A 72,089-nucleotide genomic window follows, 5' to 3' on the forward strand; every position below is an offset into this window, starting at 1 on the left:
AATAAAAGGTGTCAAGCATGGGCTGGTGTTATTGCTATATCCATTGCCCCCCAGCAGTAGCATCACAGATGCGGCAGAGCAAAATCCAGCTGATAGGCTTCAGCGCTACTCAACAGGCAAGAGATGGCAATAAATCCATGTGTAACAAGACTGGAGATGAATGCTACAAGTAGCTGATGGTTCAGTCAAATGTCAGTCATCAGGACATAAATAAGATTATAATAGTTGGAACTAAAATAAATTGATGGTTTTGTTTATTTAATTTTCTGAGAATAGGACAAGACAACTTGTGGTTATGGCTATCTAAAGTTGCATGTCCAGCCAAGGTTCGAAAGGATAATTAAGGCACACTCACACTTTTCAGCTCCCATGTACTGATGTACCCAAATACAAACCTACACAGTAAAGTACAAAGGAAAAATAGAAGGCAGAGGTAAAAAGTGTCTAGGAAGGCAACAAAATATCTTGTTAACGTTACAAAAATACATGGCTACAATTCGCACATCCAGACAAAAGAAGTTACTACTCACACCATCCCAAACCAGGACATACCATCCACATGAAGCAAACCACATGGTTAAAGTGCTGCACCTTTTCCAGAGAATAATATGTGCAACTACCCCAAAACCCGCACATTGATTATGCAAAAAGGAAAGAAACGACAAGTGGTACTGCAGAAATGTAGATATTAAAGAAAATATTTCGGAATATATGGGACTAAATAACTATAACACTAATGATTGTTAAGCCCGAAGCACTATGTCAAAAGTAAGAATAGGAGCAATGGAGAACATGACAAGGGGCAGTAATTACTGACAATCTTGGTAGCAAACCGAAAGACTAATGGACCTCTCCATCTTCTCCAAGTTCACCATCTTCCAGCTCATGTCCACCATTTCTTCTGCTACTATCTCGGTCCTTTTTATGTCTTTTGTGCCGGTTTTCACTATCCGAGTCTGAACCATGTGCATGCTGCATGATCAACAATAATGATCTTATTACACACTTAACCATAATCGAATACCATGACAATGATTCAGGTGATTGAAGAATATTTCAGAAATTAAGCAACAGAACAGAAGAGTTACCATATTAATTGCAGCCATTGTCAACGTTTTGGTTAAGTTTGATGGGTTACAAAAAGATTAGGTTGTATTCAGATTGATTATGATGCTGTCATTCTAGTAGGGAAACAAATCCGAGAGCAAGGACAATTTTTCTTTTGAAGCTAGCCATACTACAGTTATATTACTTTCCTTTGTTTCTTTTTTAAATTCATACTTTGCAACAAGGAGGTGTTAGTCCTCAATGGAAAAACTGATTCAAAGGATTGTCAGCACTGCACATTTGTGCCAAGGCTGTAAATATCCAAAAATCACAAGACTGGTATGATTATGTGAGCTCTCTTTGTAAGTCGTAAGCTCTACAAAGTCATACTACTTTCGATCACAAATTTGAAATATTGATGGCCAAAGTTAAAAAAGGTTTTAACTTATACCCTGCGACAACTATTCAAAGCCGTGGGAAAATTTCGGATTGTTCTACAACCAGTTTCCCGCTCAAACAATTTAAGGCCATGGAAAAAGACAACCCAGCTAATAAAGACAAGATGACCTAGCCGGCTGATTTTGTGGCTTATCCAACCAATTACACATGAACATGTTATTCCCTCCATTCCAAATTATAAGAAGTTTTGGGTCTTCTAGATACATAACTTTTGCTATGCACTTAGATATACAGTCTAGATAAAAGCAATGTGTCTAGAAAAGCCAAAATGTCTTATAATTTGGAATGGAGGGAGTAGTCTATTAAAAGTAGGGGACCTAGTACGACGTATAGTAAACATTTATAGAATACAGAATAGTATGACTAAAGCAATAAACATTTTGTGGGGGAGATGGAATAATGCCTACTGTTTCTTAGGAAAAAAAATTCTAACAGACATCTAACAGCAAATTTACCTTCTTGTAGGTATTTTAGTTTATTCTAATAAACAAAATTAGGAATAACTACTGCATCACAAAAAAAGTCCTGGTGGTTTTACAGCTGAACATCACAAGAACAAGGTAAACATGTTTGAAGCCGAATAACACAAACAGGAAACAGAAAATAACTACAGTTAAGTGAACTTGAAAGGAAATTGTCTTCAAACAGTAGCATCAAGCTCGCTCTGCTGACATACTGATGCCAAACACATTTGGTTACAGTTGCTAAATCTGTTGATTTTGTATGGACTTTAGCACCACATGAAGTATGAACGAATAACACCAAATCAGAGTCACAACATCCCCAATGTTTAGCTTGATTTGCACAGAATAGCAAATTTTATACCTTCCTAGATTTCTTGCGATCACTGCTATGCCTCCGAGACTTCTTAGCATCATCTTTATCATCCCTTTCAGAGCTTACATCATCTGTGTCATGGTGGCGTCTCTTATGTTTCTTTTCTTTATCTTTATCTCTTTTCTTATCTTTTGTACCATGGGTGTCCAAATCAGCACCATCAAGCTCCATTTCATCTCTCCTTGATCGATCCTTCCCTTTTTCCTTTTCTCTCTCCTTCTCCCGGTGGTCTCTTTCTTTTTCTTTGCGTTCTTTGTCCTTCCTTTCTTTCTCTTTCTCTTTCTTCTTCTCTTTCTCCTCACGTTCTTTCTCTCTTTTTGCCTAATATAAGAGTAAAAAATTACAGGGGGGAAATGAGAAATGAAAAGAAACATCTCACAGAAACTATCTGGTTAGTTCAGTTGGTTCCCATAAAAACATTAACCATATTTGAAATCTTGGCATTGTGCTGTCTCAAACCAGATCAAAGCACAAATGCTTAGTTTGGCTTAATCTTAACACATACAAAATCATATTCCCTCTATTCCGAATTATAAGTCGTTCTGGTTTGTCTAGATACATAGTTTTTATTATGTATCTAGATATAGTATATATCTAGGTGCATAGATAAAGCTTATCTATGCACCTAGAAAATCCAAAAAGACATAATTTGGAATGGAGGGAGTAATATATAGATCTGAATCATAACTTATTAATTAAAATATAAAAGTAGCTTAAAATACTAGTGCTTTTGAATTTAATATTATCAAGGACTGGATGTACATGATAGCTACAAACATGTTGAGTATAGGTTAAAAGGCTTGGAAGCCATAATAATCCTGCATTTCAGCTCATTGGTTATACAAGTCTCCAAAGCTGAAACAGAACTGAACCAAAAGAGCCAATCAGCAAAGAAATCGGCTACGCTCGGGTAGGTTGGATCACACTTCTTTTTCCACCTCTGGTAAGCAACACAGGTAATAAACACATGGTATCTACCATTCCCACTAAGTACCAATTGTGCATGCGAAGCTATGAAATAACACAAAATACAAAAGCGAAGCTATGAAATAACACAAAATACAAAACAGCATATAAACTATTAACCAGTTATGAAGACTGCAGATATATGATATGAGACAACAATACAACCATTTACCTTTTCTTCCTCCCTCAAACGTTCTTTCTCTTTTAACCTTTCTTTCAGGTGGACAACACACTCTTCAAAAAGCTCTCTAGCATAAGTCTCACTGTCCAAGGCCCTAATGCAACAAAGCCAACATAAGAATCACTCACTCGATAAAAACAATAAGTAGGAAAATCTGATACGAGTCCCTATCATACAGCAGTTCAAACATCCATGACACAGTTCATCACCTCCGAGGCTTAAATCCACATTTTGCATGACATATTTCTATACAAAATTATTTGTAGTCCAACACAATCATTGTTCAGTTTCAATTAAATGAATCATGTACTATACTGGACACAATAATCTTTATTTAAATGAGGACCCAAAATAGTCAAAAAAAATGGAACCCTTTTTGTTCAGAGAATCCAATACCACGATATTAAAGAATTGGAGCATACTCATTTTTATTTGGGCCTGGAGAATAATTTCTTTTCCAGAAGTAACAACTCATATACTCAACTAATTTGACTGTTACCACTACTGCTATATTCTGTGTACTATAGCGAACAGGCAGGACTAGTAAACCGTTTTTGTTTTCCAACCCACAATGGCAGTACATCAACTAGTCGGGCACATGCATGTAGTGTGGTAAACTGTTCTTAAAATGATTAAAAGGATGATTGACATTTGCCATTACCTGAACTCTTGGCTATCCTCGAAAAGCTGTTTAGAATCATCCCAGGTTGAAGAAGCTGATATTTCCTACAATGTTTCAAAGAAACACAAATAAATCACATCAAAAGCATGGCATATCCTGATATCCAGATTAATAGTCTGGCAAATTATGTCACCATATCCATCGAACACAGAACACTGGACTAAATATGCATGCAGTTGCAAGGGATCTCAGAATGGATTCAGATTTGCACTGGAAATCAAAGATTTTGCAATCCAAATATGGTATGCTTGGACAGGGTCACAGAGATGGTATGGTTTCTGTACTATCAATGAAGAGTCTATTGATGAATATTCAATATGCCCAGAGCAAATAAACTTCAACAAAATGCAGGTCGTAAATGCGAATCTAAAACAGCCGAAAACCATTTTCCCTGGTTTAGGCAAACTCCAGTACCAAAACATCTCAGAGTAGGACTGATACTGAGAAAAATACCAAGAGTCAAGTAGCTGATGCAAAATCAGTTACCAAATAATAAAGCCATTCAAGTGATGCTACAGGAAAGAAGTACCTATAAGATTTGCATTTTCAAAGTACCAACACATTTGGCGCAGGTTTAATAATTCTGTGTTATTTTTGCATTCAACAAATTCAGATAGCATTTACTAGTTCAAATAAATCCACTTACTATATATCAACAAGTTATGGATTATATCATACTCCGTATAAAGCAGCACATCAAGTTAAGCTGATAAGTAGCAAGTCATAGCCATTCTTCCTGATATTTTACCACCGTGGTTTCCCATAAGAGCAACCACAATGTATTTCGACTACTTAGTCCACATGGGTGGGACCTGTGTCAGCCACAATGTTCAAGTCTATATGGACTGTAACACAAAAAAAAAAAATTCATATGTATCCCAACCGTGAACCGTCCACCCTCAGCCCATCCTCTCTCTCTTCGCTGCTACTCGGCGGTCAGCACACATCGGAAAACCGCCGCCCACTCCCTCCCTTCGCACTGCCATACTCGAGCCAATATCTGATCAGATTGGAGGCAAAGGCCAGTGGCGGATACACACTCACGGGAGGTGCAGACGGTACGCATGGGGCGCCATGCAGCCACTGAATCGGTTTTCTTCTTCCCGGATCTGATTTGGGCGGCTTCTTTCTCATGTCCGGCGTGTAGATGGCGACCTCTCGGGCCGCGCGTATGGTCGGGGCAGGGTGACCTCACGGGCCGTGCGGATAGCTATGGCGGCGAAACTCGTGGGCAGCACGGATGGCCATGGCGGGGGCGGCAGCGGATGGCTGCGGCAGCCTCGCTGGTGGTGCGGATGGCCGGCCACTGCGGCATCGAGGGCTGCGCGCATGGCTTGGGTGACGTCCTCGCCGGTGACACGGAGGGCCGGGACGGCGTCGTCGCGGGCGGCGCAGGCAGCAGGCGGGAGCAGCAACAACAAGAACCCAGACAGAGAGATGGAGAAATATTTTTTATTGCTTATGGGCGGTCCGTAGGCTTATTGACGATTCAGGCAGTCTGTACGGAATAATTTAGTCCCTATGGACTGCTTTTGGAGCACATTGTAGTTTCTCTAAAGGGCATATGGCATGTTTGAATTTGAATCCATTGCCTAAACCTTCCCAGCAAGGTAAGGGTGGAGGTGCCGAGGTGGATTCAAGTTTGGTTCTCTTGCCTTGCCTTCCTTTTGGGGAAGGTGAGCAAGGATTCTCTTCCTTTTGCATTTGGCACTCATCCACATTAAAAATTTTCATTGCACAACCTTTACACTAGCAGTACTAGGCACCATGGGTGATGAACCACGATACCCATACTAATTATTGCCAATTACACAAATGCACATTAATGCTACATGCAACTTGCACTTAGAAATTATAAGCTGGTGATCCTTATGAGAAGTGTCATTGGATGCTAAGACCCCAGGAATGCTGTCCAACTATACTTTTTTGTCGTGAAAACCCTTGTTACCATGCATAGCATGTCCAAGCAAATGTAAGCAATGGCAAAGAAATAATGTAACATGCTTACTGCAATACCTTGATTGAATACAGAAGATCTGAAAAATTTTCACCCAACCGCTGGCGCTTCTTAGCCTCTTTTTGCTCTTTTTCCCTGAGCCTTTCAAGCTGATCATCATAGATAAGCTGCAACCAATCCAGCAAAGTAAAACAACAATCTGGAAAAAATGGAACACATTGATAACATCATTTAGATATCAATCGAAACTTGCAGTCAATGACACCTTGACGTTGATGGTTGATATTCCTTTAAGAGCATCATCCTCCAGAATAGCAGTTTGGAATTCCTCTAATGTCCACGAAGTTGTCATAGGAATCTGGAAGAAGAGGGATGCAAATCATAAATACAGCAACTTTATGGTGTGTACACATAATACATGGTAAATCAATGTGTACTATTTTCCGCAAGAAGCAAAATGCAGATCACGATTATACACAAAAACCATACCTTTCCAGATTTCACCACTTCTTTGATTTGGGTCTTGTCTTCTTGATACTGTACAACAAGAGTGTACCAGGAAACCATAAGCATCACAAATATAAAGATAGCTTTTCAAATGGACTCATTAAAACAGATCTGCCATGTTCATCATGTGCTCACAATATCCCTTTTTCTTTTAAACAAGTTAATGTGTACATGATTCTTATGGAACTTTGAACATTTGCATTTTGCAACATCATGGATTCATCATATGTTTTAATTGAAGGTGATTTCGGACCCCTGGTCACCAGTCAATTTCCCTACTTGAAAAAAGCATTGGTTACTGCTAGATTCCTAATATAACGGGGCGCTATCTATCAATCAAGGCATGTCTATTTCAAATACCCTTCCCCTTTTTCTCTTGTCCTCCATATCTGATGTGATGGATTAACGAGCCATGGGCCAGCATGTCAATGGACCAGCCTTGCATCACATATCGAAAAAGAGATAAGATTACTTGAGTTGTTATTAGACCTTACATGTAGGATTAAGCTAGTTAATTAGATTAGCATGTTTGATTCGGTTGTTAGGAGTCAGACGGCTTTGTGTGTTGGGGCGAATGGCATGTATCTGAAGCAAGAACCAATAATCTAATTCCCCTTCTATATCTATCCCTCTCATCTGTGATTTCAGCCTTAGCAGCCAACCTCACCCAGCCATCAATGGATCGACCCCATCACAGACTTGGAATATGATATCTCCACAACCTTTTTGCCACTCTTTCCATTCACATCCTCACAAATTCAACAAGGCGATTTATCGCTGGTTAAGCTCAGGTACAGCAACAGCTAGACAACACAACTACTCCTTGAACGCTAATTCAGATTGTGAAAATATCAGCTAAATTAACATCAACCTTGCAATCATTGAAAGTACTGACTGAGCACCCTAAAGGTAGATGCACAACAATTCAATATACAAGTCCATTTGACTACATCACTAAGATGATCTCACACATATGATGACAGCTCTGAAATATTTTTCCACTACTATACCAACTGTACTTATTAAGGGTTTCCTTGATAGGTAGAAAAGATCAGATAGTATGTGTTCATTCTAAGAGAACTTTTGTTTTACCATTACTAGTTACCAAAGCTTAGTGTATCCCAGGAATAACACAGGTAGAATGATGTTAATAAGTAATACACGTGCAACAACTCCTTATCCAAGTGAATATGAGTCCATAATAATAATTAGGGACAATGCAAAAAGTTTAGGTGCTTTCAACCAAAGTTCACAAGTCTAAGTTCGATTGTAGAAAAGATCATACAAATGAAAAAAATAAAAGAAAAAAGAAAAGCAATAGTATAACACTCCCTAAAACATTGGATGAACTGTTACAAGGATATATCCAGAATTTCTGAAAATAACCTGTTTGTCAAGTTCCTCGATTACGTCATCAAATAGCTCTTTCGGTGTGGAGCCAGATGTGTTTGAGGCTACAGCCAAGTAAGACTCTGAATCTTTTATCTGTGAATTGATAAAATGTAAAGAATCAGGAAAAGCATTTTTTAACACTCTCTCTGAAAATAAATATTTCAAGAACCTGTGCACAGTAATCACGCCACCGAGTTCTTGCGTTAAGTGTACCATCAGCGACATGTTCTTCCAACATTTTACGGAACCCATCACGGTTTTTCCTCTCTTGTCTTCTCACTTGATCCTGTATGTGAACGTTAGCTTAATTTTCATCTATAGGTTGGAAAAAATAATACGGCTAGATTCTTGACGAGGAATAATAATGTAGTACCTTTTGTATCCGCTTCTGCTCTTCCTCTTCTTTCTCCAGGTGCCGTATGTACTCCTGCAATATACAAAATGTATAATTGAACATGAACCACGAAACAGTAAAAGTTGACTGAAGGCCAGGAAATAATTACTTGAAAAATATCCAAGCGATCGATCTTCTCAAGTCGCGAATAGCGTTCATCATCTTCCAGACGTTCCTGAACTTTTCTCCACTGAGTAGTTGCCTGCAATAATGAAAAAAATTATTCATTTGTAGAGCTTCTGTATAAACAGATTGACTATATGAGAAATCAAAGAAATAACCTTGATGAAGTCACATGATTCTAGAAAAGCTCTGTATTCTGCTACATATCTTTTGTGTTCTTCAGCAGCCTTGGCTTTTTCCTACAGTATGGTATGTATTAGATCAAGCACAGCATAAAGTACAATGAGTTAAACCGTGTCATCAGTGGTTTATGGTGAACATGTGACATTTCTGAAGCTAAAACTCCATTGTCAAAAACTAACAAGGTGCTTGAACACAATCCTAACGCTAGTGCAACTTTGGTTGATATATCTACACCTTGCCACACTTACCAAATTATGCCTAAGGTGTGAATAACAATTTGCTCTGCCACACCTTAGGCATGTTTGGCACGTGTGAGTCTGATATGTGGGGTATGAAGCTAAAAAGGTGTGGCCAGCCACAAATGTGGCAGCTCGCCACACCTTAGGCAATGCTTGGCACGTGTGACGACAAAATATGTGCTATTAAGCTAAAAGCAAGCCACAATTATTGGGAACCAAACCCACCTAAGAAGCTGTGGCTTCCCTTACCTTGTGAAATTACAAGTTATGGACACCATCGAAATATACCCTAAATTTTATCTTACTGCAAAGTTCACAGGATGGAAGGGGTTTAACCTTCCTCATTCGATACCCTCTTGGCTGTACTGCCACAAAGGCCATGGAATTGGGTCATGCTGCAAGTAACGGCTATGCCCATATAACAAGGCCAACCCATCTAGAATGAAGCTGTTCTCTCAAGTGAACGGCACTGAATAAAGTGCTTATAATAAGTATGAAAGAAACAAATAGCTTCAAGACTAACTGTGATTCCAGAAAAAAATATTTTGGAAGGAAAAATGTAAATTCTCCATTGATAAATTGCAGCGAATTTGTTTTTTTTTTTTCAAAAGCGTAGTACTAGGATAGAAGAGAGTGAAGCCACAGAATCCAAAACCAGTATATCAACAAAGAAATATATGAACGTTCAAAGATCAACAGTAAGAACTACCACAGTGAAAGGCGTCACAAGGCAAAAAGTTAAATATCTAATGACCTTCTTATGCAGTTCCACAAGATAGTTCTCAAATAAATCTTCACGCTCCCTTGGACGCTCAACTGCTTTGAACCTTTCATCATCTTCAAACATAAGTATTGCTTTGCTGCACAATGAACAAAAAAAAAGTACGTGTGACTCCAACAAGAAAAAGAATCAAAACATCAACACTATCAAACGGAAACTCCAATTATCTGGTGAAATTTTAGAAAAAAAACAACAGCCAAGCTTGGATGCTATATACAAAGAAAATACTGGAATTGGGCGTATACCTCCATCTTGTCAATGATGTGAGCTCCTTGCATTCCTGAATAAAAAAAACAAGGCATTCACTGACACGGTACATATACAGTAATAGAAAGGAGAAAACTTACTATAGTAGAACTAGCTTACTTCCAGCATTGCAAGGAAATCATCACGTGCTTTCCTATGTTTGACACGTTTTTCTTCGGCTTCGAATTTTTTGCGCTGGTTCAAGTACTGTAGAAATAAAATCATAATACCTGGGCCTCAGTGAAACATTTACTACAAAGATCTGGAGTTGAGGATACTGCTAAGAAGGGTCAGGATCTTATAAGAAACAAACGCTGACCTCGTTGAAAGCTTGCTTTCTCTCTCCAAGAGTTTTCAAAGCACCATATCTTTTGTCATTTATGATGACTCTCATAGTCTGAAAATGTTATAACAGTGTTACACATTTCATCGGTTGATGTTAAGTAGAGACGAGTTCCATACCTGATCCCATGTCCAATCAGACTCAACATTTACTGACTCGAGCAGGGACTTGAACACATTTTTTGCTTCCTACAAATCAAAAATATAAATGAGGTTGCCAAGTCATGAGCAAACATTCCAATTTATAATTTGCTTCTTTCAAGCCATCTCACCATCTTAGTGGCATAGACTACAGGTTCTTCTTCACTTGTTTTCTCCTCCAGTGGAGTGACATTAATCTTCCCTGCAACTGGCATGGTCTTTTTGGCCTCCTACAGAGTAGCATGTTGAAGCGGCGTCAACATTCAGTTACAGAGAGGGAAAACTAAACAGTTAAGTCCACTAGCCACTATTAAAAGAGATAATATAAAAAAAGATAATATAAGTGCGAAAATATGGTTTCATCCACAGAAAAAGGACTGTCCAGTTCAAATCGTTCTAATTTCCATCAAAGTAGAAACTATATAGCTGAGACTATAGATGTCCCCTCCCTCTCTTTCAAATATCCATGATTTTTCTTTTTTGAAATAAAAAGATGGAGAGAATAATTAACTTCAGTATGATACCTAGTTACCAAGAAAATAGGCTCCACAAGGATGTTGACAAGGATATTCACATAGAAATTGAAATGGAGCAAAAACTGCAAACTTTATAACAAAAAGGCAACCATAGACAAATTGTTACAATGTGGGGTCACTGACTTGGACAAGATTTAGCAAAGGATTATAAATACATCAATTATGAAGCACTTGCAAATCTTATGAAACAAAACAACATGCGTAAAGCAAATATACCTCCAAATCTTCAGCGGATGTACCATCCTCTGTGTCAGCCCCAGTGGTCAGAGATGAATTTTCATTGTTGTTTCTGCAATGTAACAAATAAACATATTAGCAGGCATTTGAACATCAGGTAGCATATACTACAGGATGAAAAATGGTAAACATGTGTGAAAACCTGCTGGCCCCTGCATCTGTTGCAACTAATGGAACTTCTGTGCTTGTTGCAACAGGAACAACAGCAGTACTTGGACCACCATTTTGCATGCCAACAATTGAACTGGAAGTGTTCTCCGCGTTGCGTGACGGGGCAGCACCAGGAGGAACAGAGTTTGATGACCCAACATGTGAGCTGGGAGCAATTATACCAACAGCAGATGAAGACTGATTAGCAGGTATAGTAGAAGGTTCAGAGGCAGCAGATCCAACAAGAGCACTGGCAGCTATTCCTGATTCTCGATCAGGTTGTTGATTTGATGCCTTCTCTGCCAATTCACGTGCAACCTGAGAGAGAGAAAATAATTGCAGCAATAATGTAATTTTCAATTAAACAAATATAGATGAAGAAAAGAAGAGAAAGAAGAAAACCTTTAACTCATCAGGAATAGTCCATCTTGATTGCTTGGTCACTTTGTTGAAATAGTACCTTCAGTGATAGAACAGTCAAAATACGGAAAGAAAATGGAGGATCCATTGACATATTGACATATAAATAAAAAGATCTAATTGGCAATTAATTCCAGTATAACTTACTTTCGTCCTTCTGGTGTAGTAAATTCTTTCCATTCGGTTGAGGCATCAGCCCTCTGTTAAATTAACAAAACCAATTGAAATACAAATTAATACAGCAAGGACGCATTAAGTACGTTACTTATATTAGAGAATGAACTGCTCTCAAGCAAAAAGAAACAAGAATGATTTGTTGGTCCTTTGCAAGTGCTCAACCAAATTTAAAGAATCAATCTAAATAGATAGAAAGCACAAAATAACGCAAAAGGGCAAAGAGTGTGCATGAATTTATGCACAGAAGCACACTGGGAATAGCACACTAACCTGCATAGGGCTAGCATAGGGCTAGCTAAACAGATGATATCAGGCACAAGCATAGGGCTAGCTAAACAGAACAAAATCATATGGCTAAGCTGCATGACTATAAGAAAATAGCACACTAACCTCCAAAGGTGTCATCAACTCAACTGGTTTCTCCCAACTTGATTGCCTTGTCTTCTTATTATAGTAGTACCTAGAAAATGAAAGGGAAAAATTAAAGCAAACCAGCTAAAGAGAAAACCAAAACATGAAATACTTAAATTACAAAAGCTTGTAACGAAGTTAATAACGGAAAGGAATTTAAAAAAAAAATACTAACTTTTTCCCCTCGGCTGCAGTGTGCTCCTGCCAGCCTGAAGAGCTAGGTTCAGACAAGTTGACCTGGTCATTTGCAAACTCAGTTATTCCAAAGTCAACGATATAAAATATTGTATAGTGGACAAAAACAATTGATACAGTAGAGGTTACAAAATTTGACAAAAAACAGGTGATGAAGCATAGGTCTGGCAATACTTACTGAAGGCAAAGTTGTTGGAGCTGACACTGGCTGGTGCCCAGACTGCATTAGAGGAGGCACATGAGGTACATTCTGTCCTGGGCCTGTACCCCAGGGTTGCACTACAGGAGGAATCGATGTTGGTTGATACTGAAATGTCGAAGTTAACAAGTTAGTAGATTAACCTAAGACTAGTAACAGACATCATACGGAAATAATTAACTCGCAAAGAGTGACTAATAGGACTAACTGTATAGGTCGGGGGTTGCATAGGGGCACCCATGCTGGGCAAATGGCCCCCAGGATACGCAGTTTGTTGCTGCCGCTGCATAGGCGCTGATGACATTGGTCTAGCTGGCTGATATACCATGGGAACCCCTTGTGACGCAGGTGGAACTTGATTTGAGTGAGGCAAGTGCTGCCCAGGATTGTGGAAAATGTGGCATTTGCCCAGGCATGCCAATGTTAGCCCCCGGCATAGGCTGACCAACAGGACGAAACTGCTGTGCTGCTGGCGGCATGAACTGAGGAGGCTGCTGCGAAGGAACCACTGGCCTAAACTGAAAGTGGAGCATGAGGAGCAACATTAGAAACATAGCCTAGAATTCTGGAAGCAACGAATGTGGAAAGAAACAAAAAAAATCTAAAATTCAGTTTACCTGCATGGGCATTGGTGGTCCAAGATTTTGTGGCTGGGCACTAGAACCCATCATGGGAGGCCTGGGAGGCTGCTTGTAAGACAATAAAGATGATTAGCACTATGTACACTACAGATGACATGACAAAATAATATTTACAGCATGTGACAGCACTTACCTGAGGCGGCCCAGGAGCCTGCATATTACTAGCCATCAAGCCACCATCAAAACACCAACAAAGAAGAGTAGGAAGAGCACCTCCAGAGATCACAGCTGTAAACCGTCCAAAGTATGGAAAAACAAAGATTGATTATAGAACATAACTCGTGGAGAACAAATAAGCTATTGGATAAGAATAAGAGCTGCAACAGCTAACTTGAAAACTCCCACTGGCACGTGCTTGCTATCTAACAATACGTCCAAAGTACAGAAAACAAAGATTGATTATAGAACATGACACGTGGAGAACAGAGAAGCTATTGGATAAGAGCTGCAACAGCTAACTTAAAAACTCTCATCGCCACGTGCTCACTAACAATACGAGGAGTAACGGAAACTCTAGGTGTGTGGCGCTTTGCCTTGCCTAGCCGCCTTTGACTTCCCCCCCCCCCCCCCCCCCCCCCCCCCCCCGCCGCGAAAAAGGGTAACCAAGCTTCCTTCTTGGTTAAAGGAATCCGACCCCTTCCATTTTGTCGGCACGCATATTATGAGCATTGGATCAGATAGAGTCCAACCCAGTTTATTGCTACTACAGACCAGATATAGCTAAAACCAAAAGATCTCCCCACCGTGGGTCTCATATGCACTACGAGAATTCTAGGCATTCCTTAGGAATCAACTCCTCTGCACTAAAACATCCAACTTGTGCCGCCTAATAAATAAATCAAATCAAACTAAAAGTTGCTGGAACATCTTGCGATCCCAATCTTACGCCAGAAGGCACCCTAGCAGCTAGAGCGAGAAACCCTAGCAGGCAGTTAGGGTTTGAATGCTCAGTTTAGCACAGCAGCAAGGGAGAGAAGGCGTGGGCATACCTGCTGGGTCGTGCTTGTGCCCGGTGAAGGATCCGACGAAGACCTGGGCACCTAGCGTAGGGCGGAGGCGGAGGCGGAGGCGGAGGCGGTGGTCGCGCAGTCGTCCCCGCGAGAGAGACGCAAGCGGGGTGAACCGAAGAAAAAGGCAGCGTGATTTGTGAACGCAGTCCAGGGCTGACCCAAAATCCAAAAAGCTGCTACAGTACCTGTCACATCGAATGTTTGCGGCTCATGCATGGAGCATTAAATATAGACGAAAAGAAAAACTAATTACACATTTTGGTGGGAAATTACGAGACGAACGTTTTAAGCCTAATTAATCAATGTTTGGACACTATTTGCCAAATAAAAACGAAGGATGCTACTAGGAACCCAAAATCCAAATTTTGCAAACTAAACGAGGGCTAAGAGATCCGATACAAATTTTGATGGGCCTCGAGCAGGCCGGGCCGCTGCTTTGTAGTTGTACGTACAATCTTATCTGTGTAGGGCACTAGGGCTGTAGGCACCCAACCCAATTAAAAAGGCTAGGCTTCCGGGAAGGGAAGAGGCTATCCACAGTTTCATCCACAGTTTCTAGTGTTTTGATTTTGACTAGTTTGTGCTCGTGTGTTGCTACGGAATAGCTAAACTTTTATACTAAAAATACACGGATCACATGATAAGATAATAATACTGTGAAATTAAATACCGAAGTTATAGTGACATTTAATTCAAAAAGCAAAGATTATGAAATTAGCAGAGAGCGCGGCGTCGTAGGCTCACTAACTCGACTGTATAAACTTTTTTTATTCGGCTAAAATAATGTTTTACATCGACAGGAAGAAATCTCTTATATCATTTCCGTGATACGGCTAAGATAATGTTTTATGTCGGTAAGAAGAAATCTTCGACATCTATTTCTTTCGTGCGCCAATAAAGAAATTTTGCTAAACCGTGCAATAGGGATGATGATGTTTGAGAAGGGTGTCTAAGCGAGCCCGACCCTGACACAGACACCCGCACCCGAGTCCATGTATTGTGTTTAGAATTTTGTGGTAAACCATACACTTTTGTAAGAGATATAATATACCTAATAAAAATACTAAAACACACTCGGTTTCACACATTTATCCAGTTTATCATAAATAATGTTCATTTAGCATCAATAATCGATTGGTATTGCAGAGGGTCAGATAATCTACATGTTGGAAACATGGAGCTAGTATGAGCAAACATTGAAAACCATATAAAGCAACATAAGTAAAGAATGAAGCACACATTCTGTTCTGCAGCAGGTAGGCCTTGAGTGAATCGGTACATATACCTGATCTCTGCATTTTCCTTCTCAGATTTCAATTATAGTTCAATGTTAACAAAAGAATCTTCAGATTCAGGAACTTCTTTGGTTGCTACTCAAATCCAGCATATGAAAATGTCTTCTTGAACACAACATCATTCACCAGAAAAGAATCTCTCTAGGTACCTTCAGGGAACCTAAGATGCATACAACAGGTATTAATGTCTTATCATGAAAAATCAAATGAATACTATATTATGTGGCATGCCTAGTATGTAAAGTCTGTAATCAAGGGCAAAATAAAGCAACGAACGCATCAGAGGCGTATTGGGCACCTTGACATATTTTGTAATTAACTTGATTAGCTAGGTATTTAAGTGAAGCAATACATCGATTTTTTGATAGCCAGAGACCGTGACTGATAAGGCACACAATCACCCGTTGAGTCTTAGAGTACTGCATAAAAAATGGTATAGGAATTTTCATGTTTTTTGCCTTCCTGATTTGTTGTGGTTGTTATGGGAATTGATTTTTGTCTTTCTGATTTGCTGCGGCTATTATGGGGATTGAGCTGATTGCATGGAGTGAGTGCGCATTGCCTTCCTGATCTGATCGCATGAAGCGGCTTTGGTGTCGCACCTGTGGACAAAATAGTTATGAATGTTTTAGTTGTAGAGATTGAACAAAAAAAGAAAATATTCGCCCCAAATTTAGGTCACCTCCGTCCCTCGAAATCGACGTCTTCATCCATCCCGCGCGCGTCCTTGGCATCTCCGTGCGTTAAGCTCGAGGCAACAAGTCTTTGACAACTGAGCTCGCAATCGCGCCTTTCCTTCAACAATTGAGCTCACAGCCTCGCCCTCCTCCATGGCATGGGTGGTACAAGCAGCTACTACTTGAGATCTAGCAAAGTGGTGCACAAATGGTTGTTTCTTGAGCTCATGAGGAGCCGACGGCGGTTGTGGCAGGCATCATCGGTGCACGCGGCAGGTGCACGAGTCGATTGTGCATGGGGAGGACAAGAGGCGTTGATGTACGAGGATAAGGCAGGGTCAAGCTGCGCTTGGGTGAGTAGATGTGGACAATCGGGCACCGTCGAGGCAAGGTCAGGCGGTCGAGTGGCGTTGGGGCGAGGACGAGCGACCATGCAGGGTTGGCGGGCACGAGCGGCCGTGCGAAGGGGAAGAGGAAGAAGAGGTAGATAAGATTGTCTCACATGTGAGGCCCACAAAAACAATGGCTGGTGGTGTTAGTCTCCTACACTCCATCCATCCTATTTGACTGCCCAACCAAACCATAAATATTAATGGATCCATCCCTCTAGTGGCGGAGCGTGGGGACTAAATAAGCGGGACCAAATTGTACAACAAGATCATAGTTGAAATGCATCATATTGTGCCATATCTCAATGATCAAGTCTATCAAATTATTAAGCGTAGCAAAATACGTTTCTCTTTACTTTCCATTTGTTGAACCTGTTTTTCACATTGAATGCAGCAGATTTACTATAGAATATACTAGCTATTTACAGCCATGACCCAGTTTGGCCTCCACGAGGCTCCACCAATGCATCCCTCTCAACCACAATGCATCCCTCTCAACCAAACACTAGTTAAGACAGTCCAATCCTCAAAAATAGACATGGAATCATCCCAGTCCCGCCTCATCTAGGAACCAAACACACGCTTAGCTAGTTTCTAGTTCTTAGTTGTAAACTCATACCATGCTATTTAGTGGAGGACTATAGCCCTAATCTTATCCCTTAATTACAGTGGACAAATTATCATTTTTTCAATAGCCATGCACAATTAGCCCCTATGCCTAATGTAATAGCTCTAATCTTTGGCTAATCCTATGTCCGCCCCTCATGCTATCTAAAGTTAATATTAACAAAAGCATATAGTATAATAGACTGGTTGCTATGTTAGTTGTTACTAAACTTATTATATATGGGCCCTGCTCGTTTGTCATATAATCCGTACTTTTCAGCTTATTTTTTCAGCCAGAACAGTGTTTTTCTTTCATAACAAATCAGCGGGGACAGTGTTTTGTCTTTTTTTCAGCGAAGCGAACAGGGGCCATAGAATATATTAGAATTTAATATGGACCGAACGGCGGCAAAAGTCAAGGTTGATGGACATGTAGGCGGTAGGTCGATGCTTCGTGCATTGCAATGGACCGGCGCAGTGTTACCACATCAGGATTCAATGATGAGGAAGGTGGAGGTGCAGAGCATAGGCCTTTAACGTTGGTATAGAACCACGACGCTGAGTGGGTAGGTCATGGACTGAATTGAAGTCGTGAACGCCCTAAACAGAACTGCAACTTTAGTTTGATTTTGTCGTCACAACTCAAGGGAACATGCCTTTAAAAGAATGCTACACTAAACAATAAAAAATGGACTGAATTTACTAAAAGATATAGTTAGACATTTGTGGTATCCCAAACAGAAAAAAGGAGAGGGTTAGATATTCTTAATTCGTGCTACAATTGACTCATAATTTTGTTGCACATCATCTTAACAAGCAACAAAACAAATAAAAAATATATGTGATGTATAAGTGGGCTGCAATACTACCTCTGAAAGGATGTCCCACAAATCTAGAAAATTCAGCAATCACACCCACTGGTATGGCTCCCTAGATATCATATATCCAACTATGATTGTTGAGAGCATCCTTCACAGTCCTCTTGTTAACCCTTCTCTTAGGCACAAGTGCAAAATCTTGAGGGGACAAGATCAGCAACACGCAGACCATGGCCCCGTTCGCTGGTCTGGAACTTGGCTGAAACTGGATGAAAACACTTGTTCCTGCTGAATTATTATGAGAGAAAAACACTGTTCCGACTGAAAAAAGAAGCCGAACAAGCCGAATATGAGGTAAGCCGAACAGGGCCCATATATCCATCTATCAGTCTAAAAAAGTGTGAAAGCTCTATCTCCGACCTCTAAGAATATTGCCATGGGGAAGAACACTCATAGTGAGTTATGGGAACTTGTCCACTGGCTGATTAGTTTTTGTTTTTTTTTGCAACCATAACCATCTCATACAAAGTGTGTGTATGTGGGGGATATGACCCCCGATATCCATAAGACAAGACATGGGCCGCACTATTAGAGGTGGCCTAGCCCACAAGATCAAGACGTGCACGGCACTGGTCGACGTGCACCGCAAAATATTGTATAGTACCAAATAGGATACTTTTCTTGTAAACCTACCCCTCTAGAGTATATAAGCAGAGGCAGGGGTCCCCTAGTCGACATCTACTTGCATCTCATATTCTATACAATATACTAAAGACACATAACGTAGGGTATTACGTCGATCAGACGGCCCGAACCTATCTAAATCATTGTCTTTATGCCTTGTGTCACCATCTGGTTCCTGATCACGCGCACCCCCATCGATAAATATGTCCTTCGTAGGATACCTCTCAGAGGACCACCGAAACATCTTTTGTCGACAGTTGGCGCCCACCGTGGGGCTCGTGCGCGCTGATCCCTAGCGAACCAGATGGCGTAACTCAAGATCAACATCCTTCGCGACAACTCAGCGGATCGTGTCGACATCCTTCGACAACCACGGCGCATGTCTTCATACGCGGATTGACATCGCCAAGCTTCGACTACGTTCGTCCTACTCCAACACGGGATCAATTTCGTTTCAGCTGTTAAGCGAGCCACTAAGCGAACTACCCACGTCGCCCACCAGATAACGCCATACGTCGCCAACCAGACATTCTATCTAAAGCTAAGTCACACTTTAATATTTTTCTAAATATTCTCCAATCTTCGTATATCGCCATAATGTTTCTCCGAGCTGTTTTCTCCATGTTTACTTACCAAACGATTTTCTTTCATGTATACTATCTTAAAGATGACATACAACTAAGTCTAAGGTGAACCCCTGAACAGACATGTTGATGTTCGGATGTTCCCAGAGATGGCCATATCTCTAGCTCCTCCCTACACATGCATGAGCGTCTGCCCTCTGCATCATGGGTTGTCGGCAGCGGCTCCTTAGCGACGCTTTGTTCTTCCTACACACACACGGGCTCCGCGCTTCATGTTATGGTTAACAGGCTAGCTAGGGCTAGAGACTCAGCTACACACTAACTGGTCGGACGGTTTATATTAAATATAACTACATCTTCAGAATAACACTAAGTGTTCACACCAACTGATCGCCGAGCTACATATGTTATTTCATCACCATTGCTAATTCTTCTCTGGAGTTCATATATTTTTATGTCATGTACTACCCGTTCTACATATTTGTATTGCAAGATCATCGTCTAGGTGATCGGACCACCTGGTGCTCAGACTTCTTCCATCGATCAACTGGTTGGACCGCTAGGTTCATAGATTTCATCGCCGACCAGTTGATCGGACTGTTCACCGGTCGCTTCTACTCAATGCTCACTTCGCCGCCGAACCAGATGATCGGACTATTCATCGCTCGTGCTTCATCATCAGCTACGCTGAGGGCTTACCAGCTAAGCTGGGGACTCCTCGATGCTTGGACATCACTAGCTACGTCGGGGACTCCTCGGTGCTCGGACATCACCAGCTACGCCGGGGACTCCTCGATGCTTGGACGTCGCTAGCTACGCGGGGGACTCCTAGGTGCTCGAACATCGTTAGCTAAGTTGAGGACTCCCTTGGTGGTCGGATCTTGCTATGTCTCATCGGTGTGCTATCAAGCTGCTCTATGTTGTTCAGATAAGGGTGCTGATCTTGGGTAGCACGTCTAGGGTCTTGATACGCGCATGTCAGATGACATCGGCAAGCTTTCAGACTTCTTTTCTTTGACCCTGCTACAAGATTCATTCTTCATCTTCTAGCAGGCTTAGGGACTAAGTGGCTACACTTCACCTGGTGGTGAATATAGTGCTTATTTCTTGATTTACCCTCCTTATTGACAGGAGTCTAACTAGCTACACTTCTCCTAAGTGGAAGAATTTTTAGAATTTTTAGATTTTGAACTTGAGCTCCTTATATCCTTATGGCAAGCCTTACTTGGGATACACTGCTCGACGATGGTTCACAACTGCTCGACAACTCATCATTGTGGTCAGACCATGAGTTTGACTGCTCGACTTTGTTCGCACCTGCTCGGATAAGCTCAAGACGACGTTGCACAACGGATACAAGATGCTTGGGGACTAGCTGTGGGGGATATAACACCCAGCACCCATAAGACAAGACATGGGCCACACCATCAGAGGTGGTCCAACCCATAAGATCAAGGCGTGCATGGCACTGGTCGATGTGTACCGCAAAATATTATATAGTACCAAATAGGATACTTTCCTTATAACCCTACCCCTCCAGAGTATATAAGGAGAGACAGGGGTCCCCTAGTCGACATCTATATGCATCTCATATTCATATTCAATACAATACACCAAAGACACAAGACATAGGGTATTACGTTGATCAGACGACCCGAACCTGTCTAAATCAGCTGTCTCTATGCCTTGTGTCACCATCCGATTCCTGATCACGGCACACCCCCACCGATCAATCTACCTTCATGGGGATACCCCTCGAGGACTGCCGAGCATCTTTTGTCAATAGTGTAACATCCCTAAAAATCCCAAACCCAAAAATCACAACTTTTAAAAACTTTTCCCTAAAAGCCCTTGCTGGTGAGTGATCATGCTTGGAAGCCACCCTAGATGCACAAGTAGAACCTAACTTAGGTGTTTGAGCATTGCATTAATTTAAACCTTGAGTTGCTTTTTATTGGATCTTATTTGTTGCTAACAACTCACTAATCAACCCTAGATCAAATTGTTGTTGTGTGTGGGCCCAAGCTCTCACTTGACCAAGAGACCCCTAAGGTTGACCTAGGTGGACCCCACTAGGGCTGTATACATATAGAATACTTCGAATGGAGAAATAGAATTAGAAATAGAAATTAGAAAATAGAAAAGAGGGAGAAAGGAAGAGCCAAACCAGCCCAGCCAACTGAGCCGGCCCAGCTGGCCTGGCCCGACCAAGTCGCGCCCACACCCACGCTCGCCTAGCCGGCCTAGCAACAACCTAGCCCAGCTCACCCTCACGCCTACACCCGCACCCATGCTGCTGGCCCAACTCAGTGGCCATGGCCCATCTCACGCCCACACCCACGCCAGCGCCTGCACCCTCTCTCCACGTCATTGGCAACATGTATTCTATCATAAGTACAATTTGTTTGGATTTTCCCTACAAGCCACGATGAATTGAGGATGAACAGATGAGGAGGTCAGTGAAGATTTGATGAGCCCATAGCTCCTCAAGATGTTCACGTGGGCATGTTTAGCAATAATTCAAATATAATAACTGGTAATTCTTTAATGTCCTCTACTCTTAGATTTGAACTGTTTTTTAAGGCTCAGTGGGGAATTCTCCCACCTATTTTTTTGTATTGTATTAATCATAAAAAAAGATAGTACAAGTATGGAAAAAGGAAAGTATAGGTGCACAAGATGTGCAGCAAAAGGAGCTTGTAAGCTCAAAAAGAAAAATATATAGCGGATGTGGAGGAATTTACAAATGCTGGACTATCGTCAAATATCTCTATCTCTACCCCTATAACACACCACTTTAAATTATCCTATAGCCACCAAACAAATACCACCTCTATAGTCATAAACTAAACTACGTCCATCCCATAAAACGCACACAGAGATAGACCACACTAAAAACATGCGCACCAGATTAACTCTCACACATTCTCTCTCCTTACTCAATCACATCCGATGGTCCTGCACGGACTCCTCGATCCCTCCCCCATTAGGTAACCCTGGGCGTTTCGGGTTACCTAATTTTTTGGATCGGGTAATTCGGGTAATACAAATTTTAGGTAAAAGAATATACTACCTGATTTTAGCCCCAAAAAATCACTACCCGCAAATTTGGGTACCCTGCAAATTTGGGTTCGGTATACCCAATATACCCGAAGTCACATAGAGGACTGCACAGAAGTTCAGCCATCCTTCAATCTCGTCGGTGATCTCTTCCCCAAGCTCGACGTGCGGCGCTCGGATTGTTGGGGACACGAGGTGTTGGAGATTCAGAGTGAGAGAGGGGCAGAGGGCGGCACGCGATGGCCTGACCACTTGGCGCCGAGGTGGATGTTTGTATTTATTAATGCAAAAAGAATATAAAGGATTCCGCAAGCGCATAAAATACCATTGTAGCATTTTAGCGGGAATATTCTAGGTATCATTATTTATATTTTTACCATAGGGAAACAATGGAGTAAAGATTATTGAATAACAAAGGGGTAACTACTAATCAATATACCAACATAGCTAGAGTAGGGGTTAATGTAATGATATGAATTTATGTATAATGACACTCAGGGGATTGATCATTAAAAATAAATAACTAGTTAACTCAGGGAGAACGACGGGTGAGATAGATTCCTTCGATGTTCTTATTACATGGTCAAAGTATGCCCAATTATAATTAAGACTAACTCTATTCTTGTGCACTTCGGGACGCCATTAGACGGTAGAGCACCACAAAAGATAACTATACTGACATGACTACGGCCCTACAATTTAACATGCTCAATTCAGAGTGGACTACAGAGGACAGATGGGGCTGTCACCTCCCACTACTACCACACAACCAGAGAACAAGTTGTACTCATAGGTAGAGCATCGTATAAGCACCATGCTTACACAAGGCTCGGCTACTTAGCCCAATCGATAAACTAGCAGGCTAAGCGCTCTATGAACCCGCACACAAAAGTAATGATAACTATAACTAAGCAAGATATATATTCAAAGTAAGCATAGCCATGTGTCGACGAAATATGGTCGGCAGTCTACCTAGGGGTATGCCCAAGGTAGTAGATTATCGGCAGACAGATACGCAAGCCTCAAACAAGACGGTGACGCAAGACAGACACGAGGTTTTATCCAGGTTCGGCCGCCAAGAAGGCATAATACCTACGTCCTGCGTCTGATTTGTATTGCTGTATGTCAATGAGAGATGTCTTTTAGAGGGGTCCCCTTGCCCGCCTTATATAGTCCGGGGGGCAGGGTTACAGATCTAGAAACTAATCCTAGTCAGTTACAATTGCCATATGTAGCCGGATAAGGATTCCTATCCTAACCGATCAGGATCCTGCTTGGTCGCCAAATCCGTCTTGATTCCTTGTGCGGGACTCCGATCAGGTTAACTGGGCCGCACGTCAGTCTTTCGGGTGGACTGGACCCATCGATCCGGGCCAGCCCAAGCTTAGCCGTAAGGGTATAGGGGTTAATACCCCCACAGCTAGTCCCCGAGCATCATGTATTATGCTGCGACACGCCATTTTAACCTTCTCCGACAAGCGAGGCTTGAATCCTTGATGCCTCCGACCACCGTCATCACCGGAGAAGTAGGTTGTCCGAAGAATGTATGGTGCTCTTAAGAAAAAAGAAAAGGATTTCTGTCCTGAGAAGTGTGCCCACTTGTATTTCTGAAAAGAAATGTAAGTGGTCTTGAAGCATAGCGTCCTTGAACATCAGAAGCGTAGGGGTCGAAAAACAAACACATTCACCGCAAGGTGAAGTGTGCCCACTTAGTCCCCGAGCCTGGTAGTAGGTGACGTAGGCACGTGGTGCCAGGGTCTAAAAAGAATTCATAGTTTAGCTGAAAACCGAATTGCCGTACAGGCAAAACGTGATGCACCGGCAGGTGCATCGTACCGACGTAGTCCCCGAGCTTGCTGGAAGGCGAAGTATGAGCCTTGTAGCAAGGTCTAAAGAAATGTCTCTTAACTGTATGTGAGTACAAATCACATGTAGCCAAGGAGAACCATTATTCAAGCAGTGGTCGGGGCAGTCCCCGAGCATATTAATAATCCTTATAATCATTCAAAGCACAGGGGTCGATTTAAACAAACACATTCACCGCAAGGTGAAGTGTGCCCACTTAGTCCCCGAGCCTGGTAGTAGGTGACGTAGGCACGTGGTGCCAGGGTCTAAAAAGAAATTCCGCTAAAGTTAAGAATCCAATTGCCGTACAGGCAAAGCAAGATACACCGGCAGGTGCATCGTACCGACGTAGTCCCCGTAGCTTGCTGGAAGGCGAAGTATGAGCCTTGTAGCAAGGTCCAAATAAATGTCTCTCAACTGTATGTGAGTACAAAATCACATGTAGCCGAGGAGAGCAAAACTCCAAGAAGTGGTCGGGAGAGTCCCCGAGCACAGCGGTGGTCATAGCAACTCCTGAGTATGGTAATGGTCGGAGCAGTCCCCGGGCACGGCCGTGGTCGGAGCAGTCACCGTGGTCGGAGTTGTCCCCGAACGAGAGAATGGTCTGGGCAGTCCCCGAGCACAAAAGTGGTCTGGGCAGTGCCCGAGCACAGTAGTGGTCAGGGCAAATCCACGGTCACGTGCGCTGCTTGTACTATTATTTGGTGTATTTATTTTTCTCTATTCTCTGCCAAGTCCAGTCTGACACGTCTGGTCAAAAAAGCAAATAGGTATAGCACGTCATTCTGTCTTCTTATTTTTTTCTGGCAAACAGTCGGTTGACACCTGTATTGAGGTGTGTCAGTGTGGGCCCTCTTACACCATCAACGAAGAGGCGCGTACACTGTTAACGAAGGAGCGCGTTTATTGGCGCAGATCTCGAGGTGGTGTGAACAACCGTCCGCCGCGCGTGCGCACGTCTCCCAAAAAACTCGGGCAGACGAAACGACGGTACTCTTTGTTATTTATAATATAGATCTGGCAAGTTACTGTCACCGTTCCCCATCGTCATTCGCCGCCGCCACCTTCGTCTTCCTCTTGCCAAACCCTATTCCTCCGATAAACATCGCCAAATCCCCTTGCCACCGCATCCACCCCCCTAGAAAGGTCAGAGTAATGGCGAGGAGAGACGCCCAGAAGAAAGGCGGAATCATGGCGAAGGAGTGGTGGAAGTCTCAGAGCAACGAGCAAACCATCGAAGACCTCGTTGCCATGGGGGTGCTCCACAACAAGGCCCTCGCTGGATGGCGCGCACCGGAAGGAGAAAGCTTCCCCGATCCACAACCAGGTGAGATTGTGGTTTTCGAAGATTTCTTCAAACGGGGTTTTGGGATTCCAGTGCACCCTTTCCTTCAGGGTCTCTGCTTGTACTACGAGATTGGGATTTGCAATCTGCATCCCAACTCGATTCTTCTCGTCTCTACCTTCATCCATCTCTGCGAGGCGTATGGTGGCTTCCAGCCCCATTTCGACCTCTTTCGCCACCTGTTCTGTCTTCGGAAAAAAGGGAGCGGTGGCTCGAAGATCGCCGGAGGCGTCTACCTGAACCTGCAGTGACGGCATGAAGTCCCAATACCTGCACTGCCCCTGGAACACCTCATTGGACGAGTGGTACAAGAAGTGGTTCTACATCCGTGAAGAGCCGAACACCATCACTCTGTGCGACGTGGGGCTAATTCCAGAGAAGAAAAATAGCTGGTCGGAGAAGCCCGGGAACTTGGAACAGATCGCCGAACTGCTCGGGATGATCCCGTGGGGAAGGCTTGATGGCCCGAGCGTGGTCGGCAACTTCATCAGCCGACGAATCCAGCCATGCCAGAAAAGGATTCATCCTGGCTTCGAGTACCAAGGAGGCGCGGATCCAACAAGGACCAGGAAAGAGCCGCTCGACAAGACGGAGATCAAGGCCAGGATTGGAGAGCTGTTCAACCTGGCCGATCCCAATTATGTTGCGCTGAACGCCATCGAGCACGCCTTCAAGCTGGCTCGACCTCCCCCAAAGGTAAATGACGCCTCCTTTTAACTGTAGAGTCATGTTGTATCAAGAAAATAACTATTTTTTTCCTTCATTTTGTGTCTCAGTGTAATGGTCGTGACCGGGCAGAAGTGTTCGTGTCGCCTCCCCCCGGTGTAGAATGGCCGCAAGCTACCGGCCCAGCCGCCCAGACCAGCGCCAGGACCGACGACGTTCACTGGGCGGTACTCGAGACCAGTAGAGGACGCCTCGACCAGAGCCGCTGGCAAGCGTCCGGCTGCCAGCAAACGACGTCAAGCCATCTTCCCCCTGTCGGACGACGAAGCAGAGGATGCGGACATCTTCCGGCTCGTCCCCCGAAAGAGGAGAAGGCAGGTGGGACCGACGGAGCAGGGTGGCTCCTCTGGGCCAGCAGTGGTCACAGCACCGACCACTGCAACACAGAGGACAGACGAAGGAAACATGCCGCATCATACTCCGACGCCCGTACCGGAGGTTGAAAGAGTCCCGGTGGAAACTGCCGAGCAAGCGGAGCAGGGGCGGTCGAGGAGACGTTCCTTCGCCACATCCTTCCGCAAGTCGAAGCTGTAAGTATCTATATTTTTGATGTAAGCTTGCATTTTGCATTGGATACTATTATCTTCTGAATTTGTCTCTGAATGCATTAGATCGGCATCCACCGAAAGCCCCGACCAGCTAGCTGGGTGCGGAACGTCTTCACCAACAACGGCGGGACAACCTGCCCAGCAGCCAGCCGTGGAGGAGCCCATGGCAGGGACTCCGCCTGAGGCCTCAGCAGGCGGACGACCAGACGCCAGTCCCCGAGCAGCTGGTCAAGAAGACAACCGAGCAGAAAACAAGTGCTCCAAGCACGAACCCTGCTGAGGCGGATACCATGGCGCCAAGGGAGCTGGATCTAGCCGAGGGGCAGCAGCCAGAAGTTGCCCAGAACATGCTTGCCGACTGCGACGGCTCGTGGGAAAGCCCTGGTGGTCGTGGAGTCTGCAAACTCCAGACCAGTGCCGCCTCCCGAACAGGAGGCTGAAGAGGAAGAAGTGGAAGAAGTCCTGGGCCGTCCCCAAGATAGGCGACAACATGTATATGTGTCGCGCTATCGGAACGACGAATGGGTCATGCACGAGGAAATCCCAGAGGTCGAAGAGACCTTAAGAGTCGAACGGGCGGCCAAGCGTCTGGTGACGGAAGTCCAGGTATATTTGGCTTGAGTCCTTAACCCTGTTGTGTAGTCGAACTGTCTGACGTAGCTTGTCTGTATGCAGGATTTGATGAAAACTGCAAGATACCGAAAAAGATGCTTCGACCAGATAGAAGGAATCACGACGACCAATAAGGAGCTGACGGCTGAAGTGGAACGCCTACGGCGCCAACTTGAAGCCGCCGACCAGGAGAGAAACAGACCGAAGAAGCACAGAACCAGAACCTGGTCGGCCAGCTCAATAACAAAGAGCGGGAGAGAACAAGTAAGTTTTCACCGTATCGTAGCAAGTGCAGGACTTGTGTTATTGTGTTCTTGGCAGTAATAGCTGTAATGCAGGTTTAGAAGCTGAAGTGACCCGCCTCCAGGGGGAGAATAGCCGTGTGCTTGCAGAATGTGGTCGCCTGAAGGAGGACAACGAGAAACTGGCACGCAGCCAGTCTGAACTCCAAGACCACACTACCAGAATGAAGGACGACCTGAAAAGTAAGCACTCCAGACCACCTTTCTCATTCTATTGCCCACCTTGCCTTGTCGTGTCATCACGTTTGATGTCTTGTACTGTGTTCAGTTTTGAAAGTCAATGCCAAGAGGCACCTAGAGGCCGTGATCAAGGAGCGTGACGACTGGAAAACACAATGCCTCAAGGCCACCGAGGAGCGGGACACGTGGAACAAGCGGTGCCAAGAAATGGCAACTGGCATTGTGCCCGTCCTCGACCTTATCGACCCGGCGCTCACAGAGGAAGAGCTAAGGACGCCCCAGCTCGGACTGGTCGAGAGATGCAAACAAGCATGGGGATGGTTCCAAGAATTCGTGAAGGAGGCGGGTGAGTACACGGGTGCCCATGTGCTAAGCATGGTGCGTGCTCACTACCCCCTGATCGATCTCAAACGCTTGGAGGCTGGGTACCCGAAGGAGATAGACCCAGACAAGGCCGAAGAGCTTCGGACGGCCCAGCTGGACTTGTCGTCAAAGATAATTGGCGATATTAACCTGTGCGGAGGTGGGACAGCACCTGTGCAGGGTATGCCATCGACAAGCCAGCTGGAAATGCCATCAGCTGCAAGCCAACCAACTGAAGCCTGCGGTCTCGACCAGCCAGGCACCGGCGGGGCCATCCCCTTCAGCTTGACTAGCTCAAGAGTCCCCGAGACTCGAGTAGGGTATCAGAGGCGGCGAGCAGTAAATGCCATGCGCCCCGACCAGCCAATGTAATAGGCTTAGAGCTGTAGAAGGAGGACATAGTTGTGTTATTGTAAACTTGAGCCTCTTCAGGCAAGCTTGTAATAACGTAACTGTATATCATTATAAGCTTGTTTGTTTTATACAAAACGTACTTAAGCTTGAAATTTTTTGTTGGTGTAACTAAGTGGGAACGTGTTAACGTTCTGTTTAGTTGTACCGTTTTGCTCGACACGTCATCCTGAAAAGTTTGTGCGGCCCTAGTTTGGCATGTGGTCGGAGTGTGAGGTACTATGACCTGTGCACACGTGGACGCAGACAAGTCAAACCAGGGGGGCCTGCCGATCACCCACAACGTAGAGAGCGGATCCCGTGCACGTGTTGGGAGGAACCGGGGACAGGGCCTGCTCCGAAAACCAGTAGAAGGAGTGGTGGTCGGCTTGTACTGGCTTAAGTTAGAATAACCATAAAATTCGGAGTGACACATTAGAGTGGTCGGAGAAATCATAGTTGCTTTATTAAAGTAAATCGAAAATACAAGTAGAGTACATATCTCAGTAGTTAAGCATAGAAACGTCTAAGCTTGTCGATGTGCCATGAGTTTGGTACGTCCGTGCCGTCCAGATGAGCTAACCTGTAAGACGTTGGACGTGTGACTTCCTTGATCATGAAGGGTCCCTCCCATGGGGTTGCGAGTTTGTGGACACCAGCCTGGTTCGTCTTCCACTTCAGGACTAAGTCCCCGACCACGAAGAAACGCTCTTTAACGTTCCTGTTGTAGTACCTGCGCAAAACAGCAAGGTATTTGGCTGTGCGTACACAAGAATCGAGCCTTTTCTCCTCTGCGCTGTTGACTTCTAGCTCCCGTACTTCATTGACCTTGCCCTCGTCGAAGTTCTCTACCCGTGCTGATCTGAAAGCTATATCTGGTGGGAGGACTGCCTCAGCGCCATAGACCATAAAGTATGGTGAGACGCCGGTGTTACGACTGGGCTGAGTTCGGAGGCCCCAGACCACGGCTGGTAACTCCTTGAGCCATCTTCCGGGAGCTTTGTCGTTTTCTCTGTATATCCTCTTCTTTAGTGCGTCCAAGATCATGCCATTTGCCCGCTCGACTTGCCCATTAGCCCTAGGGTGCGCCACCGAGACGTATTTTACTACTATGCTTCTTTCATCGCAGAAATCCCAAAAGGCGTTCCCGGTGAACTGAGTACCCAGATCAGTAATGATGCTATTGGGTACGCCGAAACGGTGGATGACCTGGTCGAGGAACGTGACAGCCTTCTCTGAGGATGCCTGTACTAGAGGCATGTATTCTATCCACTTAGAGAATTTGTCAATTAGCACGAAGACGCATGTAAACTTCCCAGGAGCCGGTTTGAAAGGCCCGATCATGTCCAGTCCCCAGCACGCGAAGGGCCAAGAGGCTGGAATCGTCTGGATCTCATGTGCTGGTACATGAATTCTCTTGGCGAAGAACTGACAGCCCTCACAGCGGCGAACTAACTTCTCTGCGTCGGCTACTGCTGACGGCCAATAGAACCCTGCTCGGAAAGCCTTACCGACCAGCGTTCTTGAGGCCGCGTGGTTGCCACAGGAGCCAGAGTGGATTTGGTCCAGGAGATGCTCACCTTCCTCCTGGGTTATACACTTCATCAAGATTTCCTCCTTTGCGTTTTTGCGCCATAACTTGCCATCGACGAGCAGATACTGCTTACTACGACGCATCAGTCGTTCGTTTTCTGTTCGATCAGTGTAACCGCTACCATCTGTTAAGTACTTGATGAAAGGTGTCCTCCAGTCCGGCTCATGAGTGGTCGGAAACGGCTCGGTTGTGCTTGTTGCCGGAACCGTAGCCACTAATTGCTGGTCTGAAGCTTTGTCGATCGTTGAATCTTCGTCCTCAATGGAAGGCGTGAGCAGGTCTTGGACGAATACGCCATGTGGGATTTTGGCTCGGGATGATCCTAACTTTGACAACGCATCCGCTGCTTGGTTCTTGTCCCAGGACCACGTGTATGTACTCGATGCCATAGAACCTGCCTTCCAGCTTTCTTATCGATTTGCAATATGCGTCCATCTTTTCACTGGTCGTGTCCCAGTCCTTGTTGAGTTGGTTGATGACCAGAGCCGAGTCTCCGTAGACATAGAGACGTTTAACACCAAGCTCAACCGCAATGCGTAGACCATGCAGGCATGCTTCATACTCGGCTGCGTTATTAGATGCCGGGAAATAAATCCTGAGGACGTACCGTAGCTGCTCCTTGGATGGTGACACGAAAAGAACTCCTGCTCCCGCACCGTCAATGTTGAGAGAACCGTCGAAGTACATCGTCCAATATTCGTCGGATCCCGGAGAGGCAGTCGTGCTTAAGTCTGTCCACTCGACGATGAAATCGACGAGTGCCTGAGACTTGATTGTAGTACGGCTTGCAAATTCCAAGGAAAAGGGGCATAGCTCCATTGCCCATTTGACGATGCGTCCGTTCGCATCCTTATTGCGAATGATGTCCCCCAAAGGATACTCGGTCATGACCACCACCCGATATCCGTCGAAGTAATGTCTCAACTTTCGGGATGTTATCAGTATGGCGTAGATCAGTTTCTGAATCTGTGGGTACCTGGTCTTGGATTCGTTGAGTACCTCACTAATGAAATAAATTGGCCGCTGTACCTTGTAGGCGTGGCCCGGCTCATCACGCTCGACCACCATTGTAGTGGAAACCACCCGATCGGTTGCCGCAATGTAAAGTAGGAGAGTTTCGTCTTCTCTGGGAGCAGTAAGTACCGGGGGTGATGTGAGGTATTCTTTTAGCTGCGTGAAAGCAGCGTCTGCTTCCTCCGACCACTCAAACTTCTCGGATGCTTTTAGCAGTTTGAAGAACGGTAGCCCTTTTTCTCCTAATCTTGATATGAAACGGCTGAGAGCGGCCATGCATCCGGTAAGCTTCTGGACATCTTTCACCTTTTTTGGAGGCTTCATGTCTAAGACAGCTTTGACTTTCTCCGGGTTAGGGCGTATGCCGTCGTAACTGACGACTGTTGCCGAGCAGTATGCCAGAAGGAACGCCAAAGACACACTTCTTTGGGTTTAATTTCCATTGGAACGTATTGAGGGCTGCAAAGGTGCGTTCCAGGTTGTCAACAAGGGTACGTGCTTCCTTGGTTTTGACAACTACATCATCCACATAAGCCTCGACGAGGTCGTCTTTTATCTCGTCGTTGAGGCAAGCCTGTATAGCTCGTTGGTAGGTAGCCCCGGCGTTTTTGAGCCCGAACGACATAGTCGTGTAACAGTAGGCGCCAAAAGGCGTGATGAAAGATGTCTTGATCTGGTCATCCTTTTTGAGAGCGATCTGGTGATAACCAGAGTAGCAGTCGAGAAAGGAAAGCAGCTCGCAACCGGCAGTTGAATCTACTGACCTCGTCTATGCGAGGTAAGCCGAAGGGGTCCTTAGGGCAGTGTTTGTTGAGATCAGTGTAATCAACGCACATTCTCCATTCATTATTTTTTTTGCGTACAAGAACCGGGTTGGCTAACCATTCCGGATGATACACTTCTTTGATAAATCCGGCTGCCAAAAGCCGTGTAACTTCTACCCTAATCGCCTCCTTTTTGTCGCGAGCGAACCGTCGTAGCTTCTGCTTGATTGGTTTGGCCTTGCTGTTGACATTTAAGGAGTGCTCAATCAAGTTCCGAGGTACACCGGGCATGTCGGAAGGTTTCCATGCAAACACATCCACGTTGCCCCTCAAGAACCTGACGAGCGCGTCTTCCTATTTGGGATCCAGGTTGGCCCCGATGAGGGCCGTTTTGCTGGGATCGCCATCGACCAGCTGGATCGTCTTGTGCTCCTTGGACCTGATGTTCTTGCGCGGAGCCTCGAGCTCTGGGATCTCCAGGTGGTCGGCCGAGGTCTTCTTAGCAGTCGAGCATGGTCTCGGCCATGCGAATAGAGAGGTCGTGGGCCTCTGCTATTTTGAAGCTGTCGTCCTCGCAAGTATAAGCTGCGTATACGTTGCCCCTGAGGGTTAAAACTCCTTTCTCAGTAGGCATCTTGAGCACCAGATACCTGTAATGAGGTATGGCCATGAACTTGGTGAGCGACGGTCGACCAAGAATAGCATGGTAGGTGCCGTCGAAGTCAGCGACCACGAAGTTGACGTAGTCGGTGCGGAAGTGGTCCGGAGTCCCGAATTGCACGGGTAGCGTGATCTGCCCGAGAGGTGTGGAGCTCTGTCCGGGGAGAACGCCCCAAAACTGTGCCTCGTACGGCTTCAGGTCCGCCTGGGCTATTTTCAGAGCGGGCAGGCTGTTCTTGAATAGTATGTCAATGGAGCTGCCGCCGTCGATCAGTACCCTATTGAACTGAACCTTGTTGATACAAGGATCGAGGACCAGGGGAAAATGCCCTGGCTCGGGTATGGCGGCCCATTGGTCCTTCCTGCTGAAGTAGATTTCACGGTGAGACCACGGAGGGAGCCGTGGATCGGTGAGAAGGTTGTCGGTGTTTGCCACGTTCAAGCAAGCGCGGGCGAGCAGCTTGCGTTCTCGTTTGGTCTCAATGGACACCTTGCCGCCGATGATGGTGTGCACGCGATTAGTCGGCTTGACGTATTTATGACGAGGGTCTGCGTCGTCGTCGTCGTTGTCCTCGTTGCGCTGTTCCCCCGCGTCGTTAGGTTTGTCGGACGTATCCGGAGCCTGTTGACGTGTATAGATAGTCTTGAGGACGCGGCAATTCTCCATGGTGTGGTTCGACTTAGGATGGAGCTGGCAGGGCCCCTTCAATGCTTTGGCGTAGTCGTCCTCGTAGTTACGTCGTCCGCCGCCCTTTTTCACGGTATTGACCTCGCCGTCGTCTTCCCGAGCACGCTTGCTCCTGTAATCATCGCGGCGGTTGTGCCGCTGATTACGTCGGTCACGGTGGTCGCGGGAGTCGTTGCGCTGGTTGCGGCGGTCAAAATTGTCGTTCCGACCACGATTGCCGCGGTAATCGTCGCGGTTTGGAGGGTGGTCGGAGCGTGGAACCCTTGCTGCTTCTTCAACGATTATCTTTTTAGCGTCGTCAGCGTCCGCGTATTTCTTAGCGGTGGCCAAAAGCGCTGTGACTGAATCAGGTCTCTTCGGAGGAGCTTGTCTCTTAGGGCGTCGTGGAAGCGAAGACCGGTGACGAAAGCCTCGATCGCTTCATTGTCAGGAGATTGATGGGACCTTGATGCGCATCTCCGAGAAACACCGAACGTACTCGCGCAGTGGTTCGTCTTTCCGATCTCGGATCCGTTGCAGATCATACTTGTTGCCGGGTTGTTCACAAGTAGCGATGAAATTGTCGATGAAGGCCTGCTTGAGCTCCTGCCAAGAGTCAAAATAGTTCGGCGGCAAGCTAACCAACCATTGGTGACCTGCATGACCAACAGCGACTGGGAAGTAGTTAGACATGACGTGCTCGTCAGCCATGGCTGATCGGCACGCAGTTTCGTAGAGCATGACCCATAATTCTGGGTTTTCCTTGCCGTCGTACTTTTGAAGTTTCTCGAGCTTGAAATTCTTGGGCCATATGACTTGGCGAAGGTGTGGAGTGAACTGCTTCAGACCCGGCGGACCGTGAGCGGTGTCATACTCCATACGGCGATAGCTTTCATGGGATGCACGATCGTTGGCTCTCTGGTTGATGCGAGCACGCAGATCACGTCCACCGAGGTAATGGCGGAGATCGTTATTGCCATCGCGGCGATCTCGATTGCCATCTGGATTAGCCCTGCGATCGTGGTTATCACGGCGATCGTCGCGGTTATCTCGGCGGTTGTCACCTCGAACATCATGGCGGTTATCCTCTCGGCGGCGGTTGTCGCCCCGACCGCCATCATGACCACCGTTTCCGCCTTGACGGTTGTCCGATGGGTCGTTGTTGTGCGAGCCGCGTCGGTTGAGCGGCTGTGAGCGACTTGAGTATTGGCGGCTGTGGCTCGATTCAACTGAAACGGATGGAGCCCGGGCTTGATTCATCTCTGCGGTCTGAGCCATAGCAGCCGTCAGATAAGCTTGTATGTCGTCACGGACTGCTTGGGTCTCGGGAGTGTTGGGCAGCCGCTGCATTGTCGCCATGGCAACGGCTACGTTGGCGCTTGGGGTCTTGAAGACTTGTTTGTCCCCCACCCTGTCGAAAGCATTGTTGAGGTCACGTGGTTGGACCCTTATGCGTCGTGCCTCCTAGGTCTGCTTCAGCTTCGATTTGCCGGTGATTAAACCGGTCAATATTGCATGCTTCGCGTGCAGTCTTTTCTTGTTCTGTTTCGCCGACTGCTGGCGGCTCGTCATTGCTGACAACATGGATCAAGTCCCCTCGTCTTGGCGGGAAAGACGGAAACTGGGGGAAACCCGGGGCATGGTCTGGCAGATCCAGATCGTATTTGATGCCTTCATCTTCGTGATGCTGAAGCTCGGTGTGGACAGATGCGTTGGATGCGATGCCGGACGAGGAGCTGGAGTCACCCTCTCGGACTGTGTGGACGGATCCTTCTTGATAATCTTCAATCCGGACCATGTTGACGATGTTGCATGGCTTCGGCCGAGATCGGTGTATAGGACATAGATCCGAGCGGCGTCATAGGTTGTACGCGCAGCTGGAGGCAGCGTTTTGCAGGCCGTAGGGCTGGACCTGGTGGTTCTCCGTCGGGACTTCATACTCGCAGAGTCGGAGACCCATCGCTGAAGGCTGGCTGGCGACGAGTGGAGTGCCCCTCAGGAGTAGATACGACCACAAGATCTGTTCCAAGTCGCGCAGGACGACTGGTCGAGCTGGTCGGATAGATCTGTTGTGGGGAGCTGTTACCTGCTCAGTAGGTTGGCTTTGAATCGTACTTACCAGAGCTAGGGTTTCAGCGAGTTTGATGCCGACCCGATCGATGGAGTCGAGCAGGTTCGGTGTTGTCGATCTGCTTTCCTCTATAGCGGGGAAGCGGATGACGGGTTGTCGGCGTGGCTGTAGGCGTGGTCGGAGCTAGATGTACCATGGTCGGAGCTAGATCCATCATGGTCGGAGCCATGTTCACCGTGGTCGGAGCCGCGCTCACCGTGGTCGGAGCCGCGTTCAGCGTGGTCGGAGCCGTAGCCGATGTAGGTGAAGTAGTCGTCGGTGCGGGTTGAATCCACGCCTCCTCCTGCGGTCATGGCGATGGAGTCATCGGGGCCGGTGGTCTAGGTGATCTGGCCGACGGTGAATGTGAGGCCGTTGGGTGTAGCCATGGAGCCAGAGATGATGACCATCTTGTTTGCTTGGAGAGCAGTACACACACCCCCTACCAGGCGTGCCACTGTCGACGAAATATGGTCGGCAGTCTACCTAGGGGTATGCCCAAGGTAGTAGATTATCGGCAGACAGATGCGCAAGCCTCAAACAAGACAGTGACTGCAAGACAGACACGAGGTTTTATCCAGGTTCGGCCGCTAAGAAGGCATAATACCTACAGTCCTGCGTCTGATTTGTATTGCTGTATGTCAATGAGAGATGTCTTTTAGAGGGGTCCCCTGCCCGCCTTATATAGTCCGGGGGGCAAGGGTTATAGATCTGGAAACTAATCCTAGTCAGTTACAATTGCCATATGTAGCCGGATAAGGATTCCTATCCTAACCGATCAGGATCCTGCTTGGTCGCCAAATCCGTCTTGATTCCTTGTGCGGGACTCCGATCAGGTTAACTGGGCCGCACGTCGTCTTTCGGGTGGACTGAACCCATCGATCCGGGCCAGCCCAAGCTTAGCCGTAAGGGTATAGGGGTTAATACCCCCACACCATGTAGATAGAAATATGATAAATTGATAACAAGTCTTACAAGATGTAGAAGTGAAGATACAAGGTGTTGACACTTAAAAATATCCCAAGGTGGTTTTGGGCACCATGGATAAGTTATAAACATCTTGGACATGTTTGGGGTCAAGTAGCGTGACAAAATAGTGAAGAAAACACGTAGAGAAGATAGCGAGCTGCCGGCAAGCCAAGCCAGTTGTCGGTGTTTGATGACCGGCAACTCATCTTGGGGCTACCTAGGATGATGTTCGAAGGGCTTTGGCGTATATAGAACTCAATAGTAAACGCAAAGAGACAAACAATTTATACTGGTTCAGGCCCTCTTGTCGAGTAATAGCCTTTACATCCAGTCAGCGTGTAGCATTTTGCATTGGATTGATTGGTATGATTGTTAGGGTTACAAGGGGTGCACCATACCTCTCTTTATATTAGGGAGAGCATAAGAGTGCGTAACTAGTCCTAGTTGGTTACAATAGGAGAGTCCTAGTCCTATTATAGAATCTAGCTTTCTTAGTATGCTGACTAGGTTGATCTTGATAGCCTGAAGTTCATGCCACCTTATCTCACGTCCTTCAACAGATCATAGGCCAGCCCAGGGCCCATCCAAGTAGTAACCCCTATGGGGAACCCCTAGGACCCTGGTCCATCAAGCCCCTAAGCATGTCATGGTTGAACTTGGAAGCCTTCTTGTTCCTCTAGATCTTGCCAAGTAGAAACAAGCATCATCCGAGTGCTTTCATGAGTGAAGCCATGAGGTGCTCTTCAAAAATTCAAGTGGTGTGCGCTTTCCATGAAAGTACACTCACTGAGTGTAGCCCCCGAGCCTCTTACTGTTTGAAAAACAAAGAGTTAGAGGGTTCAAAAGAAAAACATCCATAGAGGATATGTACCCTGTAGCCCCCGAGCCTGCATCCGAGTACTAGTACTCAGAATAAGGATCTTATAAGAGAATATACTCGAGGATGCAAGTGTAAGCCATAATTGTCGTCTTGTCTGCTTGTGAAAAAGCAGGTAAGACCCATCAATGTCACATGCAAGGTTGCTACCACTGGTCCAAAATATGCTTAGAATATTCGGTTGAACATGCCAACTAAGATGTTGTCTAGTGTACTATTGCCTCACATGTGCTGAGAGAAGGCTGTGCTGCACACTAAAAAGGTGTAGTGGGGCGCACTATACCCTTGTAGTGTGGCATGTGTGGGGGTATTAACCCCTATACCCTTACGGCTAGGCTTGGGCCGGCCCAGATCAGGGGGTCTGGTCCACTAGAAGATGATGCGTGGCCCAGCCAACTTGTTCGGAATCCCACGCAAGGAGTCAAGGCAGATTTGGAGATCAAGCAAGATCCTGGTCGGTTAGAATAGGAATCCTTATCCGGCCACCTATGGCAATTGTAACCGGCTAGGATTAGTTTCCAGATCTATAACCCTGCCCCCAGACTATATAAGGCGGGCAGGGGACCCCTCTAAAAAAACATCTCTCATTGACATACAACAATACAATCAGACATAGGACGTAGGTATTATGCCTTCTCGGTGGCTGAACCTAGATAAAACCTCATGTCTGTCTTGCGTCACCATCTTGTTTGTGGCTTACGTATCTGTCTGCCGATAATCTACTACCTTGGGCATACCCCTAGGTAGACTGCCGACCATATTTCGTCGATAGTGGCGCGCCAGGTAGGGGGTGTGCGTACTGCTCTCCAAGCGAACAAGATGGTCATCATCCCCAACTCCATGGCTACACCGAACGGCCTCACGTTCACCGTCAGCCAGATCACCTAGACCACTGGCTCCGACGACTTCATCGCCATGACCACGGAGGAGGCGCGGATTCAATCTGCATCGACCACTGCTTCACCTACATCGGCTATGGCTCCAACCACGATGGGTACAGCTCTGACCATGGTGGATCTGGCTCCGACCACGGTGGATCTGGCTTCGACCACGCCCGCATCATCTTCAGCCACGCCGACAACCCATCGTCCGCTTCCTCGCTACAAGGGGAAGCAGATCGACAACACCGACCTGCTCGACTCCATCGATCGGGTTGGCACCAAACTTGCTGAAACCCTAGCTCCAGTAAGTTTAATTCAAAGTCAACCTAATGAGTAGGTAACCGCTACCCACAACAGATCTACCCGACCAGCTCGGGCCAGTTGTCCTGCATGACTCGGTACGGATCTCGTGGTCACATCTACTCCTAAAGGGCGCTCTGCTCGTCGCCAGCCAGCCTCCGCGATAGGTCTTCGGCTCTCTGTGATGAGGACATCGCCACGCTGGACACATCGACGCCATGGTCTTCCCCAAGTTGCAATTCGTTTCCAACTCAGCTGCAACGTCGTCCTCGGATTCAGCAGACACGTCGTCGCTGTTTTGGTCATAACTTCCTCATACGACATCGAAACGGGCCGTTCTTGGATGCGTTGGAAAGGGGACGACGACGCTGTCGTTTTGGATCTGGTCCTAGCTCCAGAAGGTCCGTGGATCATTCTGTGTGACCACGGCAAGGTGCTGCATCACCTATTTGGGCCAACTTGGCCATGTATCATGTCGGGCCTTAAGCCCAAGTTGTGGGCGCCCAACCCCTGGCTGTCCCCAACCCTAGGTCAAGTCTTAGACTATAAACACAACCGCCGCCGCTGCTACACAATTGGGTTTTGTTTATAGTTTAGTTTTCCATCGAGAAACTGAATCGTTCATTGTAACTATGGTGACAAATCCTTTTACAGTGATCCAGGGCCCCCGTTCTTGATCTCCTCCACTATGTCGATTGGTCCTTTGGAACCGAGTTCTTGAATCCTCTATTGATATTTGCGTCATTCATATTTGCAATTTTAGATTGCGTGTTTTACCTTCTTGCTTGTGCTCTTCGATTCACTTGTAGGAAAAGCCTTCTTAGCGAGGTCAATCAAGTTGTGCTTGGTTGATAACCAATGGAGCAGTGGTGTAACGGTTGCAGGGTTCGAATCGTGTCTGATTTGAAGCTGGATCGCCAATGTCAAGATCTCCACAAATCAAACTTACCGGCTACCTCTCGGAAGATCGGGCCTATACTCATCAATTGGTATCAGATATTTCAGGTTTACCGCGAGGTATAATCTCGTTTGCCTTAGATTCATATTTGTTCATTATCTAGAGTCCACAAAAAGCCCAAAAATATTTCAATTTCCGCTGTCCTATCGCCCTTTGTGCCTTTGCAATTTCGTTTCAGATTCGTGTTGTTGAGTTTGTGTCCGTGGTCGAGTCTTGTTGCTAGTTTAGGATTGTGTTCGTGGTCGTAGTTCAATCGCCCGTTGCTGTGATTTTGTTTTCCGCCGCTATCCCATCCACCGTTCCCAAATAACAAGTCGAAGCCACCACATTACTCGACTTGCCCCGCTAGCCGCCTTGTGTAACTTCTCGCCGCCGCGCAAACCCTAGATTGGTTGCCAGCCGCTCTTATTTTGCCTGCATCGCAGCCCTCCTTACATCATCAGGTGAATACCTACTGCTGTGATCGGTGTTAGAGTTTAGGGACGCTTTGCCCTAACTACCGCTGCCGTGTTGTGCCTCCCGAAAAACATACCTTGAGATACCTTCGGTAAAATAGGCATAACTTTTTGCTCGTTTATCAGAAAAATCTAAAATTTTTTGTGCAGCTTCTTGACACCATTTGGACCCGACCCAAACTCGGCTTCGCCCTGTTTGGTTTCATCAGAATTGCCAAAAAAATTCAGGAAAATATAGAAAAAAATTTGTCAAAGTTTTTGCACGCTTTTCAGAGAACGTGCTGAATTTCTGTAGACCACATCCCACCTCAGTTGTAGGTGCCAATTTTTGTGGTTGCATCTTTTGTGATCCTTGTTCAGAGAAAAGTATAAAAAAATAGTAAAAAAAAAGTTTGTTTCCTACTAGTGCCTTTTGGAAAAATCCGGGAAAAATTCTGGAAAAAGGAGATATCTGGGCTATTTGCTTGTTCTGTGAGTTCTTTCGATCGTTCTTTGTTTTCACCTTGTTGTGCTACGTCTCGACACGTCTTAGCCAGCACCTGTGATTTGTACTTTGGATCCAGATTGAACAATCGCTACTCTGCACTCATTAATTGCTAATCCTTGCTGTCATATTGTGTGCCTACCCATAGCTCCACATATTCTTCTGTCAGCACAGGTTCATCTTGCAACTGTTACCCACGCTCAACAACAGATTGCTTCACCACTTTGGTTTTGCTCCTGTTTGGCGTTGGTAAGAATACAGGCAAGACGGTGGTAAGCCACTTGTGATTTTGCATTCCACTTTCACCACCATCACCACCACTTGTTTCCTTTTAGTTGATAGGGATAATACTTTGGTGTTGTCTTTTTCTATCTTCTAACCATGGTAGGAACTCCGATGGACTTCAATGAGTGCGTGTCCAAGGGCGAGCTTGCAACGTTCATGACTGAACAACGCAATCTTATGACCGAGCTGACGCGCAATGTGAACAATCTGGTCACCCGCATTGAACAGCTTGAGCAACGCCCTCCACCTTATCGTGCTGATGATGAAGATGCGGATGCTTTTGGTGATGAAGATGCGTATGCTGACGGTGGTGCCCGTCGCCGCCTCAACTTCAATCGTCGTGGTATGGTAGGTAATAATCATGGTAATAATGATCCTTTTGCTAAAATTAAATTTAGTCTACCTCCTTTTGCTGGTAATGTTGATCCAGAGGCATATTTAGATTGGGAGCTTGCTGTTCAACAAAAATTTGATTCTCATAATGTTCCTGCTGAGCATAGAGTTAGACTTGCTACTAGTGAGTTTACTAATTTTGCTTTGTTCTGGTGGAGTGATCTTTGCAATGCCAATAATGCTGCTGCTGTGCCTCAAACTTGGAATGTTTTAAAGCAACGTATGAAATCTCATTTTGTTCCTCCTTATTACCAACATGATTTACGTTTGAAACTACAAACTTTAAAACAAGGTGATAAAGGAGTAGAAGCATACTATCAAGAATTGATTATTGGTTTAGCACGTTGTGGTATAAATGAAGATGATGATGATGCTAGTGCTAGATTTTTTGGTGGTTTAAACCATGATATACAGAACATACTTGATTACAAAGAATGGTGCAATTTTTCCCAATTGTATCATCTTGCTATTAAGGCCGAATGAGAAGTACAGGGACGCAAACAACACCAGCCTTTCAGGTCTAACAATGGGAGGAATTTTCAGCAGCGTTCCGAGCCGGAGACGCCCAAGCTTCCTGTTGCACCACAGCCATCTACACCTCCATTTTCTTCCGGGGTAAGTAAATTGTCTAATGTGCAGTTTCCACAGCTGAAGAAAGGTGGCACTCCGGGTGCTTCTACTAGCTCCTCGTCCAGCTCTAAAATCATTTGCCACCGATGCAAAGGCATGGGACATGTCATGAAGGAATGCCCCAGTCGTCGCACTTTCATTGCTACCGAGGATGGATATGTAAGTGCTAGTGATGTTGATGATGATTTAGCCCTTGCTGCTAACATTGATGATGATTCCACCGAGGGCGATCATGACAAGGAGGCCATCACCATTGACTCCGTGGCTGCTGCCGCGGACTACCCTAGCCTTCTTGTGTAGCGTGTGTTGAGTACACGTGTGGGTCATGAAGAAGAGATGAAGATCCAACACCACAATTTGTTCCACATGTATCTCATTATGCAGGGTTGTCGTGTTCTCACTATCATTGATAGCGGGAGTTGCAACAACTTGGTGAGTTCAGATTTGGTTGACAAGCTTGGCTTGACCACACAACAACATTCGTATCCATATAAACTTCAATGGTTCAATAATAGTGGTAAGACTAAGGTAACTAAATTAGCACGCATTAGCTTTTTCACAAGCTCTTATCATGATACTGCTGATTTTGATGTTGTCCCTATGCAAGCTTGTTCCATTTTGTTAGGTCGCCCATGGGAATTTGATAATGATGCTTTACACCATGGTAGAACTAATACATACACTATCATACATAAGGACAAGAAAATTACATTGCTGCCTTTGTCTCCTACGGATATTATTAAACATGCTAATGAGATAAAAAATAAACCTCCCACAGACATTGCTAAAAATAATGGGATTAAGTTAAAAGGAGGTACTTTTCTTGCTACAACTCCTGCTACTACTAAGTTATGTGATAATCCTGATGCACCATGTTATACTATGTTTTGTCAACCTTTTATGTCTGGTGCATTGCCTGCTGTCACTAACCTTTTGCAGGAGTTTGCTGATGATGGGATGGAGTCGAGGACGACTCCAATTCTACAAGGAGGGGATGATGAGGACATCGCCAAGATGGAGTCGAGGACGACTCCAATTCGAGAAGGGGAGGATGATGAGGACATCGCCATGCTGGACACATCGACGCCATGGTCTTCCCCAAGTTGCAATTCGTTTCCAACTCAGCTGCCACGTCGTCCTCGGATTCAGCAGACACATCGTCGCTGTTTCGGTCATAACTTCCTCATACGACATCGAAACGGGCCGTTCTTGGATGCGTTGGAAAGGGGACGACGACGCCGTTGTTTTGGATCTAGTCCCAGCTCTAGAAGGTCCGTGGATCATTCTGTGTGACCACGGCAAGGTGCTGCGTCACCTATTTGGGCCAACTTGGCCATGTATCGTGTCGGGCCTTAAGCCCAAGTTGTGGGCGCCCAACCCCTGGCCGTCCCCAACCCTAGGTCGAGTCTTAGACTATAAACACAGCCACCACCGCTGCTACACAATTGGGTTTTGTTTATAGTTTAGTTTTCCATCGAGAAATTGAATCGTTCATTGTAACTGTGGTGACAAATCCTTTTACAGTGATCTAGGGCCCCCGTTCTTGATCTCCTCCACTGTGTCGATTGGTCCTTTGGAACCGAGTTCTTGAATCCTCTATTGATATTCGCGTGATTCATATTTGCAATTTCAGATTGCGTGTTTTACCTTCTTGCTTGTGCTCTTCGATTCGCTTGTAGGAAAAGCCTTCTTGGCGAGGTCAATCAAGTTGTGCTTGGTTGATAACCAACAGAGCAGTGGTGTAACGGTTGCAGGGTTCGAATCATGTCTGATTTGAAGCCGGATCACCAACGTCGAGATCTCCACAAATCGAACTTACCGGCTACCTCTCGGAAGATCAGGCCTGTACTCATCACTCTGAGTATGAAGCCTCGATGGAGAACTACCAGGCCTAGCCCTACGGCCTGCGCAACTTCATCAACATGGTCTGGATTGAGGATTATCAAGAAGGATCCATCCACACAGTCCAAGAGGGTGGCTCCAGCTCCTCGTCTGGCATCGCATCTAATGCCTCCATCCACACCGAGCTCTAGCATCATGACGATGAAGGCGTTGAATACGATCTGGATATCCCAGACCACGCCCCGGGGTTCCCACAATTCCTGTCTTTCCCACCAAGGCAAGGGGACTTGATCAATGTTGTCAGTAATGATGAACCACCGGCAGTTGGCGAAATAGAACAAGAAAGGCTTGCACGCGAAGCACGCAATATTGACTGGTTTAATCATCGACAAATTGAAGCCGAGGTAGAAGAGGAGGCACGACGCATAAGGGTCCAGCCACGCGACCTCAATAATGCCTTTGACAGGGTGGGGGACAAACAGGTCTTCAGGACTCCAAGCGCCAACGTAGCTGTTGCTATGGTGACAATGCAATGACTACCCAATACCCTAGAAACCTAGGCAGTTCGCGATGATATACAAGTTTATCTGACGGCTGCTATGGCTCAGACCACAGAGATTGTAAATCAAGCCCAGGCTCCATCCATCTCAGTCGAGTCAAGCCACAACCACCAGTACTCAAGTCGCTCACAGCCACTCAACCAACGTGGCTCGCGTAATGATGACCCCTTAGACAACCATCAAGGCAGAAATAGTGGCCATAATGGTGGTCGAGACGACAACCGCCACAACTTCCGGGATGACAACCGCCGAGACAACCGTGACAATCGCCGTAATATCCGCGGTCATAGGGTTAACCAGGGTGGCAACTGGGATCACCGTGATGGCAATAACAATCTCCGCCATTACCTCGGAGAACGTGATCTACGCGATCACATCAACTAGAGAGCCCACGATCGCGTATCCCACGAAAGCCATCGCCGTATGGAATACGATACTACCCACGGCCCTCCAGGGTTGAAGCAGTTTACTTCTCACCTTCGCCAAGTCATATGGCCCAAGAAATTCAAACTCGAGAAGCTTTAGAAGTACGACGGCAAGGAGAACCCTAAATTATGGGTTATGCTCTACGAAACCGTGTGCAGATCAGCCATGGCTGACGAGCACGTCATGTCTAATTACTTCCCAGTCGCCATCGGCCATGTAGGCCACCAATGGCTGGTCAGCTTGCCAGCGAACTACTTCTATTCTTGGTAGGAGCTCAAGCAAGCTTTCATCAACAACTTCATTGCTACTTGCGAGCAACCGGGAAACAAATATGATCTACAGCGGATTCGAGATTGGAAAGATGAGCCACTACGTGAGTACGTCCGACGTTTCTCGGAGATGCGCATCAAGGTCCCGTCAATCTCTAACAACGAGGCAATCGAGGCTTTCATCACTGGCCTCCGCTTCCATGACACCCTAAGGGACAAGCTCCTCCGCAAGAGACCTAAATCAGTCATAGCGCTCCTGGCCACTGCTAAGAAATATGCGGACGCTGATGACACTAAAAAGATAATTATCGAAGAAGCAGCAAGGGTTCCACGCTCCGACCACCCCCACACCACGACGACTACCGCGGCAACCGTGGTCAGAACGACAATTTTGACCGCCGCAACCAGTGCAATGACTCCCGTGATCACCGCGATCAACATAATCAGCGACGTAACCGCCGTGATGATTATAGGGGCAAGCGTGCTCGGGAAGACGACGACGAGGTCAACACTGTTAAAAAAGGTGGTGGACGTCATAACTATGAAGAAGACTATGCCAACGCATTGAAAGGGCCCTGCCAGCTCCATCCCAAGTCAAACCATACCATGGAGAATTGCCGCATTCTCAAGTCTATCTACACACGTCAACAGGCTCCGGACACATCCAACAAGCCTAACGACGTAGGGGAACAGCGCAACGAGGACAACAACGATGAAGACGCAGATCCCCATCACAAGTATGTCAAGCCAACCGATCGTGTGCACACCATCATTGGAGGCAAAGTGTCCATCGAAACCAAACAAGAACGCAAGTTGCTCACCCGTGCTTGCTTGAACGTCGCCAACACCGACAACCTCATTACCGATCTGTGGCTCCCCCCTTGGTCTCACCGCGAGATCTCCTTCAGTAGAAAGGACCAATGGGCCGTAATACCTGAACCAGAACGTTTTCCCCTAGTCCTCGATCCTTGTATCAACAAGGTTTAGTTCGACAAAGTGCTGATTGACGGCGACAGCTCCATCGATATACTATTCAAGAACAGTCTGCCAGCCCTAAAGATAACCTAGGCGGATCTCAAGCCATACAAGGCACAATTCTGGGGTGTTCTCCTCGGACAGAGCTCTACACCTCTCGGGCAGATCATGCTACCTGTGCAATTTGGGACTCTGGACCACTTTCGCACCGACTATGTCAACTTCATGGTCGCTGACTTCGATGGCACCTACCATGCTATCCTTGGTCGACCATCGCTCACCAAGTTCATGGCCATACCTCATTACAGGTATTTGGTGCTCAAGATGTCTATTGAGAAAGGAGTTCTAACTCTTAGGGGCAACATATACGCAGCTTATACCTATGAGGACGATAGCTTCAAAATAGCAGAGGCTCACGACCTCTCTATTCGCATGGCTGAGACCATGCTCGACGCTAAGAAGACCTCAGCCGACCACCTAGAGATCCCAGAGCTCGAGGCTCCACGCAAGAACATCAAGTCCAAGGAGCACAAGGTGATCCAGCTGGTCGACGGTGATCCCAGCAAAATAGCCCTTATCGGGGCCAACCTAGATCCCAAATAGGAAGACGTGCTCGTCAGGTTCTTGAGGAGCAACGTGGATGTGTTCGCATGGAAACCTACTAACATGCCCGGTGTACCTCGGAACTTGATCGAGCACTCCTTGAATGTCAATGGCAAGGCCAAACCTATCAAGCAGAAGCTACGACGGTTCGCTCGTGATAAGAAGGATGCGATTAGGGTAGAAGTTATATGGCTTTTGGCAGCCAGATTTATCAAAGAAGTGTATCATCCGGAGTGGTTAGCCAACCCGGTTCTTGTACGCAAAAAAGAATAATAAATGGAGAATGTGCATTGATTACACTGATCTCAACAAACACTACCCTAAGGACCCCTTCGGCTTACCTTGCATAGGCGAGGTCGTAGATTCAACCGCCAGTTGTGAGCTGCTTTCCTTTCTCAATTGCTACTCTGGTTATCACCAGATCGCTCTCAAAAAGGACGATCAGATCAAGACATCTTTTATCATGCCTTTCGACGCCTACTGCTATACGACCATGTCATTCAGGCTCAAGAATGCCGGGGCTACCTACCAACGCGCCATACAGGCCTACCTCAAAGGTGAGATAAAAGATGACCTCATCGAGGCTTATGTTGATGATGTAGTTGTCAAAACTAAGGAAGCACATACCCTTGTTGACAACCTGGAACGCACCTTTGCAGCCCTTAATACATTCCAATGGAAATTAAACCCAAAGAAGTGCATCTTTGGTGTTCCTTCTGGTATACTGCTTGGCAATGTCGTCAGTTATGATGGCATATGCCCTAACCCAGAGAAAGTCAAAGCTATCTTAGACATGAAGCCACCCAAAAAGGTGAAAGATGTCTAGAAGCTTACCAGATGCATGGCTGCTCTCAGTCGTTTCATATCAAGATTAGGAGAAAAAGGACTACCATTTTTCAAGCTGCTCAAAGCATCCGAGAAGTTTGAGTGGTCGGAGGAAGCAGACACTACCTTCACACAGCTGAAACAATACCTTACATCACCTCTGGTCCTCACTGCTCCCAGAGAAGATGAAACTCTCCTACTTTACATTGCGGCAACCAATCGGGTGGTCTCCATTGCCATGGTGGTCAAGCATGATGAGCCTGGCCACACCTATAAGGTACAACGACCAATCTATTTCATCAATGAGGTACTCAATGAATCCAAGACCAGGTACCCATAGATTCAGAAACTGATCTACACCATACTGATAACATCCTGAAAGTTGAAACATTACTTCGACGGATATCGTGTGGTGGTCATGATCGAGTACCCTCTGGGAGACATTATTTGTAACAAGGATGCAAATGGGTACATCGTCAAATGGGCAATGGAGCTATGCCCTTTCTCTTTGGAATTTGCAAGCCGTACTACAATCAAGTCTCAGGCACTCATCGATTTCATCGTCGAGTGGATAGACTTAAGCACACCAGCCTCTTAGGGGCCCGATGAGTATTGGAAGATGTACTTTGATGGCTCTCTCAACATCGATGGTGTAGGAGCAGGAGTCCTTTTCATGTCACCATCCAAGGAGCAGCTCCGGTACGTCCTTAGGATTTATTTCCCAGCATCTAATAACACCACCGAGTACGAAGCATGCCTACATGGTTTGCGCATTACGGTCGAGCTCGGTGTCAAACATCTCAATGTCTATGGAGACTCGGCTCTGGTCATCAACCAGCTCAACAAGGACTGGGACATGACTAGCGAAAAGATGGATGCATACTGCAAATCGATTAGAAAGCTAGAAGGCAGGTTCTACGGCATCGAGTACACACATGTGGTCCGGAACAAAAATCAAGCAGCAGATGCGCTGTCAAAGTTAGGATCATCCTGAGCCAAAGTCCCACATGGCATATTCATTCAAGACTTGCTCACGCCTTCCATTGAAGAGGAAGATCCCATGGTCGACAAGCCTCCAGACTAGCTATTGGTGGCTACGGTTCCGGCATCAAACACCACCGAGCCACCTCCGACCACTAATGAGCCTAACTGGAGAGTACCTTTCATCAAGTACCTAAAAGATGGTAGCGATTACATCGATCGGATGGAAAACGAGCGCCTGATGCGTCGTAGTAAGCAGTATCTGCTCGTCGATGGCAAATTATGGCGCAAGAACGCAAAGGAGGAAATCTTGATGAAGTGTATAACCTAGGAGGATGGCGAACATCTCCTGGACCAAATCCACTCTGGCTCCTATGGCAACCATGTGGCCTCGAGAATGCTGGTTGGCAAGGCTTTCCGGGCAGGGTTCTATTGACCGTCAGCAGTAGCCGATGCAGAGAAGCTAGTCCGCCATTATGAGGGTTTTCAGTTCTTCGCTAAGAGAATCCATGTATCGGCACATGAGATCCAGACAATACCAGCCTCTTGGCCCTTCGCATGCTGGGGACTGGATATGATCGGGCCCTTCAAACTGGCCCCTGGGAAATTTACATGTGTCTTTGTGCTGATCGACAAATTTTCTAAGTGGATAGATTACATGCCTCTGGTATAGGCATCCTTAGAAAAGGCTGTCACGTTCATTGACCAAGTCATCCATCGCTTCGGCATACCCAATAGCATCATCACTGATCTAGGTACTCAGTTTACCGAGAACGCTTTTTGGGACTTCTACGATGAAAGGAGCATAGTAGTAAAATACATCTTGGTGGCGCACCCTAGAGCTAATGGATAGGTCGAGTGAGCAAACGGTATGATCTTGGACGCACTGAAGAAGATGATGTACAGAGAAAATGACAAAGCTCCCGGAAGATGGCTCAAAGAGTTACCAGCCGTGGTTTGGGGCCTTAGAACCTAGCCCAGTCGTAATACCGGCGTATCACCATACTTTATGGTTTATGGTGCTGGGGCAGTGCTCCTAGCGGATATAGCCTTCCGATCAGCAAGGGTAGAGAACTTCGATGAAGACAAGGTCAATGAAGCGCGGGAGCTAGAAGTGAATAGTGCAGAAGAGAAGCGGCTTGATTCTTGCGTATGTACAGCCAAATACCTTGCTATTTTGCGCAGGTACTACAACAAGAACGTTAAGGAGCGATTCTTCATGGTTGGGGACCTGGTCCTAAAGTGGAAGACGAATCAGTCTGGTGTCCACAAACTCGCAACTCCATGGGAAGGGCCCTTCTTGATCAACGAAGTCACACGACCAACATCTTACAGGTTAGCTCACCTGGACGGTATGGACGTACCCAATTCATGGCACATCGACAAGCTTAGGCGTTTCTATGCTTAACTACTAAGATATGTACTCCTCTTGTACTTTTGATTTAATTCAATAAAGCTATTATGATTTTTTCGACCACTCTAATGTGTCACTTCGAAGTCTATGGTTATTCTAACTCAACCAGTCAAAACCGACCACCATTCCTTCCTAGGTTTTTGGAGCAGGCCCTGTCTCTGGTTGCTCCCAACGTGTGCATGGGATTTGCTCTCTATGCTACAGGTGATCGGCAGGTCCCCTCTAGTTTGACTTGTCTGCGTCTATGTGTGCACAGCCTACGCACCTCACACTCCGACCACATGGCAAACCAGGGCCGTACAAACCTTTCAGGATGACGTGTCGACTAAACTGGTACAACTAAACCAAACGCTAACATGTTCTCACTTAGTTACACCAACACAAGTTCCAAGCTTAAATACGTTTTATACAAAATAAACAAGTTTATGATGATATACAGTTACGTTATTACAAGCTTGCCTAAAAAGGTACAAGTTTACAATAACACAACTACATCTTCTTCTACAGCTATAGCCTATCCTATTGGCTAGTCGGGGCACGCGGCACCTGCTGCTCGCTGCTCCCGACATCCTACTCGAGTCTTAGGGACTCTTGTACTGGTCGAGCTGAAGCGCATGGCCCCGCCGATGCCTGGCTGGTCGAGACTGCAGGCTTCATCGGTTGGCTTAAAACTGATGGCGCTTCCAGCTGACTTGTTGATGGCGTACCCTGTACAGGTGTTGTCCTGCCTCCACATAGGTTAATGTCGCAAATTATTTTTGTTGACAAGTCTAGTTGGGTCATCCGAAGCTCCTCAGCCTTGTCTGGATCTACCTCCTTTGGGTATCTAGCCTCCAAGCATTTGAGGTCGATCAAGGGGAAGTGAGCACGCACCATGCTTAGTACATGTGCGCCTGTGTACTCACCCGCCTCCTTCACAAACTCTTGGAACCATCCCCAAGCCTTTCGGCATCTATCGACCAGTCCGGGCTATGGCGTCCTTGGCACATCCTCTGTAAGCGCTGGATCGATAAGGTTGAGGACTGGCAAAATGCCCATTGCCACTTCCTAGCATCGTTTCTTCCATGCATCCTGATCCTTGGTGATCTCTTGGCACTGTGCCTTCCAGCCATCATGTTCTTTTATCACGACTTCCAGATGCTTCTTGGCATTGACTTTTAAAACTACAAATCGCACAAGACATTAAAACATCATGCCATGACAAGATAAGGCGGGCAACAAAAGTGAGCAAGGGGGTCTGGAACACTTAATTTTCAGTTCCTCCTTCATCTTGGTCGTGTGGTCCTAGAGTTGTGACTGGTTGTACGCTAGTTTCTTGTTGTCCTCCTTCAGGTGATCACACTCTACGACCACACGACTATTCTCCTCTTGGAGACGGACTAGTTTGGCTTCTAAGCCTGCACTACAGCTGTTACTACCAACAACACAACAACACTTGTCATGCACTCATTGTGATAAAGTGACAACTTACTTGTTCTTTCCTGCTCTTTGTTACTGAGCTGGACGACTAGGTTCTAGTTCTGCGCCTCTTGCTCCGTCCTCTCATGGTTGGCGGCTTCAAGTTGGTGGTGCAAGCGTTCTACTTCGGCCGCCAGTTCTTTATTGCTTGCTGTGATCCCCTTAATCTGGTCAAAGCACTTCTTTCGGTACCTTGCGGTCTTCATTAAGTCCTGCATGTAAAAAGCTAAGTAAGACAGTTTGACTAGATAGCAAGATCAGGTGGTGAAGCAAAGCATACTTGGACTTTCGTCACCAGTCGTTTTGCCGCTCATTCAACTTTCATTGTCTCTTTGACCTCTAGGATTTCCTCATGAACAACCCATTGGTCGTTCTGCCAGTGTGACACATATACATGTTGTCGTTTGTCCTATGGACAGCCCAGGACCTCCTCTACTCCGTCCTCTTTGGCCTCTTCTTTGGGTAGTGGTGCTAGTCTAGAGTTTGCAGCTTCTACGATCACTATGGCCTTCCCATGGGCCGTAGCATCGACAAACGTGCTATGTGCTATCACCTCTGGCTGCTGTCCTCGGTCTGTCCCGTTATCCTTGGTGCTGAAGTGTCGCCCTCAGCAGGGTTAGTGCTTGGAGCACTTATGCTTGGCTCGGCTCTTCCCTCGACCCCCTACTCGGGGACTGTTGTCTGACCGCTTGTGGTCTGAGGCTCCGGTGGACCTTCTGCTATGTTTTTCTCCATGGCGACTGCTGGGCAGTCTTCTCTGCAATTGCTAGTGGAGCCATGCCGCTCCTGGCTAGTTGATCCGGATTTTCGGTGGATGTCAACCTAGTATATCCGAGATATGGTTCAGAAGGCAACCATAGTAAATAAAAATTGCAAGCCTATATCAAAGTTACAAATACACGGAATGATGTGGCAAAGGCATGTCTCTTCGGCCGTGCTTGCTCCACATGCTGTGCGGGTGACACCTGGTCTCCCTCTACATCTAGCACTGATGCTGGGGCTTGGTGCATGACCCCTCCACCACTTGTCCTTTGCACTACAGTGGTCGGTGATGTGGGTCCCACCGGCACGGAGGAGCCGCCTTGCTCCATCGACTCCAGTTGCCTCCTCCTCTTTCGAGGGACAAGTCGGAAGATGTCTGCGTTCTCTCCCTCCTCTGTGTCATCATTCGATAGAGTGAAGATCGCTTGACGACGCTTGCTGGCTGCCGGCCGCTTACCAGCAGCCTTGGCCGCTGCCTCCTCTCCAACTCCGAGCATGGCCCAGTCGACATCTTTGATCCTGGTGCTGGTCTAGGTGGTTGGGTTAGCAACTTGCGACCAATCTACACCAGGGGTTGGTGACATAAACACTATTGCTCTATCCTAACCATTAATCTAGGAAACACAAAGGAGATAACACAGTAAGCTTCTGTTACAACATAAAACTACGGGTACAAGGTAGGATGATTTATCTTTGGGGGAGGTCGGGCGAGCTTGAAAGCATGCTCGATGTCGCTCAATCTGACATAATTTGGATCAGCTAAGTTAAATAGCTCTCCAATTCTGGCTCTGACTTCGATCTTATCAAGTGCCTCTTGCCTTGTCCTCGTTGGGTCTGCGCTACCTTGGTACTCGTAGCTAGGGTGTACCCTCCTCTAGCAGGGCTGGATCCTTTGGCTGATGAAGTTCCCGAGCACGCTCGGACCATCCAATTTCTTCCATGGGATCATCCCAAGTAGTTCTGGGATATGTTCCAGGTGCTCGGGCTTCTCCGACCAGCTGGTCCTCTTCTCTGAAATGAACCCCATGTCGCACAGTGTGATTGTGTTCGGCTCTTCATGGATGTAGAACCACTTCTTATACCAGTCATCAAGCGACGTGTTCCAAGGGTAGTGCAGGTACTGGGCCTTCATCCTGTCACGATGGTTGAGGTACACACCTCCGGCTATCTTCAAGCCACCGCTTCCTTTCTTCTACAGACAGAAAAGATGGTGAAAGAAGTCGAAATGGGGCTAGAAGCCACCATATGCTTCGCAAAGATGAATGAAGGTGGACACAAGAAGAATCGAGTTGGGATGTAGATTGCAAATCCCAATCTTGTAATACAAACAGAACCCCTAAAGGAAAGGGTGCACTGAAACCCCAAAACCCTGCTTGAAGAAATCTTCGAAAACCACAATCTCACCTGGTTGTGGATCGGGGTACCCCTCGCCCTCCGGTGCGCGCCATCCTACGAGTTCCTTGTTGTGGAGTACTCCCATGATGACGAGGTCTTTGATGGTCTACTCGTTGCTTCTTGACTTCCACCACTCCTTCGCCATGACTCCGGCTTTCTTCTGGGTGTCACTTTTCGCCATGAATCTGGCCTTACTGATGAAAGCGGATACAGTGGAGTTATTGGTGATGATTTTGGAGGTATTAGGGTTGGCAAGAGGAAGAAGAAGGTTGCGGTGGCGAATGGTAATGGGGCTCGGTAAAAAGTAACTTACCAATTCTATACTATATTTAACTAAGAGTTCCGCCGTTTCGTCTGCCCGAGATTCTTGGGAGACGTGCGCACGCGCCGTAGACGGTTGTTTTCACAACCTCGAGATCTATGCCAATATATGCGCCTCTTCGTTATCAGTGTATGCGCCTCTTTGTTACCAGTGTGAGAGGGCCCACACTGACGCACCTCCTTACAGGTGCCAAGTGACTGTTTGCTTGAAAGGACAAGAAGGCAGTATGACATGCTATACCCATCTACTTTTTTGACCAAACATGTCAGATTAGACTTGACAAAGTAAGAAGATAAATAAATACACCAAATAATAGTACAAGTGGCATTTGGTTCTTTGCCGCATGTCTCGTGCTTAGGGATGGTCCAGACCACTATCGTGCTCGGGGACTGCCTAGACCACTACCGTGTTCGGGGACTGTCTAGACCACTATGGTACTCGGGGACTACTCTGACCACTACCGTGCTCGGGGACTACTCCAACCACTACCATGCTCGAGGACTGCTCCGACCACTACTGATGTGCACACGTCTATGCAGCACGTGTAGCAAGTTGTTGTGGCCCGATCTTCTCGTAGGATCTACGAACTTGATAAATTGTCGTTGCGTGACCTGGTGAAGAGGCAATGCACCGCGAGGCTACCACGCGATGAACTACCGAGACAATCACCCTTCCATGTACCGACGAATAGCCCACGCAATCACGTCATATAGACGTGAAGGCACAAACTGGGTGAACCGTAGTTCGACATTCTACAACTCCCTCAGGAATCGAAAGAACAAGTTTGCAAGCCTCTCAAGACTCACGCTGGAACAAGAATTCCAAGAGTTGGTATTTCTGAAATTGCAATCATGAGTTCCTATTCATGTCATCCATTACAGGGATATATAGCACTAGTGGAGTTTCAGTTTGGTGCAAAATAATTGAGAACATGTAGTGGGAAGTTGCAGCACTACTTTTATTAATAACCAAGCCTAGTAGGGTGCCTAGCTGGTTGGTATTCTCTGCATGCATGCTGGAGCGTGTGTGGACAACAACCCAGTTGCTAGTTGCATGCATTCCTAACTCCCAAATTATTTGCTTGCACTTCAACGGCTGATATTCATGGTAGCTGAATGGCCTTTCCTCTCTCATACACGTCCAGGTTCCATGCATATATTTAGCGGGCAGAATCCATCATCATCCCATGCTTGTTCATGCACTCCATCATTCCTAAGAACATTGAAACAAGTACTCAAAAGCATAGGTTCATTTAATGTAATCTGATTATTAAGCATAAGGTTAGCGTTCACCTGAGAATGAATTTCCTTCTCCAATTGTTTAGCTCTACTCCTTGTAATTGGACCAGCTATATCAAGTGTAGCTTCATTTGGAGATGAGTGAATGCTAGGAATGTCTTCATTAGCCTCCCCCTCTTGGGAAGGAGTCGTCCTCAACTTAGGCTCACCAGGAAATGGAAGCAAGTCTTTGACATTGAATGTGGTACTCACATTGGAATATTCAGGTGGCAGCTCAAGTTTGTAAGCATTATCATTTATCTGTTGGAGAACCTTGAACGGACCATCACCCCTAGGGGATAACTTACTCTTATGCTGTTGGGGAAAGCGATCCTTGTGTAGATGCAACCATACAAGATCTCCTGGCTGGAATGTAACCTTCTTCTTACCTTTGTTTGCTTGCTTTGCATATTGTGCTGATTTCTTCTCAATATTCTTTCTTGTCTCCACATGTAACCGCTTGATAAAGTCTGATCTTTTCGTAGCATCCAAGTTAACTTGTTCCTGTAATGGTAAAGGCAAAAGATCCATGGGAGTATGTGGTTTAAACCCATAAACAATTTCAAATGGACAAGAGTTTGTTGTAGAATGGACTGCCCTGTTATAAGCAAATTCAACATGTGGAAGGCAGTCTTCCCAGAGCTTCAAATTCTTTTTCAACACAGCACGCAACATGGTTGACAAGGTACGGTTGACAACTTCTATTTGCCCATCCATTTGTGGATGACAAGTGGTTGAAAATAACAACTTTGTGCCAAGCTTAGCCCACAATGTCTTCCAAAAGTAGCTAAGAAATTTTGTATCCTGGTCTGAAACAATAGTCTTTGGAACTCCATGTAAACAAACGATCTCCCTGAAAAACAAATCAGCAATGTGTGAAGCATTATCGCTCTTATGACATGGGATAAAATGTGCCATTTTAGAAAAGCGATCTACAACAACATAAATAGAATCCCTCCCCCTCTGAGATCGAGGTAACCCTAGAACAAAGTCCATAGATATATCTTCCCAAGGTACATGTGGAATAGGTAATGGAGTATATAAACCATGGGGATTGAGGTGGGACTTAGCTTTCAAGCAAACGATGCAGCACCCAACATGTCGCTGGACATCACATCACATATGTGGCCAAAAGAAATGATCAGAGAGCATGTCCAATGTCTTTTTGACACCAAAATGACCAGCCAGTCCACCTACATGTGCTTCCTGCAAAAGAACTTGATGAATCAAACAAGCTGGAATGCATATTTTGTTAGTCCGAAACAAGAAGCCATCATGCACATAATATTTACCCCAACCTTTTCCATCAATGCAACGAGAGAAAAGTTCATTAAAATTAGCATCAACAGCATAAAGTGTTTTAATGGATTCCAAACCAAGCACTTTTGTATCTAGTTGTGTAATCAATGCACATCTTCTAGACAAGGCATCGGCAACAATGTTATCTTTACCATGCTTATGTTTGACAACATAGGGAAACATTTCAATGAACTCAACCCATTTAGCATGTCGACGGTTCAGCTTGCCTTGGCTTTTAAGATATTTCAATGCTTCATGATCAGAATGAATTACAAATTCTTTAGGTAACAAGTAATGGTGCCAAACTTCCAAAACATGAACTAAGGCATAAAGCTCTTTGTCATAAACTGAGTAATTTAGATGTGGACCATTTAGCTTTTTAGAAAAGTAGGCAATAGGTTTACCTTCTTGCAGCAGTACACCTCCTATGCCAATACCACTTGCATCACATTCGATCTCAAATGTCTTACCAAAATTAGGAAGTTGTAGCAGCGGTGCTTCACAAAGCTGTGTTTTCAGTGTGTGAAATGCTTGGTCTTCGTCATGGCCCCACGTGAATGGAACATCCTTCTTTGTGAGATTGTTAAGGGGTGCAGCGAGGGTGCTGAAATTTTTGACAAAACACCTATAGAAACTTGCAAGACCATGAAAGCTTCGAACTTGGCTCACATTTACCGGTGTAGGCCAATCCTGTATTGCTTTAACCTTCTCTTCATCAACCTGAATACCATCTGCGGAAATAACAAAGCCAAGGAAAACAACACGGTCTGTGCAAAAGGTGCACTTAGTAATGTTGCCATACAATTTCTCTTCCCTCAAAACAGCAAGTACTTGATGGATATGATCAAGATGTTCATCAAATGATTTGCTATAGATCAGAATATCATCAATATAAACAACTACAAACTTGCCAATGAAAGCTCATAAAACATGGTTCATTAAGCGCATAAAAGTTGAAGGAGCATTTGTCAAGCCAAATGGCATCACAAGCCATTCATAGAGACCAATTTTAGTTTTGAACGCTGTTTTCCATTCATCACCAAGTTTCATGCGGATTTGATGATAGCCACTATGCAAATCAATCTTGGTGAAAATCATGGAACCACTCAATTCATCTAACATGTCATCAAGTCGTGGAATGGGATGGCAATATCGAACAGTTATAACATTGATAGCACAACAATCAACACACATGCGCCAAGAGCCATCTTTCTTTGGAACTAAAAGAATGGGAACAGCACATGGTGATAAGGATTCACGAACATACCCTTTGTCCAAAAGCTCTTTTACCTATCGCTGAATTTCCTTTGTCTCTGTGGGATTGGTGCGGTAGGCTGGATGATTTGGAAGAGAAGCACCTGGTACCAAATCAATTTGATGCTCAATTCCACGGAGTGGAGGAAGTCCAGCTGGTATCTCATCAGGAAAAACATCTTCGAAGTCCTATAAGAGATCAAGAACAACACTAGGCAGCGATGAAGGTAAATCGTTAGTTGAAAGTAGGACCTCCTTGTGCAAGAGCACAAAGAATGGGGCTGTGGTGTTTCTCACTTCTCTCATATCACTCTTGCTCACAAAGAGACACTCAGTGTGGCATGGCTGTTTAGGATTGGCATGAGTCTTTATGTGGCTAGATGGGTTAGAACTCTCTCCCTTACTTGTGTTGGGGATCTTACTCAATTTTCTTTTGTTAGATTCCTCTCTTTTCTTGCGAGCCATATCTGAAGCATGTATCTCCTCTGGAGATAATGGAATAAGAACCACCTTCTTGTCATTGTGAATGAAAGTGTGTTTGTTAGACCGTCCAAAATGCACCGAGTCCACATCAAATTGCCAGGGCCGACCAAGCAGCAAATGGCATGCTTGCATGGGGACAATATCACAATCCACCTCTCCATGATAATCACCATTGGAAAATGACAAACGAATCATGGCTGAAACCTTAACTATCCTAGAATTATTCAACCATTGCATATGGTATGGATGTGGATGGTGACGTGGCTGCAAGCCAAGCTTCTCAACAAGCAAAGCACTAACAATATTATTGCAGCTCCCACCATCTATGATGAAATGGCACACTTGTCCTTTCACTTTGCATCGGGACTGAAACAAATTATGGCGTTGTCCTTGTTCAGCAGCAACAAACTGAGTGGAAAGAACTCTCCTAACCACCAAAGAAGGAGATGGTGTATTCATTGTAGAAGGCTCCAAATCAGGAAAATCAGCAAGCAACTCATCAAAATCAGTACTAGTAATCTCGTTAGAAGATGGAGAAATAATATCTTGTAGCCTGTTATTGTGAGCAAAAGTTGGAATAGGTTGAATGGCTAAACAATTCAGACCTAGCTCAAATGTACCATCCTCAGCTGAATACTCACAAGTATCAAGATTTAGATCTGCAAATACATTGTTAAACTCTTCATCCTCTTCACTTTGAGAATCATAAGAACCATCAGCAAGTGCAATAATAGTACGACGATTGGGACATTCAACTTGCTTATGCCCATGACCACCACACTTAAAACACTCAATCTTGCTTGTCTTGCATTGGGTGGCTGCAGTAGAAGAAGTGGGCTGACTTGAACTCACAGCTTTACCTTTCACATCCAATTGTTTGGAAGAAGTTGGAAGATATCTATTTGCTCCACGAGATAAGGATTTGGGTGTTGCAGCTCCTTGCTGTTGGAATTGAGGTGTGACATCCCCTTGCTATTGGGAATAACGCCATGAAGCATTGTATTTGTAAGACGTAGCAATTTGCCTTTCAGCCCTCTTTGCAAAATGAACCAACTCGGTGAGACATGTGTGGGTTGTCATATCCACTTTATCAGCAATGGGTTTATTGAGGCCAACTAGAAATCGAGCCATTGTGGATTCCTCATCTTTAGTTATCCCTGTATGAAGTACACACATTTCCAATTCTTGAAAATATTCATCAACAGTACGAGTACCTTGCACAAGATGTTTCAGCTTCAAATGTAGATCATGAGAGTAATATGCTAGAACAAAATGACATCGCATTTCTCTCTTCATGTCTTCCCAAGTTATACGAACATGCCCAACTCTCTGATATTCAGTATGGACCTGATTCCACCAAGTTATGGCATAGCCTTTAAACTCAATGGCTGCAAGCTTTGCCTTCTTTTCAGCAGAGTATTCATACAAATCAAATATTTGTTCCACCTTGGTCTCCCATTCAAAATAAGCATCAGCATTCTCCTGTCCGCTAAAAGGGGGAATTGACACTTTCACGTTTCTTAAACCATCATCATTATGACGACGATGGCGGTCACGATAACCATGATGGCCACCACCATGTCGATGATCATCCATGTTGGACAACATATCATCATCACCATCATAATCTCTACCTCCAACTAGAACACGCCGAGCATGACCAAAACCATGGCCAAACCCACCACGTCCATGTCCATGACTAGCGGCATGACGTGGTGCCTCATTATCCTCATTGTCATCATCCTCATTTGGTGGTGGTTCTCTATGAGGCATGTTCAATTGGAGAGTTTGTAGTTGTTGCATCAAATCATTCATTTGTGTACGCAGCTCCTAGAATTCCTCCACCGAAACAGTGGCACCATCTCCATGTCCTGCCATATTAGTAGAGGGAAAAAAGAACAATATATATGTGGAATATATGTGGAAACACTCCTTCACCACTTGCTGAACAAGTTCTTTCTCTTCCTGGAAAGGGCAAGAACCGGGGCTGCAATCTATAGTGGAAGAGTGAAGAGACTACGGTGCAATAGCTCATGGTGCTTTTAAGTGGAGCTTGGTGGGGTAATATGTAAATGGAATGCGCTGAAATGTAGTAATGCAAAACCGAATAATAATCCAAGAACTCAAGTCTAAGTTGCTGAATATAAAGGAAAAGATGCTCAAAGAAAGGAACAAGATGTAGGAAGTGGATAGATGAACACCAATTGCACCAACCGAAACTTGTTGCTACCCAAACCCCTTTGTGGTGTGCTGAACACAATTCTCTTTTATTTCTTTTCTTTCCTTTTTTTTGAACAAGAACTCGTTGTTTTCAGTCCTTCTTTTGACCCATATACATCTTTTCTTTTAACCTTTGTGAGAAACGCAGCACAACTTTCAACTAAAGGGGCACATAAGGATCATCTAAGATGGACGGCGCAGCACAAAAACAAGAAACTCGAGTGGGGAATTTGTGGCGGGTAGAAAACAAGGGTGGAACGGGTGTTTTTTTAGTTATATATATGCAGCAAGCAATGATGATTAGAACAAGGGTGGGATGGGTGGGTACATGCAGCAAGCAATTTGATGATTAGAACAAAGATAACAACTAGAATGATGTGGAAAAGAAAAATTCAGCAACTAGACAAATCTTAAAGGATTAAAACTCGATAAAGCAAACTACAAAATCAGTAGCACGTATGAATTTGGGCTGTAGGTTTTCTTTTTTTGGCTATTAGTGGACAGTAGGTATATAAACTCTATCCTACCAAAAACAAGAACAATCCTAACGAGTAAACGGAGGCTCTGGTACTAGATGATGTGCACACGTCTATGCAGCACGTGTAGCAAGTTGTTGTGGCCCGATCTTCTCGTAGGATCTGCGAACTTGATAAATTGTCGTTGCGCGACCTGGTGAAGAGGCAATGCACCGTGAGGCTGTCCACGCGATGAACTACCGAGACAATCACCCTTCCACATACCGACGAACTGCCCATGCAATCACGCTGTATAGACGTGAAGGCACAAATTGGGTGAACCGTAGTTCGGCGTTCTACAACTGATGAGTACAGGCCCGATCTTCCGAGAGGTAGCCGGTAAGTTCGATTTGTGGAGATCTCGACGTTGGCGATCCGGCTTCAAATCAGACACGATTCGAACCCTGCAACCGTTACACCACTGCTTCGTTGGTTATCAACCAAGCACAACTTGATTGACCTCGCCAAGAAGGCTTTTCCTGCAAGTGAATCGAAGAGCACAAGCAAGAAGGTAAAACACGCAATCTGAAATTGCAAATATGAATGACGCGAATATCAATAAAGGATTCAAGAACTCGGTTCCAAAGGACTAATCGACACAGTGGAGGAGATCAAGAACGGGGGCCCTGGATCACTGTAAAAGGATTTGTCACCACAGTTACAATGAACAATTCAGTTTCTCGATGGAAAACTAAACTCTAAACAAAACCCAATTGTGTAGCAGCGGCAGCGGCTGTGTTTATAGTCTAAGACTCGACCTAGGGTTGGGGACGGCCAGGGGTTGGGCGCCCACAACTTGGGCTTAAGGCCCGACACGATACATGGCTAAGTTGGCCCAAATAGGTGATGCAGCACCTTGCCGTGGTCACACAGAATGATCCACGGACCTTCTGGAGCTGGGACCAGATCCAAAACGACGGCGTCATCGTCCCCTTTCCAACGCATCCAAGAACGGCCCGTTTCGATGTCGTATGAGGAAGTTATGACCTGAAACAGTGACGACGTGTCTGCTGAATCCGAGGGCGACGTGGCAGCTTGAGTTGGGAACGAATTGGAACTTGGGGAAGACCATGGCGTCGGTGTGTCCAGCATGGCGATGTCCTCATCATCCTCCCCTTCTCGAATTGGAGTCGTCCTCGACTCCATCTTGGCGATGTCCTCATCATCCCCTCCTTGTAGAATTGGAGTCGTCCTCGACTCTATTCCATCATCAGCGAACTCCTGCAAAAGGTTAGTGACAGCAGGCAATGCACCAGACATAAAAGGTTGACAAAACATAGTATAACATGGTGCATCAGGATTATCACATAACTCAGTAGTAGCAGGAGTTGTAGCAAGAAAAGCACCTCCTTTTAACTTAATCCCATTATTTTTAGCAATGTCTGTTGGAGGTTTATTTTTTATCTCATTAGCATGTTTAATAATATCCGTAGGAGACAAAGGCAGCAATGTAATTTTCTTGTCCTTATGTATGATAGTGTATGTATTAGTTCTACCATGGTGTAAAGCATCATTATCAAATTCCCTATGGGCGACCTAACAAAATGGAACAAGCTTGCATAGAGACAACATCAAAATCAGCAGTATCATGATAAGAGCCTGTGAAAAAGCTAATGCGTGCTGATTTAGTTACCTTAGTCTTACCACTATTATTGAACCATTGAAGTTTATATGGATACGAATGTTGTCGTGTGGTCAAGCCAAGCTTGTCAACCAAATCTGAACTCACCAAGTTGTTGCAACTCCCGCTATCAATGATAGTGAGAACACGACAACCCTGCACAATGAGATACATGTGGAACAAATTATGGCGTTGGATCTTCATCTCTTCTTCATGACCCACACATGTACTCAACACACGCTGCACAAGAAGGCTAGGGTAGTCCACGGCAGCAGCCACGGAGTCAATGGTGATGGCCTCCTTGTCTTGATCGCCCTCGATGGGATCTGCATCAATGTTAGCAGCAAGGGCTAAATCATCTTCAACATCACTAGCACTTATATATCCATCCTCGGTAGCAATGAAAGCAGCGATGACTGGGGCATTCCTTCATGACATGTCCCATGCCTTTGCATCGGTGGCAAATGATTTTAGAGCTGGACGAGGAGGAGCTAGTAGAAGCACCCGGAGTGCCACCTTTCTTCAGCTGTGGAAACTGCACATTAGACAATTTACTTACCCTAGAAGAAAATGGAGGTGTAGATGGCTGTGGTGCAACAGGAAGCTTGGGCGTCTCCAGCTCGGAACGCTGCTGAAAATTCCTCCCATTGTTAGACCTGAAAGGCTGGTGTTGTTTGCGTCCCTGTACTTCTCGTTCGGCCTTAATAGCAAGATGATACAATTGGGAAAAATTGCGCCATTCTTTGTAATCAAGTATGTTCTGTATATCATGGTTTAAACCACCAAAAAATCTAGCACTAGCATCATCATCATCTTCATTTATACCACAACGTGCTAAACCAATAATCAATTCTTGATAGTATGCTTCTACTCCTTTATCACCTTGTTTTAAAGTTTGTAGTTTCAAACGTAAATCACGTTGGTAATAAGGAGGAACAAAACGAGATTTCATACGTTGCTTTAAAACATTCCAAGTTTGAGGCACAGCAGCAGCATTATTGGCATTGCAAAGATCACTCCACCAGAACAAAGCAAAATTAGTAAACTCACTAGTAGCAAGTCTAACTCTATGCTCAGCAGGAACATTATGAGAATCAAATTTTTGTTGAACAGCAAGCTCCCAATCTAAATATGCCTCTGGATCAACATTACCAGCAAAAGGAGGTAGACTAAATTTAATTTTAGCAAAAGGATCATTATTACCATGATTATTACCTGCCATACCGCGACGATTGAAGTTGAGGCTGGCGACGGGCACCACCGTCAGCATACGCATCTTCATCACCAAAAGCATCCGCATCTTCATCACCAGCACGATAAGGTGGAGGGCGTTGCTCAAGCTGTTCAATGTGGGTGACCAGATTGTTCACGTTGCACGTCAGCTCGGTCATAAGATTGCGTTGTTCAGTCATGAACGTTGCAAGCTCGCCCTTGGATACGCACTCATTGAAGTCTGTCGGAGTTCCTGCCATGGTTAGAAGATAGAAAAAGACAACACCAAAGTATTATCCCTATCAACTAAAAGGAAACAAGTGGTGGTGGTGAAAGTGGAATGCAAAATCACAAGCGGCTTACCACCATCTTGCCTGTATTCTTACCAACGCCAAACAGGAGCAAAACCAAAGTGGCGAAGCAATCTGTTATTGAGCGTGGGTAACAGTTGCAAGATGAACCTGTGCTGACAGAAGAATATGTGGAGCTATGGGTAGGCACACAATATGACAGCAAGGATTAGCAATTAACGAGTGCAGAGTAGCGATTGTTCAATCTAGGATCCAAAGTACAAATCATAAGGTGCTGGCTAAGACGTGTCGAGACGTAGCGCAACAAGGTGAAAACAAAGGACGATCGAAAGAACTCACAGAACAAGCAAATAGCCCAGGATTTCTCCTTTTTCCTGAATTTTTCCCGGATTTTTCCAAAAGGCACTAGTAGGAAACAAACTTTTTTTTTACTATTTTTTTATACTTTTCTCTGAACAAGGATCACAAAAGATGCAACCACAAAAATTGGCACCTACAACTGAGGTGGGATGTGGTCTACAGAAATTCAGCACGTTCTCTGAAAAGCGTGCAAAAACTTTGACAATTTTTTTCTATATTTTCCTGAATTTTTTGGCAATTCTGATGAAACCAAACAGGGCGAAAGCCGAGTTTGGGTCGGGTCCAAAGTGGTGTCAAGAAGCTGCACAAAAAATTTCAGATTTTTCTGATAAACGAGCGAAAAGTTATGCCTGTTTTACCGAAGGTATCTCAAGGTATGTTTTCCGAGAGGCACAACACGGCGGCGGCAGTTAGGGCAAAGCGTCCCTAAACTCTAACACCGATCACAGCAGTAGGTATTCGCCTGATGATGTAAGGAGGGCTGCGATGCAGGCAAAATAAGAGCGGCTGGCAACCTATCTAGGGTTTGCGCGGCGGCGAGAAGTTACACAAGGCGGCTAGCGGGGCAAGTCGAGTAATGTGGTGGCTTCGACTTGTTGTTTGGGAACGGTGGATGGGATAGCGGCGGAAAACAAAATCACAGCAACGGGCGATTGAACTACGACCACGAACACAATCCTAAACCAGCAACAAGACTCGACCACGGACACAAACTCAACAACACGAATCTGAAACGAAATTGCAAAGGCACAAAGGGCGATAGGACAGCGGAAATTGAAATATTTTTGGGCTTCTTGTGGACTCTAGGTAATGAACAAATATGAATCTAAGGCAAACGAGATTATACCTCGCGGTAAACCTGAAATATCTGATACCAATTGATGAGTACAGGCCCGATCTTCCGAGAGGTAGCCGGTAAGTTCGATTTGTGGAGATCTCGACATTGGCGATCCGGCTTCAAATCAGACACGATTCGAACCCTGCAACCTGTTACACCACTGCTCCGTTGGTTATCAACCAAGCACAACTTGATTGACCTCGCCAAGAAGGCTTTTCCTGCAAGCGAATCGAAGAGCACAAGCAAGAAGGTAAAACACGCAATCTGAAATTGCAAATATGAATGATGCGAATATCAATAAAGGATTCAAGAACTCGGTTCCAAAGGACTAATCGACACAGTGGAGGAGATCAAGAACGGGGGCCCTTGATCACTGTAAAAGGATTTGTCACCACAGTTACAATGAACGATTCAGTTTCTCGATGGAAAACTAAACTCTAAACAAAACCCAATTGTGTAGCAGCGGTGGCAGGCTGTGTTTATAGTCTAAGACTCGGCCTAGGGTTGGGGACGTCCAGGGGTTGGGCGCCCACAACTTGGGCTTAAGGCCCGACACGATACATGGCTAAGTTGGCCCAAATAGGTGACGCAGCACCTTGCCATGGTCACACAGAATGATCCACGGACCTTCTGGAGCTGGGACCAGATCCAAAACGACGGCGTCGTCGTCCCCTTTCCAACGCATCCAAGAACGGCCCGTTTCGATGTCGTATGAGGAAGTTATGACCGAAACAGTGACGACGTGTCTGCTGAATCCGAGGGCGACGTGGCAGCTGAGTTGGGAACGAATTGGAACTTGGGGAAGACCATGGCGTCGGTGTGTCCAGCGTGGCGATGTCCTCATCAACAACTCCCTCAGGAATCGAAAGAACAAGTTTGCAAGCCTCTCAAGACTCACGCTAGAACAAGAATTCCAAGAGTTGGTATTTCTGAAATTGCAATCACAAGTTCTTGTTCATGTCATCCATTACAGGGATATATAGCACTAGTGGAGTTTCAGTTTGGTGGAAAATAATTGAGAACATGTAGTGGGAAGTTGCAGCACTACTTTTATTAATAACCAAGCCTAGTAGGGTGCCTAGCTAGTTGGTATTCTCTACATGCTTGCTGGAGCGTGTGTGGACAGTAACCCAGTTGCTGGTTGCATGCATTCCTAACTCCCAAATTAATTGCTTGCACTTCAACGGCTGATATTCATGGTAGCTGAATGGCCTTTCCTCTCTCATGCATGTCCAGGTTCCATGCATATATTTGGCGGGCAGAATCCATCATCATCCCATGCTTGTTCATGCACTCCATCATTCCTAAGAACATTGAAACAAGTACTCAAAAGCATAGGTTCATTCAATGTAATCTGATTATTAAGCATAAGGTTAGCGTTCACCTAAGAATGAATTTCCTTCTCCAATTGTTTAGCTCTACTCCTTGTAATTGGACCAGCTATATCAAGTGTAGCTTCATTTGGAGATGAGTGAATGCTAGGAATGTCTTCATTAACTACCAGTGCTCGGGGACTGTTCTGACCACTACCATGCTCGGGGACTGTTCCGACCACTGCTCAGAGACTGCTCTCCTCGGCTACATGTGATTTGTACTCACATACAGTCAAGAGGCATTTATTTGGACCTTGCTACAAGGCTTATACTTCACCTTCTAGCAAGCTCGGGGACTACATCGGTACGATGCACCTACCGATGCATCTCGTATTGCTTGTATGATGATTGGATTCTTAACTTCAGTGGAAATTCTTTTTAGACCCTGGCACCACTGTGCCTACGTCACCTACTACTAGGCTCGGGGACTAAGTGGGCACACTTCACCTTACGGTGAATGTGTTTGTTTTATCGACCCCTACGCTTTGACTGATAGCCAGAATTACTGCTGTCCAAGGGTCACTTACATTTCTTTTCAGAAATACAAGTGGGCACACTTGATAAGGAAAGAAATCATTTTCTTTTTTCTTTAAGAGCACCATGCATTCTTCGGACAACCAGAATCTTCGGCTATAATCAGTGGTCTACTGCTCTCTGTTCTAACCAGAATGCTGGCGTATTCGATTGGTTAATGTTTCAATGAGTTGGAGATGACATGAAGATGATCGCATTAGTCGAAGGAGATCGAACGTCGTGTCATAGTATAATACATGGTGCTCAGGGACTAGCTATGGGGGTATTAACCCCTATACCCTTATGGCTAGGCTTGGGCCGGCCCAGATCATGGGGTCTGGTCCACTAGAAGACGACGCGTGGCTTCGGCCAACCTGTTCGGAATCCCACGCAAGGAGTCAAGGCATATTTGGAGATCAAGCAAGATCCTGGTCGGTTAGAATAGGAATCCTTATCTGGCCACCTATGGCAATTGTAACTGGCTAGGATTAGTTTCCAGATCTGTAACCCTGCCCCCGGACTATATAAGGTGGGCAGGGGACCCCTCTTAAAAACATCTCTCATTGACATACAGCAATACAATCAGATGTAGGACGTAGGTATTACGCCTTCTTGGCGGCCGAACCTGGATAAAACCTCATGTCTGTCTTGCGTTACCATCTTATTTGTGGCTTGCGTATCTGTCTGCCGACAATCTACTACCTTGGGCATACCCCTAGGTAGACTACTGACCATATTTCGTCGACAGCATGTGATCCTATGTCGGAGTCAGGAACTTGTCTGCTTTTTACCCCATGAACATAGTTCACGTACACCACTCCAGAGCCTATAAAAACTCTCCCTGGCGAGCACTTGAACCCCATTGAAATAGGAAACAAAGTAACTCTGAGTTTGTAGCTTGTAGATATGGTGGTCAGTGAAGTAGACTAGCCCCCAGGAGTACTCGGGTGGTATAGCCAAGTGTTGTAGCAACTAGAAGAACTCTTGTGATAGGGTTTTGAGGTAGGCTAAACCCACAATTGTGCACAATAGAGCCTATAGCTGCAGCTAGAAGAACTCTTGTGATGGCTGGTAGAGTGTTAGACCCAGTAGTCCCATGTTAGTTCTTCAAGCATGCATGTCGACGTCTGTCCAAGAAGGGTCATACTCTGACACAAATGTGTATAGATGGCGTTGGCTGGGTGGCAAGATGTCCAAATAGCTCATCCTGCATACTAGCCAATAGGCTGCCTCCTGCAACAGCTATGGTCCCAAGGGTAGTTGACCAACAAATGTTGGTAGTCGGGCAATCTACCCAAAGTTCTAGGCTAGGACACACTGCACTTCTATTATCTACCCAGATGCACTACTCTTCTCCTCTTGGATCTAGGTGCATCGAGTACAAAAGTACCTACTGAGAAGCACTTAAAGTATGAGTACTCTATCATAGCTAAGTAGGTGTTGTACTTGTAATTTTATGAGAATCCTTATATCCAATATTTGTACTCTGCCTCAAAAAAATTGTCATAAATCTGAGTTGCCTTGAATCTGTATTGCTTCGCAAAGTGAATGATGTGTAACTACGTGATTGGCATGGTACTATTTAATGTGGAAGGTTGAAGAGCCATCTAGGCCATTGAGAAGCCTAGTAACAGCACTGTATTGTCTTCACACTATAGTAACCATGAAGTCAAGGGGCCAGTTAGGCCGTAGTGTGAGCCCATTAATAGTGCCATCGTTGTTTTCACACTAACTAAACGGGAAAGTCAAAGGGTCATGCCCGTACTTATAAATAATCCCCTATAGTGACTAAGGGTTTTTACCCCTTTCACTTACACCACTACCATTCACTAGTGTTCTTGCTCAAACTTGCTTCACAAACCCTAGCTACCATCAGTGAATGCGAGTGAAAAAGTTTGTGAATTTCTGGGTGATGGCAAAATCAAAGAAGACCACCAGTCGCTGCCGCCACTCCCGTGTTGAAGGGAACCAAGAATCTGATGGTTGAGGCAGGACCATACACCACTGAAGATGAAGATTTGGGAGGAATCAACCATCAAGGAGGAGATGCTGGTCAAGCTTCACGAAGATGGGTTACTGCCAGAGAAGGATCTCACCGAATGGAAAGCACCTGGTAACCATTGAGTCCCTAAACTTGGAGAGGGTGAGATAGTGTTGTTTACCCCTTTTGTTGAGCAAGGATTAGGGTTGCCTACTTCTAATTTTTTCTATGGATTGCTGCACTATTATGACATCCATATGAACCATCTAAACTCTAATTCTGTCCTGCAACTTTTAATTTTTTGTCCATTTGTGTGAAGCTTTCCTTGGAATTCCCCCTTCCATCCGCCTATTCCGCTATTTCTTCAAGCTAAAACCCCACCCAAGCGCCTCCAATCTAGATGTAGTGGGTGGAGCAGGGTTCTAGTTGAGGGTAGGGAGGAAGATAGAGTACATCACATATACTCTAAAGGACTCTAATAAGAAGTGGAACAGTAGGTGGTTTTATTCTGATAATGCATTGACGTCGATGGAGACCCACTCTATCGAGACCCTAGGGTGAATCCCTTTTGGGACTGAGAATCTGACGGTGGAGGAATTTGAAGTCATCCATCTGCATATTGCTTCAAATTGCCGTATGTCGCAAAGCTGTCCTGGCTAGAGAAGGTGTAGCCACCAGTTAGTTAGGGCACCAGGTACAACCCTTACAATAGAGGCTGAACTATGGGTTTGAGTACACGGGCCCTGAAGACCTAGGCCGAGTGATCAAGGAAAAGCTACTTGAGGCGGAGTTGCTGGATCGACTATAGCACATGTTTGCTCAGTTGAAAGAGCTACCCATGTCTAAGGATGAGTACTCCACAAACCCACCACCTAGATGTAAGTTTCCTTGGATATCCATGTTTAACTAATTAAGGGCAAGTACCATAATTGATACCGTGTTATGTCCATCTTCATCATTTGGGGTGTAACTTCATGGATCTTGCCCCGCTACCACCACCTGCCACTAGCCATGGAGACCGATGTTGGTGCTCGGAGTGCTGCAAGGGTTGGGGAGGAGTCGGCAGACTCCAAAGCCACCCTAACAGACATCCTAAGAGATCGAAGGCAAGGTGACAAAGTCGGGAAGAAGCAGGGCACGGAGCTCGAGTGTGGAGTTGGAGGACTCCACTGCCCTTACTGAGAAGACCACGGAGAGCAGCATGAAAGCAAAGTGAGAGTGCTCCTCAATAGTAGGGTAAGAGTTCATTTCCTTCTTGTTTGCCTTGAAAAGTAGTCAGTCTGTTTAATAGTCTAGTTTGATGTCTAGAAACACAAAGCCGACTGCCAGGGAGGTACTTGGGAATACCATAGGCCCTGATGTGGTGGCCTAGATCAAGATCCATCTCTTAGAGATGTCAGATCTCAGGGATGACAACATGTCATTTGGGGGAGCAATCCCCTTGCCTCGAGAAAGCTATCAGCTTTTAAAAAGACCCCTGAGATGTAAGTGCAATGATCATATAAATCTATACTCTAGGTATTTTTGTGTTATTAACCCCTCATGAATTAGATTGTTCAGCAAAGAAAAGATGTTGCCACACCACGATGCCAACCCTACGATGCAAAAGGAGGCGTCGACAGGCAACCTTGGAGTGGATCCGGTGCTGAGCACAGCAGCTGCTAAGCCTGTTCTAAATGTGGAGGTGCTGAGTAGCTTAGCTATAACTGGAGAGGCATGCTACTCAGGTGGAGCAGCCAAGTAACACTCGTTCGCATCTAGAGTCATATGCTCCTTCCCTGGCTCGAGCCAGGGAAGTGTGGAGTGTGGCCACTTCGAAGGCCGCTGAGTTTGATTCTGTTTTCAAGGTAAGTCATATCCTTCTGATTATATAAGCATCGTTAGTACCCGATAACATTGAATAATGTTGGACGAGTAGCTTGCTATTTAAGAGTTGGAAGTGAAGGCATCAAAATAGGCGCAATTAATACATGCCGACTTGGCTGCCGAGGTTGCTCGCTTGAAATAGCAACACTCTGAGGAGTTGGCTGCCATAGAGTGCCGACGCACCGAGTTGGTTCAGGCCTTACAAGCCCAAGTGGATGAGATTAGCCAGGCTCTAGAGGCCACCAAGCTAGAGCAAGATCTGACCATGACTAATCTAAGAGCCATTCATGAGGGTTAGAGGAAGGCTAAGGAAACATATGATGCCAAGAGTCAAGCTCTTGTCTAGAAATTGAAAGGTAACTCTTCTTAGCATAGCACCACTGGCTGAGTAAATTTATGTGAACTGAAGCCATGTGTATATGATGCAGATGCTGAGAATTTTGCCAAGCAGCACCACAAAGAGGCGGAGGAGTACTTGCGAAGCCTTTAACCAGAAGGATGGAGAGCTCCAAGAGGTAGGAGTAGCGTAGGACATGTTGGAAAAGAGCAAGCAACTCCACCTAGGTGCTAATAGAGAACTCAGTGTAGGCAATGAAGACCACCCAGGAGGACCGTCACCAAAGCGAAGGCCTTCAATGATAAATGGCAAGACCTATGTGCCATAGTGCTTCTTGTTCTTTAATTCTAGAAGGAGGATGGCGATGAGGCATAACCAATGGTAGATGTTGATGGTAGTTAACAACCATTATAAACCATCAATTAAACATGGGTAAGGGCATAAATGTAATCACTAATGAAGGTTTAGGGGTTTAAACTAATAAATTCCATGAGTTTTGGTGAATCTGTGTTTTCAGTAGGGTTTATCTAGAAAACCGCCAAGGAGGACCTAATCATCGAAGGAAATTATGAAATTCCACTACGGTACCTACGTGGGAAGACTCTAGAAGGGTTCAGAAGGCAAATCACTGAAGTAGGCTTGATCCACTACCATGTGGGGCCGGTCAGCCTATAAGTGGGGCCGCTCAAGCCCTGTGGACCCCACCTATCAGCCTGCTTCATATGTTAGTTCCCCACCGCCTTTGAGGATGCATCTAAGTCATTGCTTAAGTCAATTTGATCCAAGGGCTCATGTTGGACCCTCAGGGCTATATATACCTAGCCCCTGCCCCCCTTCCTCAGTAGAGATCCTGAAACCCTAATTCATATTCTCCTCATG

The 72,089-nt window shown here is 45.6% G+C and overlaps 2 protein-coding genes across 2 annotated transcripts; both read right to left on the reverse strand.

Moving 5' to 3' along the window:
• Window positions 1-211: 211 nt before the first annotated feature.
• Window positions 212-14,593, reverse strand: LOC136456081 (pre-mRNA-processing protein 40A-like). The gene is given in 30 exon segments (XM_066455843.1): window positions 212-972; window positions 2,332-2,664; window positions 3,482-3,584; window positions 4,152-4,216; window positions 6,189-6,296; window positions 6,395-6,487; window positions 6,619-6,666; window positions 8,023-8,121; window positions 8,198-8,314; window positions 8,402-8,455; window positions 8,532-8,624; window positions 8,704-8,784; window positions 9,722-9,827; window positions 9,994-10,028; window positions 10,115-10,201; window positions 10,314-10,391; window positions 10,457-10,525; window positions 10,609-10,707; window positions 11,230-11,302; window positions 11,393-11,718; window positions 11,803-11,860; window positions 11,968-12,020; window positions 12,388-12,457; window positions 12,584-12,645; window positions 12,782-12,910; window positions 13,011-13,187; window positions 13,189-13,320; window positions 13,420-13,488; window positions 13,577-13,671; window positions 14,433-14,593. Coding segments are annotated over 29 exon segments (2,985 nt in total). The 5' UTR covers window positions 13,613-13,671; window positions 14,433-14,593; the 3' UTR covers window positions 212-840.
• Window positions 14,594-54,880: 40,287 nt separating this feature from the next.
• Window positions 54,881-59,836, reverse strand: LOC136460645 (uncharacterized). Its single transcript, XM_066460269.1, has 5 exons — window positions 59,381-59,836; window positions 57,878-59,035; window positions 57,685-57,769; window positions 57,002-57,057; window positions 54,881-55,531 (listed from the first exon to the last, which is right to left on the reverse strand). Exons 1-5 carry the CDS (start codon window positions 59,834-59,836, stop codon window positions 54,881-54,883), a joined length of 2,406 nt encoding a protein of 801 aa, XP_066316366.1.
• Between the last annotated feature and the right edge of the window lie 12,253 nt (window positions 59,837-72,089).

Source organism: Miscanthus floridulus, chromosome 6 (genome assembly GCF_019320115.1).
Source record: "Miscanthus floridulus cultivar M001 chromosome 6, ASM1932011v1, whole genome shotgun sequence".
NCBI lineage: Eukaryota > Viridiplantae > Streptophyta > Magnoliopsida > Poales > Poaceae > Miscanthus > Miscanthus floridulus.

Bases quoted from the DNA above. Each gene is read 5' to 3' on its own strand.
- LOC136460645 (XM_066460269.1), bottom strand. From the start codon at position 59,836: ATGCCTCATAGAGAACCACCACCAAATGAGGATGATGACAATGAGGAT. The intron at 59,036-59,380 runs GTTCGTATAACT...TATTCCCAATAG, and splicing joins AATATCAGAGAGTTGGGCAT to CAAGGGGATGTCACACCTCA. The intron at 57,058-57,684 runs GTGCTTCTCTTC...TTATTTCCGCAG, and splicing joins TCAAATTGATTTGGTACCAG to ATGGTATTCAGGTTGATGAA.